This window comes from Helianthus annuus, chromosome 14 (genome assembly GCF_002127325.2).
Source record: "Helianthus annuus cultivar XRQ/B chromosome 14, HanXRQr2.0-SUNRISE, whole genome shotgun sequence".
NCBI classification, from domain to species: Eukaryota; Viridiplantae; Streptophyta; class Magnoliopsida; order Asterales; family Asteraceae; genus Helianthus; species Helianthus annuus.
Genome location: NC_035446.2, coordinates 126,282,465 through 126,338,867, shown reverse-complemented (window position 1 = coordinate 126,338,867; position 56,403 = coordinate 126,282,465). Strand labels below are relative to the sequence as shown.

General features: G+C 40.4%; 3 protein-coding genes and 1 non-coding gene across 4 annotated transcripts; 3 read left to right on the top strand and 1 right to left on the bottom strand.

Annotated features, from left to right (window-relative positions):
- Window positions 1–1,003: 1,003 nt before the first annotated feature.
- LOC110909348 (UBP1-associated protein 2B) lies at window positions 1,004–3,484 on the bottom strand. Its single transcript, XM_022154373.2, has 2 exons — window positions 2,084–3,484; window positions 1,004–1,258 (listed from the first exon to the last, which is right to left on the bottom strand). Coding segments are annotated over exons 1-2 (1,266 nt in total). The 5' UTR covers window positions 3,349–3,484; the 3' UTR covers window positions 1,004–1,257.
- A 14,339-nt stretch (window positions 3,485–17,823) lies between these two features.
- Window positions 17,824–22,616, top strand: LOC110909347 (vesicle-associated protein 2-1). Its single transcript, XM_022154372.2, has 8 exons — window positions 17,824–17,940; window positions 18,120–18,212; window positions 19,189–19,259; window positions 19,356–19,437; window positions 20,171–20,286; window positions 20,956–21,129; window positions 21,720–21,845; window positions 22,271–22,616. The coding sequence occupies exons 2-8, from the start codon at window positions 18,164–18,166 to the stop codon at window positions 22,382–22,384; spliced, it is 732 nt and encodes a 243-aa protein (XP_022010064.1). The 5' UTR covers window positions 17,824–17,940; window positions 18,120–18,163; the 3' UTR covers window positions 22,385–22,616.
- A 5,025-nt stretch (window positions 22,617–27,641) lies between these two features.
- LOC110909345 (glutathione S-transferase zeta class) lies at window positions 27,642–31,155 on the top strand. Its single transcript, XM_022154371.2, has 10 exons — window positions 27,642–27,843; window positions 28,031–28,075; window positions 28,707–28,792; window positions 28,909–28,980; window positions 29,066–29,119; window positions 29,207–29,282; window positions 29,461–29,522; window positions 30,081–30,140; window positions 30,208–30,301; window positions 30,908–31,155. The coding sequence occupies exons 1-10, from the start codon at window positions 27,756–27,758 to the stop codon at window positions 30,946–30,948; spliced, it is 678 nt and encodes a 225-aa protein (XP_022010063.1). The 5' UTR covers window positions 27,642–27,755; the 3' UTR covers window positions 30,949–31,155.
- A 5,906-nt stretch (window positions 31,156–37,061) lies between these two features.
- LOC118486936 lies at window positions 37,062–37,167 on the top strand. Its single transcript, XR_004880103.1, has one exon. It is a non-coding gene; the product is annotated as a small nucleolar RNA R71 (small nucleolar RNA).
- Window positions 37,168–56,403: the final 19,236 nt, after the last annotated feature.

Here is a 56,403-nt window from a genome sequence, read left to right as displayed (position 1 = left end):
ATTTTGTCCCAAAACCATTTTGATCCGTTACCCAAATGGCCCATTTTGCAACCTCTAGTGCTTGACAGAAAATTGCAACGAACAAGCCACTTTATTTGAAAGAGTAAATTACAAAACTCGTCCATTATGTTGACACCAAATTGCAAAGTGTGTCCTTTGTCTTCAAAAAGTACAAAAAACATACTTGATGTTTGCAAACCCTTGCATGTTATGTCCTTTAGTCCTAACTCAGTTATTTTTCATGGTTAAATCTGACCAAGTGGACCCCACATAAGGGTATTTTGGTCATTTTAGCCTTTATGTGGGGTCCACTTATTCAGATTTAACCATGAAAAATAACTAAGTTAGGGTCAAAGGACGTAACATGCAATGGTTTGCAAACATCAAGTATGTTTTTTGTACTTTTTGGAGATAAAGGACACACTTTGCAATCTGGTGTCAACATAAATAAAGGACGATTTTTTATAATTTACTCTATTAAACAAGAAAAGGACAAAATGTTAAAAATACGAATAGTATAAAAAGCCATAGAATCAATGGGCAAAGGTGAACAACAACAATTATCTACAGATTATAAGTCCTTGATTAAAAAAAGTAATAATACAGAGAGAGAGAGACGTTGCTTGCTCCTTCGTGTTTTCGATTTGAGAAAAATATACATAATCAGTTAAATTACATACAGAAAAATCTTTTAGTCGAGCTTAATAAAGTTATCCTAACAAATAAGACCTTGAGTATAATGATAAATGGTTACAAAAATAACGATACTAATGACGAAAGCATAAAAATAAGAATAGTTGATATAACTGTAGGACCACTCCATAAAGAACAAATATCAATCATGGCATCTTGAAGATACAGAAAGAACATGCATGTGTGATTCAAAATCAAGAAAAGAACAAAAAATTGTAATAATGACAAATTAAATCCACCTCCAAACCAAAAGCATATCATTAACACTATAGCAAACTTAAATGAAAAACAAAAGAAAAACTCAATGAAATATCCCGGAATAAAAGTAGATATAAAATAAAGTAACATAAACAATAAAATGTCATCAACTCCATACAATAAAATATAGAAGTATGTCCAAAATAACTATAAGAAAATTAGCAAAAAATGAAAACTTGACCCAAGAAAGACGTTTGAAATACCAAAGATAACTCCAAGCAACTGTCAACTGACAAAATAGAAATGTCATTAACACATATTCTTCGATTCTGAGTGAAAACTAACCTCAATGGCAGCTGCAATTCATCTGCAAACACAAAACTCAACATGTAAAAACGAACGATACTCAACCTTCAAAAGATTGTAGTAGTGTAACATCTGAACTTGAAAGGTAAAACTAAAGAAAAAGAACAATAAAAAACTAACAAAAATAGAAAGTTCACAGCTTGCTAGAAAGCAAGATAGCCTTGGTCACTTGGTTACTATAGGTTGTAATTCAAGTATGCATATAGTGCTTTCTTCAAGGTCTACCTATAAGTATCATTTCCCTATGCCCAGTTGGTTTTTATTAAAAGCCTACGTGGAAATTTCAACCCGTTTATTTAAGGATCGGTCAATTTCAGTTCGTTTGGTCTCTAATATTAATGAACAGAGTGAATTGAATATATCAAAAGCTGTCCTCATTGTATATATAATGCACCCAATCCCCTACCTTGCTTTTAAAAAAAACATTTTCTTAATCAAATCTAACATTATTAGACTAGTTATATAATTATCATATATAGAAGGCATCCAAGTGTAATACTGTTCTTATATATAGAGCCCTGTCTAACCCTATCTATAATGCATACAGTCTCTTAGCTAATTTGCTTAAGAAAAACAAATTTATCTATTAATTAAGAAGAAAGCTAGTTGAATATCAAGGATTTGGATCGAAAATGCATAAATGGTCAAATAAAATAGGTTAACATTTCTCTGTGGACCTAAAGGTGTGTATTATCCATTTTAACTTTAAATTACACCTTGCAACGGGAAATAACACGACGACAAGATACTCACAAAACAAGAATATGCTCGCAATATTGCACTCATATAAATAAAACATAGGCAAAAATAGTCTATCAGATCATACCATAAACGATAACCACTAAACGAGCCACCAGCACCTTGAGACCTGGAACCAGAAGCCGACCCCAGAGCCGGGGGCGTAGCAGGCCCCCCTTTCTTCTTAGGGTAGGCACTCTGTAATCCCCCGCCTGGTAGCACCGGAGAAACACCCCTGCCGTACTCCCCTAACAACGACGCATTGCCAACACCAACGTTCAACCCACCCGACGCACCACCATAGTAACTCCCCAACCCACCCGGTGCACCACCAACACCACCCACTTGCCCCAAAACCCCTGAAGCATAAAACGGATTCGCCGCAAACAACCCTCCATACATAGGATTCAATCCCAGCTGAGCCTGATTCAACAACGCAAGATTCTGACCCGAAGCAACCGCAGCCATCATCTGCGTGTTCGCTGGTTGAACAACCGGCACCGGACCTGAAACCGCAGCCTTCGCAACACCCTTATTCTTCCCCTCACTAGCCGCTTTCTGGCAATGCAACTGGTGCCCTTCAAACACCTTATACGGCTCCTCTAACGCCTTCCTAAACCCCTCCACATTCTTATACACAAACAAAGCAAACCCCCTACTCTTCCCCGTCAAACTATCGAACCCCAACGGTCCGGTCTCAATCTCCCCAAACTTTGAAAAAAACACCCGTAACCGCTCGGGATCGACATCCGGTTTCACATTACTGACATAAATCTTCCTATTAGAATTATCAGTTGACCCAGAACCAGAATTAACCGGTCCTAACGACGCTAACTGACACGACGCCGTTCGATTATTAATCTTCTTCCTGGGCTCCTTCAACGCCTTCAGGGCCCCTTTTCGTGACCTAAATTGAACAAAACCGAAACCTTTTGCTTTACCTGTAACACGATCAATAACAACGTTACAATCTTCAATTTCACCGTAGGGTTTGAAGGTTTGAGTTAGGGTTTCTTTAGTGGTGTCCCATCCGAGGCCGTAGACGAAGATTTTGCGGTGGGATACGTCAGTATCGGCGGCGTGACGTATGCGGGTGTAGAGGGTAGGGTTTGATAGGGCGGCGTTGACGATGAAGTCGATTAGTTGGTCTTTGGTGTAGGGTTGGATGAGTTTTTGGATTTGGTCTGGTGAGGGGTTGTTGTCGTCGGAGTCAGAATCGGAAGATGTGATGGGTGGTTTTTGTGATGGTGGTTTCTTTTTGGGGGTTTTGGTGATTTTTTTCTTGGTGGTGGTGGTGGTGGTTTCTGGTTTTTTGGCTGGTTTTTGCTTCTTGGAGGATGCTGCTTTCACCATTGTTGGTTGTGGAGAGTTGGGTGGGAAGACCGCTTCACACGTATGGGATTGGGAGTACGGAATGGGAAAAAGGGTATAGAAGTGTCGGCTTCATACTAGTTCATAGAGCGTACTTCATAGGTGTTTAATGAGTACCAGACTACCAGGATTAAAGGGTTCAAGACAAATCTACTAGTGATGTCAACTCAAACCACCACACAGCACGTATAGTTCTATACCTAGTAATCCTATACGTGACGTACAAATCTATACGTGGCGTGTTGCGATATCACACAAAGTAATGTCACTCGGTAAACATTGTAGACCTCGTACTGTATATGCGACGCAAACTTAAAGCTCAAGATCCACCATTCATCTTGACTTTAATTATTAAATACTCATTATACTAGTCATAAGTATAATATTATTTAAAAATTTTCCAACAACGTATAGGGATTTGACAGACAAGACTCACACCCAGTTGTCTGTCCTTGTTGGTAGTTACCTCGTGGCTCGTACCTTACGGCCCGTATAGGGTATACGAGGCTTATTGATTCAAATTCAAGTTTACTGGCCGGTATGATTTGACAAGATGTAAAATTCCGTCATATTGTTATACATACACCGATCATTCATTTTCTTCGTTCACCGATTGTTAGTTTTCTCTCGATATACACTCAAGGGTTTGGTTTTTTGATAGATCAAAATCAAGGTTTATCACATATGATTGTGTTAAGTCAATGTTATTGGTTAGCGATGTCGTTTTGGGAGAACAACGTTTTTGGCGAATGTTCAAATGAGTCATAGGTTCCAGAAAGCAATCTGCTATAGTATTCATACACTTAGGTGCTGTTTGTTTTTTAAGAGGTAAAATGTCTACAGTCTGCGGACCACATCTGCAGACATCTTTTGAAAAAGAGGTGGACCAAACGTCTGCAGTCTGCAAGAAGAAGACTGTTTGTTTTTTAACATATGTAGACTTCTAAAATAAACTAAATTGGTGGTGGTGTACGGACGGTGGTGGTGGTGGTGATGAATGGTGGTGGGTAGTGGACGATAGTGGTGGTGGACGGTGGTGGTTGTGGACATGGACGGTGGTGGTGGGTGGTGGCCGGTGGTGGTGGACGGTGATGGTTGTAGATGGTGGTGGTGGGTGGTGGACGGTGGTGGTGTGTGGTGGACGGTGGTGGTTGTGGACATGGACGGTGGTGGTGGGTGGTGGCCGGTGGTGGTGGACGGTGATGGTTGTAGACGGTGGTGGTGGGTGGTGGACGGTGGTGGTGGGTGGTGGACGATGGTGGTGGTGGACGGTGATGGTGGTAGACGGTGGTGGTGGACGGTGATGGTGGTAGACGATGGTGGTGGGTGGTGGTCGGTGGTGGCGGGTGGTGGCCGGTGGTGGTGGGTGGTAGACGGTGGTGGCGAGTGGTGGCCGATGGTGGCGGGTGGTGGCTAATGGTGGTGGTGGACGGTGATGGTGGTAGACGGTGGTGGCCGGTGGTGGTGGGTGGTGGCCGGTGGTAGCAAGTGGTGGCCATGGAATTTAACCCTCTGCAGACCTTAGAAGATCTTAGAAGTGGTTGGACCAAGTCTGTACCAAGAAGACCTCACGCAGATCTTTTTTAATGAAACGTCTTCGGGAAAGCAAACAGTCTGCCTGTGGCAATGTCTGCGCGTGGTCTGCACAACGCAGACAGAAGAGCCCGCGCAGACCTTTTATGAAAAAACAAACAACACCTTAATTGTTGTTTTGTTTACAACATACTTACAATATTGTTGTTTTATAAGGGGTCTGGCGTTAATCTTCTTACAGACAGGGTTGCGAAGTTTAAATCAGGACGAGGAGGTTGTGTCTGGTGCTTGTTCTCATCACTAGACAGGGTTGCCGAACCTAAATGAGGCAAAACATGTCTTTATTTATTACTGGCTAGGTTTACCGAAGTCCAACTATTACGTTGTTTCACGAGTTCGTCTTTGACGATAAACTATCTTATCTAGCACAACCCAATAATGAGTTCGTCTTTGGGGGTCAACGTTCGTACTCGAAACAAAGCAATCCAGAGTATGCCTACGGGTCCAACCTTCTTACGTTGAACCAATCAATCTGGCATACGATGTGACACTCTAGGTTTTTCCGAACGAACACCTTGTAATATTTTGTGTATATATATGATATTAAATGAAAACGTGATCCTTTATGCATTTATGTGTCGTATGTATTATATATATATATATATGTATGAGAACCGAAACCACGACCCGAGACCATGACTCGCAACCGGGCGGTTGCGAGTGGGCCACTCGGTCTCGAGTGGGCCTTTGAGCCGAAACCGGTTTGGGCCGAAACCCCAAGCCCAACCCGAAACCCCCTTAGTCTTGTTGACACTTGGTATATAATCCCCCACTTTCCTTCATTTCCTTCATTTGGCACAACACACCAACACATACACTCCTTATTTCTCTCTCAACTAGAACACCCCAAAACAACAAACCATCCTCTCCTTCTCTTCTCGGTTCAAGCTTGGATCCCGGACAAGAAACTCGGACAAGTTCATCACCACTCATTCGGACACTTCATCTCCTCGGCTTCTTCCTTTCATTCGGCTCATTCTTCTCCTTCTCAACCGGTTAGTCATCATTATGTGCATAGGACTTATGTTGTGAGAGTGTTTGGTTAGAAACATTATGCATGATTCTAGGGCGATTTGTGAAGAAAACTATATGTGAAAACCATTTATGTGTGAATGCTTGTGACATGTTTAAAATGACTAGAAAAAGGTAGATCAAGAATGATTATGGCTAACCATACTATGCTTCTTTGTTTCTTGCAAGAATGATGATGTTTAACATAAGATTTTCGGCTATATAATGTATGTTTTCTTGTTTAGCATCATGATCTTGTCAAAATATGTGATTTTCGGTTCATAAATATGTGTTTATGTTGGCATGAAAACCCTAGAAAACTATGAACATAAGAAGAACTTGTTTGAATGTTGGTTTGAAGATTTAAAATGGCAAAGTTTGATCCATATTTTATTAAAGGCAGATTAGGAAAAGTGTTTGTAGAAATCTTATTGGTAGTTTCCTAATCTGGGTCTGATTTCATATGTACAAATTGGACTGTCTTTTCTGCATCATCACGTGTGTATGAAAGTGACAGATTACGACTCGCAACGACGGCGTTACGACTCGAAACCACACGGTTGCGACTCGCAACCAAAGCATGACAAGTCGAAACCACGAGATTGCGACTCGAGACCACGCCGTTGCGACTCGCAACCAAAACGTGACAACTCGAGACCACGGTTGCGACTCGCAACCATAACACGACAAGCCGAAACCACCTGGTTGCGACTCGAGACCAGCTGGTTGCGAGTGGGCTGTTCATTTTGGTTATTGGGCCATTCTGTGTTAACTTGGGCTATCTGTTAAATGAACTATGTGTTGCTGTGTTCAGTTTGACTGTGTTACTGTTAGGGCCGGCCCAATAATCCCATGACTATTACTTGTATGCATGTTATGTGCCTATATATGTTCTTACGTGATTGCTTGCACACCGAACCTGACCTATACCGGTAACCATGTTAGGACGTGGTGACCAACGTGATTGACAAGTAACCTAAACCTACCGAGCAACCCAAGGTGAGTTCACAACTTAAAAGCATGCGTCCCGGTGGTTTGGGACACGAGACTAACAACCCTATCCCCTGGTGAAAGGGGATACTATTCACATACCTTCCCTAGTTATTGGGAACAAAACTTACTTTTCCTTCCCGGGTATTGGGAAACCTTTTGGTTAATTACTGTTTATACGGATTGCAACTAACGGCACTAAACGAAACTCTATCACTCAAGTCCCTACTACAAATACCGATTAGTCGCCGGGTTCAGGCGAACGGGTTATTAGTTGATAGCGCTATTTAGGTGTTTACCAGCCTCACACCGTGCCCTGGTTTGGGACGGTCGTGAACTAATGTACTCAGAAATCCGTCAATGATGATAGAACATTGACATCGGGGCATCCTGCGGATACGCAACGGTTACCTAGTGTTCGGTATTGGAAAAACAGTTTAGTCGCTAACTTTTGGGGTAGCTCCCCATGGCATGTATAAACGGATAAATTAACCGGTGAAACAAAGTTTTTGGTAATTAAAACTGGACAACTAGTGAACTCACTCAGCATTATTGTTGACCCCTTACTGCATGCTTTGCAGGTAACCAGTGACGAAGGAGCTTGCAGCTTGGGAACGTGTAGTGTCTGTTCACCCTTGTGTTGGGTGTTACCTTATTTTGAATCATGAACTTTGTTTTAAACTACCTTACCTATGCTTCCGCTACTTATTACTGTTTTGAACTTAAGACTTTAAACTCTGAACTTAATATTTGCTAAGCTTATGAATAGTAAGTATTACTTTTGTTATCAACTTAAGTATTCGGTATAATTGGTGGCTGGATCCTGGTCAGTCACGCCCTCGAAGCGGGTGTTATCCGCAGGTGGAATTTGGGGGTGTGACAGATTGGTATCAGAGCCATTGGTTATAGTGAACTTGGTTTTAAAAAGGGGGAAATCTTTTTGGAGAAAACCAGACTATAACCCGTGACTCGCGACGACACTACACTCCAAGTGCAAGGCTCGACACATTTGACCTCATAGCTCGGACCAGTGTTTACTTGTCTGCTTTATGTTTCCTGTATGCTATACGTACTAGTGTGCCTAAACTAGATAGATACACCTCCCTCACCTATCTCATTCTCGCTACACTACGGCATCACACTCATACTGTGTTTTCTGGTTATGAAGACAATGAGTGGACGCGGAAGAGGAAACATTAACATGACACAGGCTCAGTTCACTAACCTACTCAACACAGTGGCTGCAGCTTTCGCAGCTCACCCTATAGGTAAGCTCGTTGTTTTAGGATGTTTAGATCCTACCGCCACATCGACTTTTCGCCTCTAAACCTATGCGTTTCGCTTCTCACCCTATAGGTCAGCATGCACCTGCGCAACCACCAGTGTGTACTTTCAAAACTTTCATGGATTGCAAGCCTCTCCCTTTCAACGGCACTGAGGGTGCCATAGGTCTTCTGCATTGGATTGAGAAAATTGAAGCTGTCTTTGCTGTTTGTGAATGTCCCCCTGCAAATTGGGTGAAATTTGCTACTGCTACGCTTGAAGGAAGCGCACTTTCTTGGTGGAAGGCGCAAATTCAGATGTTTGGATTGGAAACTGCAAATGCTACGGCATGGGAGGATTTCAAGGATATGATTAAGGATGAATACTGTCACCGGGATGACATCCACAAGCTTGAGAATGAGTACTATGAACTCAAGATGGTTGGGTCGGAAATTGAAACATACACCAAGCTGTCAAATGACTATGCCGCTCTTTGCCCAAACATGTCACGACCAATGTACCGAAGGATCGAACTGTATATCAAAGGTTTGGCTCCAGAGATTCGAAGCCATGTCACTTCAGCCAACCACACTACCATTCAGCCGATTGTTCGACTTGCTCACAAACTCACTGATCAGGCTGTAGAGGAGGGCAGGCTGCCCAAAAGGATCAGTGCTACTGTCGGAACTTCTAGTGACAACAAGCGTAAGTGGGAAGGAAGTCAGGGCAAGGATGCTAACCCCACTCAGGCCCCAGCACAACAAAGGAAAACCGAAAACAACAAAGGCACCCAGCAACAGGGTGGCTACCGGGGAAGCTACCCTAAGTGCAACAAGTGTAACAAGCACCACAATGGGGCATGTAACAAGGGCCAGTGTCAGCGATGCCACAAGATGGGGCACGACGCCAAGGATTGTCGAAGTCAGTTCCCAGCTAGACAGAATCAGCAACAACCCCAACAGCAACAGCAGCAGGGAAACAACCGGGCATGTTTTAAGTGTGGAGCTGAGGGACACTTTAAGAGGGATTGCCCTGAACTGAATCAGAATCGCAACAATAATCAGGGAGCTGGGAACAACAATCAGAACAACAATGCTGGGAATGGTGCTAGAGGAAGAGCTTTCGTGATTGGAGCTGGTGAAGCAAGGAATGACCCCAATGTCGTGACGGGTAAGTTCCTACTCGATGGTCGTTATGTTTCTGTGTTATTTGATTCCGGTGCCGATGCTAGTTATGTATCCCTACGTATTAGTAAGAAGCTTAAGCGTCCGCTTTCGTTACTAAGTTCTCCTCATATCGTCGAGTTAGCTAATGGTAGAAACATCGAGGCCTCACACGTTGTCAAGGGTTGCAAACTAGAGTTGTCTGGTCAGACATTTAGTATCGATCTTTTCCCTGTTACTCTCGGAAGCTTCGACGTCGTTATTGGTATGGATTGGTTATCCAAGCAACGCGCTGAGATCCTCTGTCAAGAGAAAGCAGTTCGTATTCCTCGCCGTTCTGGCAAACCCCTCATTATACAAGGTGGCAAAAGTGGAGAAATCTCCGGCGTTATTTCTTTCTTGAAAGCCCAGAAGTGTTTACGAAAAGGGCACACCGCTATCTTAGCACTTGTTACCAACACGCAGGAAAAGGAAAAGAGGATTGAAGACTTTCCAGTAGTGCGTGACTACCCCGAGGTATTTCCTGAGGAACTACCTGGACTCCCTCCCCATCGTCAGGTCGAATTCCAAATCGAGCTAGCTCCCGGAGCAGCGCCTATAGCTCGTGCACCTTATCGACTAGCCCCCGCAGAATTGAAGGAACTCTCGACGCAACTACAATAACTTTTGGATAAAGGATTTATCCGTCCTAGTTCATCACCCTGGGGAGCACCGGTACTCTTTGTTAAGAAGAAGGATGGCACGTTCCGAATGTGTATTGACTATCGTGAGCTGAACAAGGTTACCATCAAGAATCGTTACCCTCTCCCTCGAATCGACGACCTATTCGATCAGTTGCAAGGATCGAGCTACTATTCCAAGATTGACCTGCGATCAGGCTACCATCAGTTAAGGGTCCGTAGTGAAGATATTTCCAAGACTGCATTCAGAACTCGTTATGGTCATTATGAATTCCTCGTTATGCCCTTTGGAATGACCAACGCCCCTGCAGTGTTCATGGATCTCATGAACCGAGTATGCAAACCCTACCTCGACAAATTTGTGATCGTGTTTATAGACGACATCTTGATCTACTCGAAAAGTCAGGAAGAGCATGAACAGCACCTACGCCTTATCCTCGAACTCCTTCGCAATGAGCAACTGTATGCCAAGTTCTCGAAATGCGACTTCTGGCTTCGAGAAGTCCATTTCCTTGGGCACGTGGTTAACAAGGATGGAATCCACGTCGACCCAGCTAAGATCGACTCTATAAAGAATTGGCCTACCCCTAAGACTCCGACTGAAGTCCGCCAATTCTTGGGACTGGCGGGATACTATCGAAGATTTATCATGGGATTTTCAAAGATCGCTCAGCCTCTCACGGCTCTTACTCAGAAGGGTATGGTTTATAAGTGGGGTGAAGCTCAGGAAACCGCGTTTCAGAAACTAAAGGATAACCTCTGCAGTGCTCCTATCCTCTCGTTGCCTGAAGGCACTGACGACTTCGTAGTTTATTGCGATGCATCTATTCATGGGCTCGGTTGCGTGTTAATGCAACGCGAGAAAGTTATTGCCTATGCATCCCGACAACTCAAGACACACGAAAGGAACTACACAACACACGACTTGGAACTAGGAGCGGTGATATTTGCGCTTAAGATATGGAGACATTACCTGTACGGTACCAAGTGCACTATCTACACCGATCACAGGAGTCTCGAGCATATCTTTAAGCAGAAGGAATTAAACATGCGACAACGCCGTTGGGTCGAACTTCTGAATGATTATGAATGCGCCATCAAGTATCATCCGGGCAAGGCCAATGTTGTGGCAGACGCCCTCAGCCGAAAAGACACTATACCAAAGCGCGTGCGAGCATTGCAACTTACCATCCAGTCTAGTCTCCCTACCCAGATTCGAAATGCTCAGGTTGAAGCTCTGAAACCAGAAAACATCAGGGCTGAGTCCCTGCGAGGATCGAGACAGCAACTAGAACAGAAAGAAGACGGCGCCTACTATGTGGCAGGACGCATTTGGGTCCCACTTTACGGGGATTTACGAGAGCTTGTGATGGACGAAGCCCATAAGTCCCGTTATTCAGTACATCCTGGTGCAGATAAGATGTACCACGACTTAAGGACCACATACTGGTGGCCTGGCATGAAAGCCCACATAGCAGCCTACGTTGGCAAATGTTTGACCTGCGCAAGAGTCAAGATCGAGTATCAGAAACCAGCAGGCTTACTCCAGCAACCGGAAATCCCGAAGTGGAAATGGGAGCAAATTTCCATGGATTTTGTTACAGGGCTACCTAGATCCCAACGCGGGAATGATACTATTTGGGTGATAGTAGATCGATTGACTAAGTCTGCACACTTTTTGGCCATTAAGGAAACAGACAAGTTTTCTACCTTAGCAGAAATCTATTTAAAAGAAGTAGTCTCCAGGCACGGGGTGCCAACTTCTATTATTTCCGACCGAGACGCTCGTTTTACTTCCGAATTGTGGCAAGCTATGCACAAATCCTTTGGCTCACGTTTGGACATGAGCACCGCTTACCACCCGCAAACGGATGGGCAGTCTGAACGCACCATCCAAACCCTGGAAGACATGCTTAGAGCATGTGTGATCGATTTTGGCAAGAACTGGGAGAAGCATCTACCGTTAGTGGAATTCTCCTACAACAACAGCTATCACACTAGCATTCAGGCGGCACCTTTTGAGGCATTGTACGGTCGTAAATGCCGATCACCTCTCTGCTGGGCGGAAGTCGGTGATAGTCAACTCACAGGCCCAGAACTAGTAGTAGATACAACAGAAAAGATATCACAGATCAGGCAACGCATGGCGGCAGCTCGTGACCGTCAGAAAAACTACGCTGACAAGCGTAGGAAACCATTAGAATTCCAGGTCGGGGACCGGGTTCTACTTAAAGTCTCACCCTGGAAGGGTGTGGTCCGTTTCGGTAAACGGGGCAAGCTGAATCCACGGTATGTTGGACCATTCGAAATTACCGAGAAAATCGGTAAGGTTGCTTATAGATTAAACCTGCCTGCAGAGCTGAGTGCAGTGCACAACGTATTTCACATATCTAACCTGAAGAAGTGTTTGTCGGATGAAACACTTGTAATTCCTTTTAAGGAACTGACGATTGATGAACAGCTACACTTTACTGAGGAACCGATTGAGATCACGGATCGAGAAATCAAAACCCTCAAACGTAGCCAGATACCCCTTGTGCGAGTTCGTTGGAACTCACGGCGCGGCCCAGAGTTTACCTGGGAGCGGGAGGACCAGATGAAGTCCAAGTATCCCCAGTTATTCCCAAACGAAAACCCCAGCACTGAAGCTACAACCGAATTTCGGGACGAAATTCCAAACTAACGGGGGGATGATGTGACACCCCGTTAAAACACGCTAGCTTGGCAGTGGCTGCTTCAACTTTCGGGACGAAAGTTCTTAAAACTTGGGGATAATGTGACACTCTAGGTTTTTCCGAACGAACACCTTGTAATATTTTGTGTATATATATGATATTAAATGAAAACGTGATCCTTTATGCATTTATGTGTCGTATGTATTATATATATATATATATGTATGAGAACCGAAACCACGACCCGAGACCATGACTCGCAACCGGGCGGTTGCGAGTGGGCCACTCGGTCTCGAGTGGGCCTTTGAGCCGAAACCGGTTTGGGCCGAAACCCCAAGCCCAACCCGAAACCCCCTTAGTCTTGTTGACACTTGGTATATAATCCCCCACTTTCCTTCATTTCCTTCATTTGGCACAACACACCAACACATACACTCCTTATTTCTCTCTCAACTAGAACACCCCAAAACAACAAACCATCCTCTCCTTCTCTTCTCGGTTCAAGCTTGGATCCCGGACAAGAAACTCGGACAAGTTCATCACCACTCATTCGGACACTTCATCTCCTCGGCTTCTTCCTTTCATTCGGCTCATTCTTCTCCTTCTCAACCGGTTAGTCATCATTATGTGCATAGGACTTATGTTGTGAGAGTGTTTGGTTAGAAACATTATGCATGATTCTAGGGCGATTTGTGAAGAAAACTATATGTGAAAACCATTTATGTGTGAATGCTTGTGACATGTTTAAAATGACTAGAAAAAGGTAGATCAAGAATGATTATGGCTAACCATACTATGCTTCTTTGTTTCTTGCAAGAATGATGATGTTTAACATAAGATTTTCGGCTATATAATGTATGTTTTCTTGTTTAGCATCATGATCTTGTCAAAATATGTGATTTTCGGTTCATAAATATGTGTTTATGTTGGCATGAAAACCCTAGAAAACTATGAACATAAGAAGAACTTGTTTGAATGTTGGTTTGAAGATTTAAAATGGCAAAGTTTGATCCATATTTTATTAAAGGCAGATTAGGAAAAGTGTTTGTAGAAATCTTATTGGTAGTTTCCTAATCTGGGTCTGATTTCATATGTACAAATTGGACTGTCTTTTCTGCATCATCACGTGTGTATGAAAGTGACAGATTACGACTCGCAACGACGGCGTTACGACTCGAAACCACACGGTTGCGACTCGCAACCAAAGCATGACAAGTCGAAACCACGAGATTGCGACTCGAGACCACGCCGTTGCGACTCGCAACCAAAACGTGACAACTCGAGACCACGGTTGCGACTCGCAACCATAACACGACAAGCCGAAACCACCTGGTTGCGACTCGAGACCAGCTGGTTGCGAGTGGGCTGTTCATTTTGGTTATTGGGCCATTCTGTGTTAACTTGGGCTATCTGTTAAATGAACTATGTGTTGCTGTGTTCAGTTTGACTGTGTTACTGTTAGGGCCGGCCCAATAATCCCATGACTATTACTTGTATGCATGTTATGTGCCTATATATGTTCTTACGTGATTGCTTGCACACCGAACCTGACCTATACCGGTAACCATGTTAGGACGTGGTGACCAACGTGATTGACAAGTAACCTAAACCTACCGAGCAACCCAAGGTGAGTTCACAACTTAAAAGCATGCGTCCCGGTGGTTTGGGACACGAGACTAACAACCCTATCCCCTGGTGAAAGGGGATACTATTCACATACCTTCCCTAGTTATTGGGAACAAAACTTACTTTTCCTTCCCGGGTATTGGGAAACCTTTTGGTTAATTACTGTTTATACGGATTGCAACTAACGTCACTAAACGAAACTCTATCACTCAAGTCCCTACTACAAATACCGATTAGTCGCCGGGTTCAGGCGAACGGGTTATTAGTTGATAGCGCTATTTAGGTGTTTACCAGCCTCACACCGTGCCCTGGTTTGGGACGGTCGTGAACTAATGTACTCAGAAATCCGTCAATGATGATAGAACATTGACATCGGGGCATCCTGCGGATACGCAACGGTTACCTAGTGTTCGGTATTGGAAAAACAGTTTAGTCGCTAACTTTTGGGGTAGCTCCCCATGGCATGTATAAACGGATAAATTAACCGGTGAAACAAAGTTTTTGGTAATTAAAACTGGACAACTAGTGAACTCACTCAGCATTATTGTTGACCCCTTACTGCATGCTTTGCAGGTAACCAGTGACGAAGGAGCTTGCAGCTTGGGAACGTGTAGTGTCTGTTCACCCTTGTGTTGGGTGTTACCTTATTTTGAATCATGAACTTTGTTTTAAACTACCTTACCTATGCTTCCGCTACTTATTACTGTTTTGAACTTAAGACTTTAAACTCTGAACTTAATATTTGCTAAGCTTATGAATAGTAAGTATTACTTTTGTTATCAACTTAAGTATTCGGTATAATTGGTGGCTGGATCCTGGTCAGTCACGCCCTCGAAGCGGGTGTTATCCGCAGGTGGAATTTGGGGGTGTGACATACGAATACAAGGTTCAATCTATGTACATGGAACAAAACACTCCCTCGGTTGCTACATTATCCCTTTGGTTGTATTCTTGTGCACCTTTGAAACGAAGTCGACTCAGATATGGCCATTGCTTATGCCTTATGCCATCATTTACACAGGAGGGACAATGATGCTATACCAACACTTGATCTTCTCCCAAACAACTTGCACGAATGGAGACGAAACTATAAGATGTTCCGGTTCATGTCCCACATCAAACGAACTCCCCCCATTGACCAATGCTTCTTTTGTTGGGATACGATTTACCGCAACCCTCCAACTGAAGAACTTTACCTTAAGCAGTAACCATTTCAACCAGGAACGAACATAACTTTCTTGTTAAGACCATACATTTTCAATTAACTTTTTCTAATAGATAGAACCAAAAAAATGAGAAAAGTAATATTATAATAAGAGTAAACTGCCATTTTGGTCCCTGTGGTTTGGCCAGTTTTGCCACTTTAGTCCAAATCTCAAACTTATTACATCTGGGTCCCTGTGGTTTGCATTTTGTTGCCATTTTAGTCCAAAATCCAAAAACCCTTATTTTTTACTGTTCCAACATCCCTATTTTATCCTTTAGTGCAGGGGTATTTTGGTCATTTTAATTATTATACAATTATTATAACATATTAAACTGTTATATATATATAACAGGTCATCATCTTCATCCTCATCTGCAGACTACTTCAATTACTCCAGGGACCAAACCACAGGCACCAAAACCACAGGGACCAACCATCACCGCCATCACCGCCACACCGCAGATGACCAACCATCACCGCCATTACCGCCACACCGCAGATGACCAACCATCATCGCCACCACCTCTCTCTCTCTCTCTCTCTCTTTCATCTCTTTCTCATCTGCAGATGACCGCCATCACCGCCACCGCCTACCTTTCACAAACCCTAGAACGAGTTTAGAGAGAGAATGAGAGTGTAAAAGCTAGGGTTTTAGGTTTTAGAGAGAGAAAGATGGGGGAAAGAACGGGGGTCGTTGTGCTCTGAAGAGAGGAGAGAGATGGGAGGCGAAGAGTGGTGGTTGTTCCGGTGGGAGGTGTAAAGAGGTGGAACAGATCTGAAATTGGCGGTGGGAGGTGTAAAGAGGTGGAACAGATCTGTTTTCCGATCTGATTTTGGAACATATCTGAAATATGAACAATCGGAAGAACAGATGCAGAAAATGAGATTGGAAGCGAGGAGGATCAAGAATAGATCGGAAAAGTTACCGGAAAACAGATCGGAGCACAGTCACCGGTCAATCTTAATGTTTTTGCTTATAAAACCCTCATCACGTCTTCCCCAAAATCACATCCTTCCAATGTTCTACCAATCTCGAGCTTTCAAATCTCCATCCAGTTCTTCAGGTTTATCGTCTTCAATTTCGTTTCCACATTGTTTTGTATTTTCTCTAATATTTCTTATGATGATTCAAAATTAATAACTTTCGTTCTTCTGATGTTAACCGTGATGAATGTCGGCAATGAAGCGTCTCTGGTGTTGGCAAGATTGTAGATGACGACGATGATTTTTGGGGGGAAGATGATTGGAGATAATCTCTGGTAATTGGGGGTTGAAGATGATGTAATTTAGTTTTATATAATCTCTGGTAATTGGGGGTTGAAGATGATGTAGTTTAGTTTTATAATTAACAAAAGATTAAATGAAAAACACTTGGACCAAAATACCCCTGCACTAAAGGACAAAATAGGGATGTTGGAACAGTAAAAAATAAGGGTTTTTGGATTTTGGACTAAAATGGCAACAAAATGCAAACCACAGGGACCCAGATGTAATAAGTTTGAGATTTGGACTAAAGTGGCAAAAATGACCAAACCACACGGACCAAAATGGCAGTTTACTCTTATAATAATGATATTTAACTTAGGATCGAACCCAAAAAAATTGAGAAAAGTAATGTTATAATAATGATACTTAACTTAGCATAATAATCAAACAAAATATAATCACATTTACATTTATATTTATATATTTAGCAAAACGTGAACCTTATAAACAATGGTCTTTTTTAGTTTTCTTTTTTATTTGTTTTCTATAGTACTTATTTTATAGTGGTTTTTTGTCTTTAATTTCTTGTGTTTTATACTGAGTTTGTTTGCGTTTTACGTCAACTTGCATTATAAGTTTGCGTTTATCTTTACTTACGTTTTATGTCACGTGCCGACATAAATCACGTATTTATTTTACAATTTTCTTAGTTTTGGTCGTCGCTTGCTTAATACTTAACACGGTTTTACGACTCCCTCACCGCGACGCGGGGGTCAACATTGGTACCGGTACCTTATTCATTTTTACGATTTTTCTCGACGTGACGATATAAAATTCATTGAGCACACAGTTGTATTCGCAATAAATTTTTTTTTTTGCTATTATAAGCTTATATCGAATGCAGGTATCATACCCGTACCGTAACAAACCAAACCAATACCAAGCAAACAACACCGGTTATGATTTTCAATCAAAGTAAAACATATGTCGATTGGTATGCTTTGTGTCAATATCAAGCTGGTACTGTAATAAACCAAATCTATGCTGATCGAAAGCCCGCCCCAAAACGCTAGGAATCCAACTAGTAATAACACAAAAGTTGAGGCGCGAATATACAAAAGGGTGGTGGAATTTGGTCATTTCCTTTCTCGCGCTCTCAGGTATTTCTATGTCCTCTCACTAATTTCTTTCAGCATATCCCCACAGCAACTCTATGTTTAACGATCCCCAAAATATTACAAATTAGGGTTTAACCAACAAACGGATCAAATCAGACTCTGTATGGCTCAGTTTCAGTATATTGTGTAAAGTTTCGGTAACAATTGCAAATTCGTTTCAGGAAACGGAAACATATCGATCGAATTCTGTTTGAATTTTGATGAGATGACCACGGAGCTGTTGGAGATTCAACCTCAAGAACTTAGAATTATATGTAAGCATGTTGCTCTTTTCAATCTGTTTAATCTAATGCTAGTTATGGTCAATATTCAAACTCAATTTGTATAGTTTGAGTAGAAGTATATTGTTGATATGGATGAACTGATTATGTAGAGTCAACTGTGAATTTCAGTTTAGCAGGTTGAAATAAGGTATTTGTGCCTCAAATGTTTTAGGTTAAGAACTTTTGGGAAGTTTAATGGATTGGTTATACGGATGTCAGTGAAGACGTTAATAGCAGTTATTAGTAGCATAAATTAGGTTTTATTGCGTAAGTTTCATATTGTTAAAGGAAGATGATAATCTAATTGTAATTCATGATTTAATCAATGCCAAAAGTTATAACTAACAGTAACAGATTTATATTAGTTTGTTCATCTATAAGGTGTTATACTTGTATACTTAGGGGGTAGGGGCGCTCCACTAGTGATGGTTTTCCATCACTCACTACACCCAATCATTGTCCGCCACGTCATTGAACTTGGTTCCATCACTAGTGATGGATTCTAGTGGGGGTGCCCATCACTCACCACACACTCATCTCCATCGAACATGGTGTGCAGCACCTTCAATTCTTCACGTGTGACCATGGCAACGCGTTATGAAGTTGATGCGTTTTAAAAGATGGTGGCGGTGGTGTATCACGCACATCCACGCCTGAAGAATCTTGTATCACGCTGTGCCTCGGGTCCTCTTATGGACTATCTCAATGTACTCATAGTTCTAAGTTCTGACTGACATGTTGACACTCCATTTAATCAAGTATGTAGGAACAATTAAGTTCAACCAGACGTATAATTATAACCAAGCTCTTATGCCACATTTTGATCAATGTAACTTACAACTTAATGGATCATAATTTCATTGCACCTTGTTCTATTGCATGGCTAGGTGTGTAATGTGTAGATATAGAACTGTTTTTATCACCGGATTGGGCTAACTCTTCATGCTTTTATTCTATATCCAAATAGTTGAATTGAAGAAACAAAGCTCATGTTCTATTCGACTGGTCAATAAGTCTGATCACCATGTTGCTTTTAAGGTTCTGTCCTTGTTTTTTATATCTAATTTTGGTTTATCTTTTGTTATCTGATGTAACTTGTAAGTAGAATTATTCATATGAATTGATTTTTGGCAGGTTAAAACTACATCTTCATCAAAATACTGCGTCAGACCGAATACTGGAGTTATTAAGCCAGATTTAACATGTGATTTAATAGGTATAAGTTTTGTTGTTGAAAATTTTAGACTGTGTGGTGGGTCCTTGCTGATTTGCCAATGCCATTAACTGAAGTCTTGTATATATTTTTCAAACAAGATGGATTTTAGGCTGTATCTGTGTTATTCTTACTATGCAGACATTGTCTTACTAGAGCTTTCTTAAAACTTGAGAACTTAACTTTGTGGAACCACTTAACCATATTTCTTAGTGTTGTACTTGTACTTGCTGAGTTTAACTACTCTTACTTTATTTCTCAGTCTATCTATTTGACATTAAGGTTGAATGATGTTTGACATCTAGAGAGACCAAGAAAATAGGAGCCCTAGATGATCAACATGAATTTGTGATGTCATGTGGTATATTTACATTTACATTGCACTTTAATAGTACTTTACATAATTACATCCCAACTATTAAAAGACGTGTATGATTACTCATTGTAACATTTATAATTTTCTTATGATCTATCGTTTTCTTTGTTCTTGGCGCTTCAATTCCCTCTTTTGGAAATATGTCGTGTGCTTTGGAATCATGATCTTTCCTTTTATTCCTAACAGTACCTGCTAATTGTGTTTCTGGTTAAAGTAGCTGATATACCAATTATGAGAACTTGTGATCACTGTATTAGGCGATAAAATTATTGATGGAATCCACTTCTAAAAAAGTTCATGTTATAAATGCTAAGATATTAGTGAGTTATGATATATATTCTTGTTGGACATGTAGCACAGTTACTATGCAAGCACAAAAAGAAGCACCGCCTGATTTGATATGCAGTGACAAGTTCCTAATTCAAAGTACAATTGTACCCGATGGGGCTACAGAGGATTATATCATGTCTACCACGGTTCGTATCTTGAAATGTTGGTTTGACAGTGAGTTATGGAGGTGACAAAATGGGACTGATTGGGTAATGTGCAAACTGGGCTGGGTCAGGCGGCCAACCCACATACGGATGGCCCTGTGGCTTACCAAAATTTTGGATTTGGTCCCTAGGTTTCCAAAAGTAGACAGATGGTCCTTATGGTTTGCACTTTGTAACGCATTTAGCCCCCAACTTTTTCCCACATGGATGGTCCCTATGGTTTGCACTTTCTAACGCATTTAGTCGCTAACTTGGACAGTTGGACATGCTAAAACCTTAAGATTTGTTGGCTAGGGACTAAATGTGTTACAAAGTGCAAACCACAGGGACCATCCGTGTACTTTTGGAAAGCTAGGGACTAAATCCAAAATTTTAGTAAACCACAGGGACCAACCGTGTACTTTACTCTTTTTTTATTAAAAAAAATTCGAATGCATTGAAAAAATATATTCAAACAAAATTAGTTGAACTTTTTTTCTCATAGAATGATATAGGTTGTTCTTATTGTTTGAATATACTTTGGATGAATGTCATCCACTGACCCATATTCTTTCTAGCTAAAACCTTTAGCCTAACCATTATGACCCACCCATTTTTAAAAAAAGTGACGCATCTAGTGAATTTCTTTAGTTGATTCTTCACTTTTTTCAGTTTGTTAAAGATGATGGTAAGCACATTGAAGAAAAGAGGCTTAAAGTGATCCTTGTCAGTCCACCCCACTCACCAATATTGTCACCAATGAACATGATATCAAGAATGAGACCATATAACACAGCCACTGAATCAAATGATGATATGGTTCAAAACAATAGCTCTCATACCAAGGTAAGAGCTTTTTTGACTGGAGGCATGGATGTACATTTGTGGGTTATGGCTGAATGTCTGTTGTACATATCATCTTAGTTAAAGGTGTAATGAAGGGCGGTTTGGGTAACTGCCCAAAACGGTTTTCGGTTGAAATCGGTGAAAAGTTATTATAATAAATTAATGTGTTAATTATTATTACAAACCACTATATTAAATAATTAAAATACTAATTTGAATCTTTGAATAAAAATGATCTAGAAGGTTGTATGGCTCAAAAACAGACTTTTTGGCGATTTTCAACCTGTTTGACCATGAGTTCCCCTTCTAGCTAAACCTTTTGATTTGGCCCAATCGATTCGTTTGAGAAAATTCATAACTAAATGGGATAATACTGTCACATCTAACTGTTACGTTAATTTCATTAAGAAAATCGGTTTGTTGGCACTTGTTGCTACATTTGTTTGTAATGTCCTTACTTGGTTTTTGGTCAGTTTGGTCTAATATTAATCTCTTTATTTGGAGTTTTGACAATCCAAGTTTAGTTAGATATATCATAGATTTCTGTTTGATGAAAAAGGATTGTTCTATTACTGATTTTAAACTTATAGGAAGTTCTGGAGGCAATGAAGAATGAACAATCTATAAACAGGAAGCATATAGAAGAATTGCGATTACGCAACGACGTGGAAGAGATAAAGTCAAAACTGAGAGAATTCGAGTCAATACTTAAACAGGTGAGCTATGAGTTTGGGTTTGGGTTTGGTTTTGGTTTTGGTTTTGGTTTTGGTTTGTGCCTATATTATAAGTCAATGATCTTTTTTGTTCACTAAGAATCCATTAAAAGTTAGTGGTTTTTTAGTTCTCTTAAATCTGCCATGAAGCTGAACCTTTACTACATAGAGAATATAAAAGACTTAGGTATATAGAACCCAATGAGAACAACTCAAGTTATGATAAAAGTCAAAAAATCAAATTCCAAAAATATCCCTAGAACTTTCTGTTGTCATTAAAAGAACACAAAAAGATAAACTAATGAAAAAGAAAACATTTCAAAGAAATGTATGTTAAAGTTTAAAGTTTAAACTTCTGCAGTAAATTCTTTATTCCTAAAAACCAACATCTGTTCATAAGTTGATGACTTTATACATTTGGTTCACAGGACAATCCGAGAACCAATCAAAACGCAAGGACAAGAGAGGCCGGGTTCCAATTGCTGTTTGTAGCTGTGGTGGCACTTGTTAGCGTTTACCTTGGATACTTGTTGCACAGCTGATGAGCAAGTTTTAGCAGGTTGAGACTGTTGTAGCATTTATGAGCTCAGTTGAATGGGTGCATATGAGTATATGACCAGGTTAGTTAGTTAGTGTGTATATGTTTTGACTTCTTGTTCAGATATAACCACACACAAGGCTAGTTATGATATAAAGACTTTAACCATTGCAATGCTCGGCTCGGCTCTTATGTGGATTTTGATAGAAATCTAAGAAGGGAACCACAATTTGTGATTTGAGTTTTTCATGGTCAAGTTCTTTGGGGCCATTGTATGTTGCAAAAGTATAAGTAGAAGTGAAACTAACCTCGATCATTAGAAGCTGACATGTGGAACTAGGGATGCCAATGTGTCCAGTGGCGGAGCTTGAGCGAAAACTCGGCGGGGGCGGGGCTCTTAAAATCCAAGTCGGTAGGGGCCGGACTCTTAAAAATCCAATATTTTACACTACAAAAATGTTATTTTCTTGGGAAATTTTCGACAAAATTAACAGTTGAGTTGAGCCATCGGCCCCAAAGAAGCTTTGCCAGTCAATGTGTGGGGCGGTTTTTGTTATCTCCTACCTCATACCTGTCGGGTTCGTTGTTTTCTTGTAGTTATAAATGTATCATGCATACCTGTTTATGATCCTAAGTGGTTAAAATTCACCTGTTGGCCGCAATCATAAACTTATGGTATACTCATCCTATAAACCAACTAGAAATTTGGAATACTTAATTACACTTCCAACAATTCTGTATATATATATATATATATTAATTTCAAGTTTCTATCAACTTCAAAATACTACTCCCTCCGTCCCATTAAAAGTGTCATATTTTGAATTTTCAAAGTCTTTATTTATAAACTTTGACTTTAATTATATATTTTTTGTGTTATATAAAACTTGATGAAAATTAACCCGATAAAAACACTTGTAAAACACACTCAAATCATATAACTTTCATCAAGTATTATCTAACACAAACAAAATTATTTAAGGTCAAAGTTTATAAATAAAGATTTTGAAAATTCAAAATAGGACACTTTTAATGGGACGGAGGTAGTATTTAATATATACGTAAAGGATCAAATAAAAATAATATTAACGTACGAAACGTACGCATTGAGGGAAAAAGCAAAAAGTGACGGTGTCATTTTGGAAATTATGAGCAACTTCAAAATAAATGGGGGAAAAGCAAAAAGTGTCTTGTAGAGTAATTTTGAGCATCTGTAGAGTAATTTTGGGAAATGTAGGGTAATTATCAAATTACTCTAGTAGAGTAATTTTGACTTCTGTAGAGTAATTTTAGAAAATGTCTTGCAGAGTAATTTTGTTAGCATTTAGTTATGGGGTTTAGCTTTATGGTTTAGTTTTTAGCTTTTAGTGGGGGGGGGGGGGGGGGGTTTAGGTTTTTGGGGGTGGGGGTTTAGGTTTTTTTAGGTTTTTGGGGGGTGTGGGGGGGGGGGGTTTAGTGTAATTTTGATAATTACCCTACACGACCAAAATTACTCTACATGAACATTTACAATGGTTTAGGTTTTTTTAGGTTTTTGGGGGTGGGTTAGGTTTTTGGGGGGTGGGGGGTGGGGTTAGTGTAATTTTGATAATTACCCTATACGACCAAAATTACTCTACAGAAGCTCAAAATTACTCTACTAGAGTAATTTTGAAGTTGGTGATAATTACCAAAATGACACTGCCACTTTTTTGACTTTTCTTTCAATTCGTACGTTTCGTACGTTTATTTTATTTTCACAGGAACTTAACTCTTAATATATATATATATATATATACATACACACACACATATTCGGTTTCAATGCAGATAAACATGTATGGGTTTGACTCTGGGCTGGGGCATGTATCTCCTAATACTATACTTGCCCTAAACTCAAGATAAGTTTAAAGATAATCACACACTCGGTCACATACCCAATACTGTCTCGGATGTTTTTGGTTTCTTTTGCCGGGTTCAGGTATTTATTTACCATTAGATAGTCTAGTTGGCGCATTAATATCAGTATATAATTTGTATCATGTGTTGAAGGGGTATGGTCTCAAATCTTGCGCTGACTATTCAGTTGCGCGCAGGACCATACTCATATCATACCAATTTAATAGCTTTCCCAACCTCGCGCCGGCTAATCAGGTGTAACCTAGGCGGCGTGCGAGGTCAGGGTTAACACAAGATCATATTTGACACTTAACTCCTTGGATAAAAACCCTGACTTCCTGGACCTTGCGCCGGCTACACGGGATATCCCGGGGGTTGCGCAGAGGTAGGAAGCGCAAGTAAACCTATGACAAGTACCAAAGGTACAAGTTGTAGAGCTGTGGACCAATGAGCGTCCAACAGGTTGTATCCGATCATGCTGCACGATGGACAATCGTACAGGAGACAAAAGGTACACAAGGACGCACACGTGGCACCAATCAACGTGCGCCGACCACTGCTCCACTGTTCTCCACTTAGCTGCTGATGACAGTCCAGACAACAAGGGTGACTGTCAGGACACGTGGATCCATTTAGCGTGACAGCTATCCTCTCGCCCAGAAGCACCAATGGTCGTGGCAGAGGAGACAGAATGGATATTCCTTGTTGTCGACTACAGGCCCAAGGTCCATCAGCCCATCCATTTCACAAACCACCTCAGCTATAAATAGTGAACTTCACCTCCAGGTTTAAGGACCGCTCTCTTAATCTCTCACTTTATACACACACTATTATCCTCGAAACATATACTTATTGACACGCCGAAGGATGATTACAAGGAGAACCCCCTGTTCCCCTCATTGTAACGAGCTTAACGGTGTGTTTAGTGTTTTGCAGGATCAACATAGCAGCTTAGACAACCTTTATTTGTTGAGGCACAAACCACAAACTAATCACCAGATTAGTTTGGTCTTTCTTCATGTGTATACACATAAACAAGAGAGTATAGCAAATGGAGAATGACGGTTGTGTGGGAGAGGAAGGGGTCTCTCATCAAATTGTTTGTCTCCCTAATAAAGGAGAGGTGTGTGGACCAGATTAGGTCTCATCTTAATGGTTGAATCTAACCCCAACTTTTTTTCAAAAAAAAGTTAACTTCATTAAAAACGTCAACGACCCAAACGAGCAAAAGGCCTACTACATATACACACCTCCGGCCCAAACGGGCAAGAGACCACTATTACAACATATACAGAGGGAATTTACATCAATCCACCTAACGAACGGATTTAGGGGGTGTTTGGGATTCCTTCTCAAAAACCACTTATTAACTTATATAAGTCATAAGTTAGAATTTCTAACTTCTCAAAAACAACTTTTTTCACACACAAAAACAGCTTAAATAAGTTAAACCAAACACTATAAAAACAACTTATTAACTTTTATAAGTCAATAAGTTATAAGTTGCTCCAAAATAAGCTAACCCAAACACCCACTTAAAAGAAAACCTATTTTTTAACCAAACAAAACCTCGATTTCACTTCCCTCACAATGTCTTGCGAGCTACATCTTTTATTTTGGAATACCATCTCGTTTTTCCCTCTCCAAATACCCCAACATGCGAATAATACGAGTCCATGAATAGTCTCCGAAGCTTTCTTTCCCATTTGAAGATATTTGTGAGCTTCCATAAGATCTTTGAAATCAAACCTAACCCCAGCTGAGGACTTAGGATATCAATCATTGAAGTTTTAAAGCGGTTTTTTTTAAAGCTAGTATGGTTTTATTATCAAAACATGTACATTACAAAAAAGAGTAAAAACCGCATTTTACATCTATACCTTTTAAATTTTGATAACGTTGGAACCTGGAACCAAACCTCTAGACTAAACCAATCCTTAAAACTTATATATAGGAGCGGACATACCTTGTATTAAGGGGTAGCCTCCACTATCCCTTGACGATCCGACGGTAGTGTAAATTTTGGAAAAATTTGACGTTTTTTCGATTTCGTTACCCATTTTTTTTGAAACGTTACCTATAAGAATTTTGTAGATCCGCCACTGCTTATATACTTATTCTTTTTCATTTTCATAATATGTACTGTATTAATGAACCATTTTTTTCTTTGATTTATTTTATTACAGTTAATGATTTTGGGGAAAAATATTTGGTTCATTGTCAAATAATGAGTAACTTAGTTTGTCATTTTCTAAAATTGTTGTTGGTAGTCGGTACATAATTTTTGTCACAACCCTTTCGAAGTGCAACACCCCAACTATTATAAAATAACTGCCACATGCAATAAAAAAAGTGTTGATTATTCCATTTTTATGGACAACATCAGGATCGGATCGTTTCAATTCAATCATGTTTATTCAATTATAACATAAACATGGATATTAAGTTAGCGACACTTACTTGTGAAAATGGTCATCTTTACAATCTTTATAGATGATGATGAAGTTATGATTCCCGTTATGATGCTTTTGAGTGATGAAGATTTAGATAGAATACCTAAAGGGAAATCATAGTAGCCCTTTAACTAATCAATATTCACAATTACTTTTATTAAATAATTGTTAGGGACCTGTTATGTCATCTTGATAAAGTTGCACCAAGTAATCAATATTCACAATTACTTCCTCCATGTATTGTCATCCGTCAAAGAGAACGGTTGTTTTGTGAGAAGGGATGGGAGAATGAATAGACACCCGTGAAGAGAAAGAGAGATAAACGTGCGACACAAATAGACCCTCTCTCGTACGCACCACCTATTTCTATTTTTTTAAGACACATTATTATTATCATTCTTTTAAAATTAAAAACCCAAATGTTTATACTTTCTAGTCACATTCAGATTACGAAACATACACTCTTTAACCCCACCATTGACAAAACCCAAAGTTAATTTAATCGCGGTAACATCATTTTCAACGTGCAATACAAGTTTTTATTTTTTGAGTTAAATGCTATTTTAGTCCCTGTGGTTTAGACTATTTTGTCAGTTTAGTCCAAATATTTTATTTTTCGCCTGTGGGTCTAAAAAAGTTTCATTGTTGTCATTTTAGTCAATTGGGTTAACTTCTTCCATTTTTTCTGTTAACGAGAAGGGTACTTCGGTCATTTTATATGGCCGAATTACCCTTCTAGTTAATATAATTACGTATAAAATGACCGAATTGTCCTTCTCGTTAACAGAAAAAATGGATAAAGTTAATCCAGTTGACTAAAATGGCAACGGTGAAACATTTTTCGACCCACAGACAAAAAATGAAACATTTAAACTAAACTGGCAAAATGTCTTAAACCACATGGACTAAAATAACCTTTTTTTTTTTTTTTTTTTTTTTTTTTTTTTTTTTGTGACAAGAGGACCAGATAAACACATTATCAAAAACACGAGTCAACCGAAGTAATTCTTGAGATCAGTCATCAACGATTCAGTCAGAGCAGTAATGGAGGAAGAAAATCAAGCGATGAAGCTGTATTCGCACCCAATGAGCTCCTGTTCTCGTCGTGTTCGTCTCGCTCTCTACTTAAAAGGTTTTCAATATCTCCGTTCAACCTCTCACTATCTCTCTGTACCTAATTCAATTCCAACTACATCTCTTTACTTTCACTTTCACTTTCTTTTTTACTACAATTGAATTCCAAATATTCTGTATACTAAAAAGGATCAGACCGATGAGTAACTAACATGAGTATGTGTTTGTTTGTTTGTTTGTTCTAGGGCTGAAATATGAATGCATAAATATTACCGGTGTTGGAGATCCGGGTGAGAATACTCTATTTGATGATAGTAACAAAATCTGTATCTGTTAGAGTTTGTCTTTTAAAGTTTACTTTGAAAAAAAGTCAAAAGTGGAATAATCAATTGAGACTTGTTAAATCACATACAAATTTGCTATAATTAGAAATATCTGGATTATGTTAAATGTATTTTTCTAACTGTTAAGCTGTTTTTACCTTCTAAAAGTCCACTTTTGACTTTTGAGTGTCAAACATATTATAATCGAATGTAAAAAACGGTTATGCTTATGCCATTATGCATCAAAGTCAAAGATATGTTAGATGACTCTTTGAATTAGGGTCTTGAACTGCGGAATTATAATTTCGATGTAGTATTGAATCAGGGATTGGCAACTCAAGTTACTAACTTACCATGCTAATAAGAAACAAAATACGTTAATTAGTTTCAAGTTTTGAAAAAAAAAAACTCTTATATGTCAGGATGGTATCAGGTTTTTACAATACCAATGATAATCACATAAAGCATTTGTTAATGCAAAACACTTAAGAGACACTGTATTAAGAGAAAATATTATATATTTCAGAACGGTTTCTAGGCAACCGACACATCTAGTACGTAAGTGTGAAAACTTAATTGTGTGAGGTTTGAAATGCAGAACTTCTAAAGGTTAACCCAATGGGTTATGTGCCTGCTTTGGTGGATGGCACTACGGTTGTTTCAGATTCGTATGCCATCTTATTAGTGAGTAAATTTATGTTTGTTCCTCATTTAACTTCCTTCTTATTTTAATATAATTTACAACTGACAGTACCAAAGTTGCTAGTTAGTATTCTTTTATAATCTTTGTTACTTAACAGTATCTGGAAGAGAAATACCCTCAACATGCTTTGTTGCCTCAAGATATTATAAAAAAATCGATAAATTACCAGGTAACTCATAAATGGGTTGCTTTTTGTTTACTCAAATGATCATGTAAATCTTTGTTCCAAATCACCGACAACTTGTTTCTGCTAGGCTGCAAGTATTGTTTCTTCCAGCATTCAGCCTCTTCAGAATACGACTTTAGTTGTGAGTAGAAACTTTTGGCTTCTAACTATGGCATGTTATTACTTTTTACGTACTCCAGTTTTAACCATGCGTAAAGTTATATAACAGCATTATATCGGAGAACTTGTTAGTCCTGATGAGAAGCTTCCTTGGGCTCAAAATCATATCAGGAAAGGGTTCGTAGGTAAGGATCGTTTTTAATGGATCCATATCTTGTTCTTCTGCTGATTGTACGACGGTTGGATCATTCTAAATCTTTATTAAGAATTACAAGACATCCGCTTTTGACATCTGTAGTTCGATAAGGATGTAATTAAGTTAAAGATGTTACCAAATTCTTAATTATGTGATCACATGTGCAGCTCTCGAGAAGCTATTAGCGAACCATGCTGGGAAATATGCAACCGGAGATGAAATTTACCTGGTCTGTTAATTCTTGGCCACTGTAATCTATAGTCCATATATGCTTCCTATATTATGATGTTTGACCTTTATTGTAACAATACGGATACTGACTATCGAAAAGATTAACAGGACCATTGTGACACCCTAGGCAATCCCACATTGGCCGTGGCCAGGAGAGATCCTCGGTTCTTAAGTAATGCCCTGCCTCTTAAATCACCAACGCGTTTTGGGCTTAGTTGGCTGTGGAGCACATGAAAACTCCACAGTTAAGCGTGCTCAGGTGGAAGTAGTACCAGGATGGGTGACCTCCTGGGAAGTCTCCACAGGAGCAACCAAAAACAAATCCGTGAGTTCCTGCATGGGCAACCCATCAGGGGCAGAGCGGACAATATTGGTGATGAGAGGGGCCGGATGTTACATTTATAACGATGTGCTTGAATGGACCATTAACGTTTCAATTTCATTGTTAATCCTATGGCAACAACCAAAGATTTACACTCTCTCCTTTTTGAAATTGTTGTTAAGTTGGAATATTCTTCTATGAATATAATTATGTTCTTCGTATGGTTACTTTCAGGCAGACTTGTATCTCACATTCCAACTTGATAATGCAATCAACCGGTTCAAGCTTGATATGGTATTCTCTAGTAATTTTCCACGATCATTTTTTTCATTTTTATGAATTTTTTCATTGGTTGGTGCAGACCGAGTTCCCACTTCTGCTTAAGTTATACAAGGTTTACTGCCAAACACCATCTATCCAACAGATTTTCGCTGAATCATCTCAACAACAAATAGGTTTGACCCGCACACTTATTTCCAGCTCTCGAAAGTTATGTGCTAGTTATGATTACAAAGATAAAAACTAAAAAAATAGTTCAAATAGTATTCTAAATAGTTGAATAAATCAATTTGGGAAGTTGTATGAATCAGGAAATAGATTTTGGACTACTTTCAAGTTTCAACTGATTTGACCAACTGACCCATTTCTTTTTTAGCAATCTTTTAATTTGACCTTTTCGTGTAAAAAAAATTATGTGCTAATTATGATTACAAAAAAATATTAAATTAAACATAATCTAATAGTTGAATAAAACAATTTAGGAAGTTGTATGGATCAAAAAATAGATTTTGGGCTACTTTCAACCTGTTCGACCAATTCACCCATTCTTTTTAGCGATTTTTTTCATGTGACCTTTTCACATAAAACACAACCCGAATCTAAATATAAGTAAACAGTCGAAATTCACGTATAGGTAAAATCTATACTACGGTTTAAACTACAAAACACGTGAATCATGGATGTCATGAAATCGCGGGTTTCCTTAGCTGTCTAATTTTGTATTAGTTATGTAAATTTTCTAATTTTATTTTAATTTGACAATGTGTTAATATATGTATCAGATAAGTCGCTTTTCAATTTTACCAAGCCACAGGAGGCTTAAGACGCATCATTTCCTGGCAAAACCAACATATGACTCGAATAAAAACTGAGGTTTGGCTGTCATTAGGTTCTTAAATTGCACATTGTTGTATTTTCACTTAAATTGTACTTGATATAATCATCATAAAAGATCATATGTTGATGTATATTCAGTCAAATCTTCGAATTCACGTTTGGTTGGGTTGAAATCCAGACCAGTTTGATCCCCTCCGAAAGCTTGATTACTTGTATGAGTTTGGCTGGTTTAGCTAAAGAAAGATAGTTCTGCCTTAAGTAATATTTAAAGCTCGAGGTCGACTCTACCCGACTTGTTATTTGTTTAATTATTTTATTTATATACTTATATAATTATCTGTATAAATAACAGGCTCATTTAGGCTCACGAGCCTTATGAACCTTGTGCTCGAACTCGTTCATTAAATTAGCTCCATATAAAACCCGACTTGCTCTGAACTTTTGGCGAACCAGTTTTGAGTAGCTTACGAGTGGCTCCGTTGAGCATCTAGGGAAGGGAAGTTTTAAGGTTTATTTTAGACATGTAATATCATATATTTATAACTTTCAAGTCCTAACAAAATTGAGCAACTAATTAGATGATTAAACACATAATGACATACTACACCTCTAACTAGTCCTGACCCGACGAATGGAGACCCTTCATACCCACATCTATTCTTATAAAAGGGGGCTTCATCCTCATTGAAAGTTTTCTTCTTTCCTAAGGGGAGGAGGGGTGGTCACTAGTGATAGAATTCTATCACTCCCAATATCCAATCAACTCATGTCATGTCATCACCCAATATTCTATCACTAGTGATAGAAATGTAGTGGGTGTGGTCACTAGTGATAAAAAAAGCCAACTTCAACTAATTAAAAATATTTATAATTTCATTTCACTTTTGATGCTGCAGAACAATTGGTCCAGAGCGTCATCATGCAACAGGTGTCAAACATGCAGAACAATTGATACATTGAAGTTTCACGCATGATATTTTGTACGCATTAAAATTCAAGGGGCATTGACTTAAGCGTCAGAGGGTGGTCCCAAGGCTTCGCCCTTGAGCCCCTTCCAATGAGCTTCTTTGTGGTGTTTTACAACCCCAAGACTTGACGAGGAAGACAAAGTGGGTGCTTCACCTCCTTAGTTATGATTTGGATCCATGTAGCAACACACCTACCTATTCATGATCGACTATTATATATGTTTTAAAATACAAAACCGGCCCATTTTTAATCAAATTAACTAAGCACACAAAAATAAAACATCCCATTGACGTGATTGTCGTGGGTCACGCAAATTTAATCCCCAAACAACTATAGATAGTGGTAGTAGGGTATCGAACTCAGGGAGTATGTGGAAGATGTGTCGATTGTATAGTTTTGTACTTAAACTAATTATTAGACTAGATTGCTGAAAATTAAAATTCAAGAGTTTGGATTGTTGATTTAGAAAACTAAAATTAAAAACTGATTCAAATCAAAGTTGGTTGTGAAACAAATTAGGAGAGAACAATGATCACCTTAGGTTTCAGTTTCTTTAAACAATTGTGTGTAATTCCAACTAGAAAGAGTTACATAGACATAACTCGTGTAAAAATGATTGAAGTGATAAAAGGGAACAAAGTACTCGGATTATATAACGCGAGGTTGTTTCCCGATGACCAATTAATCAATAACCAACCCTAACCCTTCCCGTGATATCTCGGTTGCCAACGGCACCAAGAACGTACGATTAAGACTAGAAATTGCAATATTGATTAACAAACTACAAACAATCAAACATACACCATGACATTCAAGCAACGCAAGTTGTCATTCTAGAAATGCAGAAATTAAACACACAAAGGTTCAAGAAACATTCACCTAAGATGATCACCGAAGAGTTTAGCCGGACATGGCTCGGTGAATCATCATCATAATCAAACTATTGTTCATACGAATCAAGAAAACAAACCGAATGATAGAAATTGTTCACAAACCCAACAAGTTCTCCAAAATCGCCCCCCATGATGTCTAGAACCGTCCAATGATGAAAGATCTCCAAAAGACACTCCAAAAACCGATTTTAATGAGCGGTTACAATTTTCCTCGTCACTTCCACCGTAAATTACGGTCATACCGTAATTTACGATGCACATACAATATGTGACGGTGCAACAATACTGATTTACGGTGAGAAAGAATGCCAAATCATGTCCACCGTAAATTACGGTGGAACCGTAATTTACGGTGACAATTTCAATGTATGCTTGACTTGATGCCTGCCATAAGATAATGATTATGCTATTGACTTTCCTCCTAATTCTCATGTGCCGCCAAAAAGGGTCCAAGCATGTGCCAATCTCACGTCCACACGGCTGCCTCCAAAAGTCTTCGTGACTTATGTGCCGCCCACTTCTCATGTGCCGCCCCATTTATTATTCATGTGATGTTGGCCCAATCTCAAAAGTCCACATATGTGATAATTGCCTCCCACTATTTAGATGATGATGACTGTTGTTATTTACCTTGTTAGCGGCCCAATCAACCAAGAGTATCCAACATGTGCGGCCCATGTGATTGTATGTCATATATGTGCCGCCCACTCCATCCAATGTTTGCCACTTTTGTGTGGCGGCCCAATCAAAGACACCCCACAAGTCCCAAGTCACGTGTTGTATCTGATGATGATTAACTATTGTTGTTGACTTTTGATATAAGGTGCCACCAAAAACCCCATCCAGATGTCGGCCCACATGTGATGATACTTGCCGCCCACTATTGAGATGATGATTGTAAACCCAAAGCCACGTGATGTTATGATTTTATTATGTATTTGACTGTTTGTGCCGCCCCTCTTGTCTGCCAATGAGACTAGTCCAAGTCGGCCCACTAATAAAAATCCCATGTGCAGCCCACTGTGATGTTATTGTTGTGATGTTAATTGTTGACAAAACAATTATCTCTTCCCTTGTAGATATTAATAAGATGTGATGCTTCTATGATGTGATGGAAACTAATCTTTAGCGATTCCACTAGAATGCCATGTACTTAACCTCACCGTATTAAGCGTTTTACCTGCAAAACACACAAACACTCGTAGTTACTAAGTTCAAGCAAATAACCAAGTAGAGCATGGAATTTTAGTCTTTTTAAACCATTTAAGGGTTGTCCTACGGACCACCCGTCACATCCCCACACTTACTCGTTGCTTGTCCCAAGCAACCCATTCGAAAATTATTTCAACACCACAAGCGATCAAACATGCAAACCAAGCTAAATGTGTCGTCCTTTACTAACTTTCAATCATATCACAAGACACACCCCTCACACAAAATCTCTCGGTTACAAGAATTATTAGCATAATGCTAAACCACTCAATGCATGTGTGTGTGTGTGTGTGCGACAATAAGCTTGTATAAAAATCAAGTTTCCTCCTAACAAATATCTAACATGCTTTAGAATCAAAGGGACTTGCGGGTTGCAACGGGGCTAGGTGTAAAGGTAGGAAAATGGTGGAATGCATATGAAAGAGCTAATTGATTTGACCCGGTTTTTTATATGTCTACTACTACTACTACGAAACAAACACCAAAAATATATACGAAGCTTCTTGACATTTTCAACTACTATTGCAACCAATCACTTCTTTTTGTATTTTTCTCATATTTTCCTCTTCGTTTTTCTTTCAACATTTTTTTTTTCATCATAACACATCAAACTCAACAATATATACAAAAACATTAATACTACATACTAAATCTCCTAAACCGGGTCATCTCAAAAGGTAAAATTTTTGTAAGAAGTAGGCTCGGGTCACAATCGAATGGTCTAAGGCTCAACATGGCTTCCTAAGGACCAAACCCCCACCCCTCACAATACCAAGCTCATATATGTAAAGTATGAGGTCCAACCCACCAATCCCGCACTCTCACACATCTAGACGAGGCTTCCTAAAAGTCCCCCTATCATTTTCAAAAGCATGCTAATTCTAGGATTTAACAAGTATTCACACACAAGTTCTATTAACACACAACACACACCGCCACTCAAACAATAAAATATCAATAACAATCATGTGTGGCTCAAATCCTCACCAAGAAAAGACTAGGAATGGGTGTCGGTGTGTCAAATGGCACAATATCAAGTTTTCAAATTTTAACAATTTTCGCTCGGATTCACAAAATTTTTTAAAACTCCCAAAAATTTTCCCCATCCCCACACTTGGGATACATTGTCCCAATGTATGGCTTTGAGGGAAGGATCGCTTTAACCAAAAACATCAACAATTGCTTAAATTCTCAAACCCCAAATTTCTTTTTGTACTTTTCATTTTATATTTTTTTTTATATTTTGTTTTTATAAACAAAAGCAAACTAATAAACTAACAATATTTCAAAGCTAAAGAACATAACAAGACTAAGGAAAGAGTACATTGACCTGGTGAAGTTTGCCACAACAGATGTTGTAGATAATCCGACTTCCTATCACCACCTTCACCCAAATATCCGTACATCTTCCCCACACTTGAATGTCGCCATGGCCCTGAAACATAGAAAGATAAAAACAACAAGATCAATATAAAACCCCGGGTTGCCTCCCGAGCAGCGCTAAGTTTCGAGTCTTCAGCCAGACTGTGCCACCAGCATTTATGGTGGCTCAAAGAATCGGTTCCTATCACCTCCCCCACTGTAGCTTGTCATTGGGCAAAATGCATCCATCTCATTTTGACTCGGTGGGTAATCAAATACACTCTTGCTCGCACCCATATATGTTCCTTCACGGTCCGGTGGGTGTTTTTTTCTCATTTGTGGTAACACATTTTTCATATAGTCACTAGACTCATCACCCTTCCTCTCAATGGACTCATAGCTAATCCCTCTAGTTTGAACATCAAAATACAACCTACGGTTCTTTTCGGTCATGGTAATAATCTCGTCTCTACAATTAATTTGAGCATTTGCTGCGTATAGAAACGGTCGACCTAAAATTACCCTTTGTTGTGATGCCATATTGGTAGAAGCATAGTCCAAAACTAGGAAATCCACCGGGTATTCAAATTCTCCCAATTGAATCTTAACATTCCTAACCATTCCCCGTGGACGCCTCCAACTTCCATCCGCTAAGCTCACCATGGTGTCTATACCTTCGAGTGGGCCAAAGTCGTACATATCGTATAGATCGCTTGGTAGCACACTCATGCTTGCCCCGTAGTCCAACAATGCGTGAGGGATTTTTAATTTTCCCACACGAATAGGCACGATTGGCACTCCATACTCTTTATCATTCTCGACTTCGGCACCTTTTTCCAAACCTGCATTCATTTGACACGAAGAAGTTAGCAATGCTTCATTAAATTTAGTATTTGGAACGGTGCTTACCACATTGATGTTAATGATTTTTATGTTCTTGGGATTTGGCACCGTATCACTCGGTAGCTGGCCTTTTGCTTTCTTTAACATCGCCACGTCACTTGCAAGTTGACCCATTTGAGTGGTCAACGATTGGATGCTTTTGTCACGAACCTCGTCCTTTTGCATCCGAACCTCATCACGTTGGTTCATTCGTTGCATTTCACTTTGCATCGCCTTCAACATTTCCATCATCTCATTTCCACCCGACGAGCTTTGACCCGTTTGATATTGCCTTTGAAATCCTTGGTTTCCTTGGAAATTCGGGTTTGCTTGATTTGAAGGGTTCCCATAGCGAAAGTTTGGGTGGTTCCTCAATCCGGGGTGGTAGGTATTAGAATTCATGTTGTTGTAGTTCCTACCACCTCCTCCTTGACCTTGACCTTGAACCGCATGGACTTCCTCGTATTGCCCTTCCAACATCCCTTGGCAATTTTCAGCCGCATGACCTATTTCAGTACACAAAGCACAAACATTATATATTTGGTTAGTGGTTTGAACATTACCATCATCTATGGCGTGCACTTGCGGTCGGGTGGTGGTCGGTCGGGCTCTTCTCGAGGCTTGAGCTTTTCTCTTTGATGTAGTTGCCATGCTTTCCAAGAACTCCCAATCTTCATTCTCATAGTTTGTTCCAAAAGTCCCACCGGTGATAGACATCAAATCACGTGCGTCTTCGGCACTCAACCCCTCGTGGAAGGCATTCATTAACTCCCACAATTCGATTCCATGGTGAGGGCAATTCTTTATCATCATATTGAATCGTTCAAACGCTTCATGGAACATCTCACCATGTTGTTGTTGGAAGCTCCTCAACCCCTTTCTAGCATCATTGGTCTTTTGGGCGGTATAGAACTCGTCTAAAAAAGTTTGTTGCATTTCCCCCCAAGTGTAAATAGATGCCGAAGGCAAAGTGTAGAACCACTTCTTTGCCTTATCCTCCAAAGAAAACTGAAATAAGACCAACTTGACTTCATCGGCCGAAAAACCTTGACTCCCAAAAGTGTTGCAAATTGAGTCATAGGCCTCTAAATGGAAATACGGCTCCTCCGTTGCTAACCCTTTGTACTTCGGTAAACTTTGCAACGAGTTTGTTCTTACTTCAAAAGTTCTCCCTTGGTTGTTGTGAGGGATAACCACCGGTGAAGGGTTTTGAGTAATGATTGGCCTGAAATGTGCCTCTATTCCCCTTGCTTGTTCCCTAAGATGCCTTCTTGGAACACCCAATCGACCCCTTGGACGAATAGGACCCATTGGTCTTGGTATAGGCCCTTGTGGTGCAATTGGTTGTTGGGGCATCGGTGGGTATTGAATCGGCCTTTGAAATTGTGGTTGTACATGTTGTGGCCGAACTTGTTGCAATGGAATAGGTTGTTGTATTGGTGGCCCTTGTGGTCTTGGCCGAATGTGTTGTGGTATAATTTGTTGTTGTGGCATTCCACCAACACTTGCCATCCCTTGAGATTGACTTTGCAAATACCCAAACTCCCCTTGATCACCATAACCTCCATAACCGTACCCATCATCTTCATAACCCTCATAATCTTCAAATCCCTCATCATAACCATCTCCTTGAATTCCCGAGGTCTGCCCAAATGGGATGGTCGAATACTGAAAGCCCGATTGTTGTTGTTGTGGTCTAAAAGATGAAGTAGTATGCACGATAGTTGAATTGGGTGCAATTGTGAAGGTGGATGATGATTAACCCGTAGTTGGGGGAAAGAAGTGGGATAATGGTGGGATTGTGGTGGATGGATTGTAGGTGATGGTTGTAACAACCCGCACCTTCGTGCGTTGTTACTACTCGATACACTCGTTACGCCTAGCACCGGAGATTCGGATCATAATGTAACTATATCAATTATATCGCTAAATCGAAGTACAATCGAATAATTATGCATATTCTATCGCTATTACAAACTTATTTTGCATAACACTCACGATGATGTCGAATATGGGCCTAAACTACCCTTCTCGATGAGCGTGAGGTGTCAAAAATGTGAATAATCAACGCTAACGAGGGTTATCGGGTGAGTACTATGACTCTAACCGTCATGACGATGATGGCAATATGAGTAAGTGGTGCCCCGATAATCATTGTGGCACATCACATCGAAGAACGCACTCAAAGGCACGCGTAACTCGATCACCGCACTGAGAATTGGATACATAAATACGTATATACGGCCCTTTTGTGATTAATAATAATAAATAATTTAATAATTATATGAATATATGAAAATATGGCTCAAACCGTCGAAATCGCACCAAAAACGGGATCAAAAGACTTCCGAACGGATCAATTCGATCAGGCTAGTCCAATTGGTCAGACCGGCCCAATCAGATAGGCCAGTCCGATCGACTGGGCCAGCCGATCGACTGGGCCAGCCGATCGACTGGGCCAGCCGATCGACTGGGCCAGCCGATCGACTGGGCCAGCCGATCGACTGGGCCAGCCGATCGACTAGGCCAGCCGATCGACTGGGCCAGCCGATCGAACGGGCCAGCCGAACCAACTGCTGTTTTTCCTCCTTTTCTCCTTCCTTGCCTATAAATACCCCTCCATTTCCTCCCAAACACTTGTGTTGCTGCTCCTAACCGACCAAGACGTTCCAGCCCTCAAATCTCTCGATTTCTTCCGATTCTTGTAAGTTTTCAACCCGAATCTTGTACTTTCTTGATCCAAATGCAATTCTCCATCTTTCTATCTTTCAAAATCTGAATTCCAACCGTGAAATCAACGGATTTGGGCTGTTCTAAGGTGATGTCACCATAAAGTTCTTCAAAGGTGATGTCATCCCATGAAGAACAACTCAGATTCGGATGATTTACATACGATTTTTCATGAATCTCAACCAAATCAGTGTTTTCCTATCAAGATAGTCATGGATCTGAGATGTTCTGACTGATTTCATCACAAGTTTTTATGAACTTCAAGGTGTTGACCTCATATCATCAAGAACAACTTAGATCTAGGGCATTTCATAAGTAAAATCAAGGTTTTTACATCAGATCTATACATAAAAATGGTAAAACCAGAACTTAGACCAATCTCCTACACATTTCTAGTGATAAAATGATCGATTTCGAGTTAAACACTGAAAAACCGACAAAAACGACCAGTTCCGACGAACGGGGTGATTCCCGGCCGATGAAACAGGTTGGAATTGACGGGATTTCAGTTGCTTAACACCTCATCGTAACGTCTCGACCCAAAACGCCGAAAAACGCTCGAAAAATCATCGAAAACAGCCGAACAGGATGGCCAATCGAACAGCTAGTCGATCGAACAGCTAAGTCGATCGAACAGCTAGTCGATCGAACAGCTAGTCGATCGAACAGCTGATCGATCGAACAGGCCCATTCGATCGAACAGGCCAATTCGATCGAACAGGCCCATTCGATCGAACAGGCCCATTCGATCGAACAGGCCCATTCGATCGAACAGGCCCAATCGATCGAACAGGCCCATTCGATCGAACAGGCCCAATCGATCGAACAGGCCCATTCGATCGAACAGGCCCATTCGATCGAACAGGCCCATTCGATCGAACAGGCCCAATCGATCGAACAGGCCCATTCGATCGAGTGGCCTGTTCGACTGGGCCAGCCCAATTTCAGCATTTCGTCCAATTTTAACCCAATTTCGCCCGATTTCGCGCAAATCGATGCCGTTTCACGCATAGTAATCTATCACTCACGTAAATTATCTGAAATCAGGATATTCTCCGGCACCGGTTCCGCAAACCTAACCGAAAACGCGCTGTGAGTATACTTGACCCCTTTTATCGAATTTTGGGTGTAACATACGTTCCATAAAAACCAAACTTATCAAACGAATGATTTAATTGGATTATTTTTCACTTGCGAATAACTGTTTGCATAGATATACGTGATGCTAGTACATGTATGCTAGGACTTATACTCGTGACGTCCCACCAAGACTAGTATAGTACTATTTCGCCCGACGGGGTCTAGTTATGCCATCAAGAGTCGAGCATCGAGGACTTAGCTGGTAGTATCAGTTTTGTGAGTATATATGTTGTGTATTACGTTTATGCATGTGGAAATTCGCAGCACTTTCAATCTATCACACTATCACATATCAAACCTGTATACTCGCCAATACTTTTGTATTGACAAAGTTTTAACGTATGCTGCAGGTTTAGCCGAAGTTACATCAAATCAAGCTAGGAAGTCTAGAAACTCATCTAAATTATAGGTTGTCGGATTTGAATTGTTCGAGAGGACAAGAAATCTGTGATAACTTATGTGATTGTATTGTTTGTTAGTATGGGATGACAAATGTAATAAATATTATCGCAATATAGTTGTTATGGATTCTCTTGAGCAATCTGATTCGCCTAGTGCCGTGCCCCGATGATTCCGCCATCGGTTGGGGTGTGACAGATTGGTATCAGAGCCATAACTATAGGGAATTAGGCAAAGTTTGAGACTCGACCTAGTCCGGGTCGATGTCTTAGAAAATTTACCTAGTCTATAGTCTAAGTACCAACAGGCCGACTCTTACGAACTCGTTAGGGTTTGTTTGGGCCAACTTGCTACTCTCGATCGAATTTGTTGAAAAGTTACAACTATTGTGTGAACACCGCATACTACAGCTTCACACAAAGAGCCTTTCCTAAGGCTAGAAGGTTACTTAGCCTTTCCTAAGGCTGACACAATACACATGTTTTCAAAACTACTCGCATAACAAACCGAGTGATCTAGTCGAGACCAGGTGTGAAAACCAATAACTCTCGATAGGATCACTCACTCAGCGTATTTTTCAAGCACGAGTGTAACACCTCGAAAAATTTCGTCCAATAATGTCTTGACACGTGTCATAAGGTTCCGTTATGTGAAAACATACTTTAGAGGGACTAAAAGTGACAAACAGTGAAAACTATGGAACGTAAGGCTCCAAAGTGTCAACAATGGATAAATAGGCTCTATGATAACCCCACATAATGTTTATAACATTTAACGGATGGTTCATGGATCATACGACGCGGAAATCGCCCAAAAGTGAAGTATCGTAAACTATAGGGGCCAAAAGTGTCAACATGTTTAATTTATACCTCTGAGTGAACTTTTGGCAGACCCGAAGCTTTGTATAGCTAAAATATACTCACTAGAATATGTGGTAAAAATTTCATGAAGTTTCGTCAACGTATGAGAAAGTTATGGCCAAAACCGTACTTAAGGGACTAAAAGCGTCAACGTTGAATTCAGGGCTTTTCGGTTGAGCGCAAAGTTATCCGAGGGCATTACCATGTTGGTAAAAGTCCCAAGGTTCTTAAAAAACCAAGTTTGGGGGTTTACGGGTCGAGAAAAGTAGCCGAAACATCACGTACAAGCTCAGGGGTCAAAGCTGTCAACATTCGAAAGTTGTTTGGCTGAAACCAGGGTCAGGCGACCCGCCTGGGAGAGCCCAAGCGGGCCGCGTGGGACTGCCAGCGACCAGAATTCGTTTTTGGGTCGAATTGGGTCCGAAAATGAATGGGAAACAGCTGGATCTTGCCTCTAATCTAACCAATAACAAGCCATGCATGGCTAGGCAACAGTAACCCACGAAAATTTGGCTTTAAATCAGATTATTGATCAATTCTTGATCATTTTTCATTGTAACCAAAGTGCTCTCTCTATCAAGAACTTCAAGCAAGCTTCTCTGGAGGAATCTGATCATCAAGGCCGACTTCTAGTGTCCACTAAACATCTTTAGGACCATTGTAAGCATTCAATTCGTTCTTTAATCCGTTTTTGCTTTGATTATTAGTAAAAGTCAAACTGGGTATTCATAACCTTTGACTTTCCGATTAAACGGATTTCTTTCAGTAATTTCTCGAATTGAAACTTGTTATAGATTAGTATTTATGTGGGAAATAAACCCTCTAAAGGGTACTAACTGATTCCCACTACATGCATGCTTAATGTCGAGTCAAACATGGTTCTAAAAAGTCAACAGAAGCAATTTTTGTGAAAAATAACATGATTAATGATATAGATGACATGCAACCTGATTGATCATTAAAAATGACTTGTAATACATATAAGAATGTGTTCTAATCATCATCAACTCGACAATCTATAGTGTAGACACGAATCGGAACCGAAAGTCTTGTAAAACGATTATTTCGTAGGCTATCGATTCGGATTCGTACATGCATGTTCAAGATCTGTATTGGAAAGTATTTTTGACTATTTTTATTTTAGTTAAACTTTCTGGAATTTTCTTTGATTGAGTCTATGCTTAGCCTATTCGAATGCATGTTTCCGGTTTATGCATAAAGTTGACTATTTTGCCCTTTTTGATTTAAAACGGGATTTTTGGAAAAGTGAAAGGATAGAAACCTTTATTCTTATTATATAAACTTGCACCGAAAGTTTCGGATCAGTTGGTGGTCCAGATTGTGAGTTATGGCCATTAGCGTAAAACTATATTATAAATTTACATAAACGGTCCTTTTTGCGTAGAACCCGTTTCTGGCCACGTTTTGGTACAAAACTTTTTACCAACTGATTATATATAATATTCTGGGAATTTTGATGATTTTTAAGTAATTTTTGGCTGAACGGATCCTAGATCACCTAGCCATTTCGGCTTATGTCGGTTTTGACCGTTTTAGCCATAAAATGAGTTTTACATATCCTTTTGACCCGAAACCTTTTTCTACTGATTTTATATAATGAATAAATTATTATAAGACTTCTGGAAATATAAAAATCTCAGAATTACTGTGAAAACCCGAAAACGCCCTTAAACCGTATTTTTAGCGTTTTAATGCATAGTAAAGCGTTATACTTGTTTTAAACATATAAGACCTATACCTACTGATGTGTTTAGCATATTTTCATATAAAAACAGTAAGTATAAGTATATGAACTCAGACTTCCAGTTTTGGCACTTTTAGCCCTTGTGAAATTACTAAATTACCCCTACGGTGCATAATTTGGTTTTAAATGATATATTTGATATATGGGTCATACCCTACTGATATAATATGTTATATTAAGTATATTTACTGTATGATCCAGACCCGAAACTCAGATTTCTAATTTTATCCTTTTATTATCTTTTAAATGACCAAAATGCCCTTCTAAGGCATAAATTGGGTTTAAAATTATTCCGGGCAATATAGAACATAACTTACTGATATAATATCATATTCTAAGCATATTAATTCAGGGAACTTGCATTTGAATCTTTTGGCTACCCATATCGCCCTTTTCGCGTTCGGTTCGGTTTACGTAACTAGTTTGCGTAAATTGACCGAAACGGGTCAAAAGATATCATTTTTACTTCAAAATCCAGAATGTATTTAGTATACCCATATTATACAAGTATTCGAACTTGTCGGGTCAAAATCACATTCTATCCGGTCTTTCGCTTAATCGTGCGTAAACCGTATCATTCCTAAAACTAACCGGTCAAAGCTTAGGCTTAAATAAAAGGCCGTTAGGAATCTAATAGGTTAATTATAAACCTTTGTTCCAGATTAGGAAGCCCGGTAAAAGCTACCACCACTTATCGTTTGTGACTTATACTTGCTCAGGTAAATACATTTTGACTTATTTTCCCTATACGGGCTTGGGGTACGGTATTTAAAATACCGCTTGATCGGGCGCACAAGTCCTGCTCCTTATAGGTGTTCAGTCTTGAATAGCTTGTGCGACTTCGTTTAAACAGTTTTGTCTTACTTAAAAGGCTTTGGGGGGTTGTTGACCATGTCCCGGATATCCTTGGCATTATCTTACGAGATGGCCACGACCAGAGCACGGGGTGTAGGCGTACACCCGTCGTGTATAACTCTTTGATGTGGTGTGTCAATTAAATCTCTAGCCCGGACAGTAGATCCCGGGCCACCAGAGATATAAGTGCATGTAATTCGTTCACAAGTTTATATTATATAATTATCCCAAGTTAATAAAAATATTTATGCCTTGTGCATTTAAATAAATTTTCAATCATTTTCAAAATGAGTCAGTCGATTTGTATTTACCAGTGTAAACTGACGTATTTTTCCCAAAAGATTAAGTGCAGGTACTATACGGAAATAGGCTGGCTGTTTCCTAGAGAGCGTCCACAATAGTCTCGCAAACTCGGACGACATTTATCTGTTGAACTATTTATTTCTATTTTTTTATTTGATCCGCCTGTGGATCCATTTCAACTACTGTGATATTTATTATTACACTTTATTTAAAAGTTGAAATGTTTCTATTCTGCTTCCGCTGTGCAGTATTATATTGTGTTGATTGTCTATGACGATGCCAACTACGTCACTGTACCCCACACCGGGCCCACCGGTGACACGTGGAAATCGGGGTGTGACAGGTTGGTATCAGAGCCAACGCTGAGTGAATTAAACACTATCCTAATGTGTTTAATCTCAGTTACACAATTGCACATTCCTCGATTTTCGAGTCTAGACGAAGAACTTAGGAAATGTTCGACATTTCGTTTAATTTATTTTTAATTATTAATGCATTGCCTTATATATTTTGTTGTGCAACTTGTTTGACTTTTGACAGGATCAGGATGCCGCCAAGGATGAGAGGTCGCGGAGGATTTCCTACATCGCACGATCACGAGGCTGGTCCCTCGCATAGGCGGGCCCCATCTGCTACACACCACACAGCCGCCAACGACCTTTGGAGGTCTATTGCCGAGCCTGCTAGGCATTCGGTTTCCGCGAGCACTTCTCCGTCATTACCCCACTCGTTTGGGCCCCATTCGGAGAACGGGCCCCATGATTCGCTTGGATCATACATACCGTTGCACCAGTCACCACACCAGCACCCAGCGCCAGCCTACCAGGGTTTGTATAACCCTAATGCTTATGTGGAGGAGCCAGTGGGCCATAACCCACTTGGACAGGAGGACCACTTTCCTGGTGGTCACGAGATGGACGTAGACGAGGAGACGGACCCTTCGCTCCCACCATCAGGTACACCAAACCACCCGATTGAGATATCGGATGGGTCGCCATACACAGGATCACCATTTAATGGTGTGGACAGCTTCCAGGAGAGGTTCAAGCAGCATGATTGGTACTTCACCCCTAGCCACAACTCTCCTATGCTTCAATCACTCCATGGTACTCCGATGCTTCAATCGCTCCATGGTTCGCCGGTGCACTCACAGCACCACTCGCAGCAGCAGCAGCTCCAGCAGCAGCCGCCTCTACCGCAGGACCTATCTGAGGCCCTGTGGCGTGACGTGATCACTCCGTCACCACCGCCGCCGCCAGTCTTACCTCCTCCGCCTCAGAGGCCTAGGAGGAATGCGCGCATGTCTACGCGCGGAGGGATTCGCATAGGCACCCCTCCACGTGTTAGTAGCAGCCGCTACACGTCTCTACCCGGGGAGTCTGAGACAGGGGAGTCTCAGCATCCCGTATCGGAGGTTACTTCTGTTCCGATTCCGCCTCTGCCGCCGCAGAATTTTGGAGAGCCGATTCCGGCTTATGCTAGTGCCGCTCAGTTCAACCCGTTCGAGCAGGTGTTCCCTCAGGGTTATGATTACACGGGAGACCCTTATTGGCAAGCTGTGAACTACAGCTCACTCCCACATAGTGGTCCACTTGGAGACCCTTGGGCTGCTGGCCCATCTACTTTTGGTTACCCTCCGGGTTACCAGCAGCCACCGCAGCCGCAGCCTTACCAGCCGCCGCAGCCGCAGCGCTACCAGCCACCACCACCGGCGCCTATGATGTCGCCGCCGCAGGTTCAGGAGATCCTGCAGGGGATTGATAGCATGCGACGCGAGTTTCAGCACAATATGCGAGAGGATCGCCGACGCACCAGTGGCTTGTTTAAGAAGGTGTTCGATTTGCTCAAGGGTAAGAGCAAGAAGGATCGTTGAATCCTTCGATTATTATTGCATGTACTCATGTCCCTGCGTGGACATTTATTCCAGTACTCTGCCCCTGCGTGGGTATATTTATCTATCTTTCTCTACCCCTGTGTGGGTATGTTATCCTGTTAACCCCTGCGTGGGTTTGTTTTATTTTATTTTGTTATTGTTGTACTTGTTTAGCCCCTGCGCGGGCATGCTATTCATGCTAGTTATGTTATTTCAAAGTCCCGTTTAGGGCAATTATGTACTGGTATTTTATTTGAAATTTGAAATGATTAATTTAAATTCCTCATTTTATTTATATGCATGAATAATATTAAAATAATGGAAGATATCAATTTTTATTTGATTTGCCATTTTATAAGAATCTTAGTAAGGTATAACCTAGCCTGAATGCCTTATTAACAGGCCTGGCCCTGATGGTAAAACCTGGTTGAAAGGATTCAACTCCCTGTTAACATCTGAGAACATGTTAACATTCTGGGCTAAGCGTGATCTGTAGAATCACACGACCCACCTTTTAATAAATTATCTACAGATTTTATCTGTATACAAGTCTATTAATGACTTGATACCTACGGGTTATGACTATGTCATATAGTGGCAGTTGTGGTCTATGACTCCCTGCCTAGTAAAGAATTATCTACAGATTATATCTGTACACAAGTCTATTAATGGCTTGATACCTACGGGTTATAACTATGTTATATAAAGACAGTTGTGGTTTATGACTCTCTGTCTAGTAAAGGATTATTTGTTTAATTATACAATTTATAGTCCTATAAAAATCTAAATTTATAATTTAGTGATTGTCCTTGTGACTAGGCCTATGGTGCCAATATATATATCTTCATTCCTTGATTGCTAATAAGAGCCGAATGAAGTTTATTAAATTAACTGCTAAGGTTTTTGATACCATGGTTAATAAATCGTCTAGGACGATAATACTGTTAGGTTCTAAATAAGACCTTGTCCTTTATTGTAGCTTAAAGCTACGATGGCCAAATCGGAAGAAACCAACAGTCATTCTGGGGAACGCTCAGATAATGCAAAGATTCACGTTACCGGTGCAGAATTGCAAGCACTGATTGATAATGTTGTCGCCAAGGCTATGGATAGGCAGTTCAAGGAATCTAGTGGTACTCAGAGTAGAACCCGCTCAGTGACGCATGTCAAGGCTAAGACTCATTCTGGGGCTCATAGTAAGCCGCCGTCTAAAAAGAGTGAGCCAAAGAAAGTTGAGGGTGATAATCATTCCTCCAACCACAGCAGCGTCCCAAAGCAGGAGATTGAGCTGAAGCATGACACGTACAGCAGGTCCTGTACGTACAAATACTTTGTATCTTGCAAGCCCAGGGATTTCACTGGGGAAAAAGGAGCCGTCGACTGCATGACGTGGATTGACGAGATGGACACTGTAGTTGATATCAGCGGGTGTGCTGATAGGGACGTCGTGAAGTACGTGTCCCAGTCATTCAAAGGAGATGCATTAGCATGGTGGAAGTCACTCCTACAAGCTGCCGGTAAGGCCACACTGTACAGTTTGTCATGGGAACAGTTTGTGGCCCTGATTAAAGAGAACTTCTGTCCGCAGCACGAGGTCGAGCGAATCGAATCGGATTTTGTATCCTTAGTCATGAAGAACCTCGATTGTCAAGCGTATCTTACTACGTTCAACACGCTGTCTCGTTTAGTGCCTTACTTGGTGACCCCGGAGCCGCGTAGGATTGCTCGATTCATTGGGGGTCTGGCACCGGAGATTAAAGCCAGCGTCAAAGCTTCAAGACCTACAACATTTCGATCCGTAGCGGATCTATCCCTCTCACTCACTCAAGACGTGGTTAGATTGAGAGCTATGAGGAGCTCTGAGGAGAACAAACGAAAACGTGAGGATGACACCTCACGGAGGTCTGAAAAGCGACATAGAGGGAACAACGACCACAGGAAAGGGTCGGGGTCTAGGAAAAATGATCAACAGTCGGGTGAGAAACCCAGATGCAAGATCTGCATGAGGCACCACTTTGGGAGGTGTCGGTTGGACACGAAATCCCAGTCTTTCGAGAAACGTTGTGGAATCTGCAAGTCCACAGATCATAAAGCTGTGGATTGCAAGAAAATGAAGGATGCAACCTGTTTTGGGTGCAACGAGAAAGGGCACATTCGGCCCAACTGCCCAAAGTTTGCAAAGAAGGCCGAGGAAGGGAAGAAGACTAATGCTAGAGTCTTCAAAATGGACGCAAAGGAAGCAGTCCTTGATGATAACGTCATTACCGGTACGTTTCTTGTAAATGATATTTTTGCTAGAGTTTTGTTTGATTCGGGGGCTGATAAGTCGTTTGTAGATAATAAGTTTTGTAAATTGTTGAACCTTCCTGTTAAAACCTTAAGTGTGAAATATGAGGTGGAATTAGCCGATGGAACCTTAGAAACCGCCTCGACTGTTCTAGATGGATGTGTTATATCCATTAGGAATCATTCTTTCCCGCTAACCTTGCTTCCCTTTAAGTTAGCTGGATTCGACATAGTAATAGGCATGGATTGGTTGTCGAGTAACCAAGCCCAGATTCTGTGCAATAGAAAGCAGGTGATAGTGAAGACTCCGTCTGGTGAGTCACTTACTATTCAAGGAGATACCCAACATGGATTGCCGGAGCAAGTGTCCATGCTCAAGGCATCCAGATGCATGCAGAAGGGATGTGTCATTTATATGGCACAAGTTACCATAGATGAGCCGAAGCCGAAGATTGAAGATATTCCTGTTATTTCGGAATATCCTGAAGTATTCCCTGAAGAACTACCCGGTTTGCCACCGGATAGACAAGTAGAGTTTCGGATAGATATCATACCAGGTGCAGCACCTGTAGCAAGAGCACCATACCGATTGGCACCAACGGAGATGAAGGAGTTGAGGACGCAGTTGGATGATCTATTAGCTAAAGGTTTTATTAGACCTAGCTCATCTCCTTGGGGAGCGCCAATCTTGTTCGTTAAAAAGAAGGATGGTTCGATGCGTCTGTGCATCGATTATCGTGAGCTTAATAAGGTCACTATCAAGAATCGGTATCCGTTACCCAGGATCGACGATCTGTTCGATCAGTTGCAAGGAGCAAGTTACTTCTCCAAGATTGACCTCAGGTCAGGTTATCATCAGTTGAAGGTCAAGGAGGAAGACGTACACAAGACCGCGTTTAGGACTCGTTATGGACATTACGAGTTCCTAGTAATGCCGTTCGGGCTCACTAACGCACCAGCCGCGTTCATGGATCTCATGAATCGCGTCTGCAAACCTTATTTAGATAAGTTCGTCATAGTCTTTATTGATGATATTCTTATCTACTCGAAGAGCCAAGCTGAACATGAGAATCACCTTCGTTGTATTCTCAAACTTCTGAATCAAGAGAAGCTTTATGCCAAATTCTCGAAGTGTGAATTTTGGCTTCGAGAAGTCCAATTCCTTGGACATGTAGTGAGCGAGCGTGGTATCCAAGTAGATCCCGCTAAAGTAGAAGCTGTCATGAATTGGCAGGAGCCGAAGACTCCTACCGAGATTCGCAGTTTCCTCGGATTGGCAGGATATTATAGGCGATTTATCGAGAACTTTTCAAGGATTGCTGCGCCCCTAACCTCATTGACCCGTAAGAAGATTAAGTTTGATTGGGGCCCTAAGCAGCAGGAATCCTTTGACATTCTGAAGCAGAAGCTGAGTAATGCGCCAGTATTGACGTTGCCCGATGGTATAGATGAATTTGTGGTGTATTGTGATGCATCACATACTGGCATGGGTTGTGTACTCATGCAGAAAGGCAAAGTCATTGCCTACGCTTCTCGCCAGCTAAAGGTGCACGAGAAGAACTACACCACCCACGATTTGGAGTTGGGTGCAGTCGTGTTTGCTTTGAAGCTATGGAGACACTACTTGTATGGAACCAAGTGTATAATCTATTCGGATCACAAGAGTCTTCAGCATCTGTTCAATCAGAAGGAATTGAACATGCGACAAAGGCGATGGATGGAAACTCTTAATGACTATGATTGTGAGATACGATACCATCCAGGCAAGGCAAATGTAGTTGCCGATGCCTTAAGCAGAAAAGAAAGGGTTAAACCAATCAGAATCAATGCCAAGCGCATTGAAATAAGGAATAGTTTGAATGAAAGGGTGTTAGCTGCACAGAAGGAAGCTGTGCTGGAAGCTAACTATTCTGCAGAAAAGTTGGGAGTAACTGAGGAGCAGTTGTCCCACGACAAAGATGGAATGTTACGCCTAAACGGACGAATATGGGTTCCAGTATATGGAGGACTTCGGGATGTTATCCTCCAGGAAGCCCACAGCTCTAAATATTCCGTTCATCCTGGAGCTGATAAGATGTACCAGGATTTGAAATCAAACTACTGGTGGATTGGTTTGAAAAAGTCCGTGGCCGAGTATGTGGCCAAGTGTTTGACTTGTGCGCAAGTCAAGGCTGAGCATCAGAAGCCGTCAGGTTTGCTTCAACAACCTGAAATTCCCAAATGGAAATGGGAAATGGTGACAATGGATTTTATCACCAAGTTGCCAAAGACGAAAAAGGGAAATGATACCATATGGGTCATAGTTGACAGACTGACTAAGTCAACTCATTTTCTACCCATCAAAGAGACGTATAGCTCAGATATGTTGGCTCAATTATACGTCGATAAGATAGTAGCGCTACATGGTATACCTATATCTATTATCTCTGACAGAGATACTAGATATACGTCACATTTTTGGAAGAGTTTCCAACAATCGTTGGGCACTCGTTTGAATTTTAGTACGGCTTATCATCCTCAGACCGATGGTCAGAGTGAGCGTACTATTCAAACTTTGGAAGACATGCTTCGCGCATGTGCGATCGACTTAGGTGGTAGTTGGGATAAGAACTTACCACTGATTGAATTCTCCTACAACAATAGCTACCATTCCAGCATAAAGGCTGCGCCTTTTGAGGCCCTATACGGTAGAAAGTGTAGATCGCCCATTTGTTGGGCAGAAGTTGGAGATGTCCAGTTGTCTGGACCAGACATCGTCTTTGAGACGACAGACAAGATCGTTCAGATCCGTGATCGTTTGAAAGCTGCCAGGGATAGGCAGAAAAGTTATGCGGATCCTAAGCGCAAAGATTTTCACTTTGATGTGGGTGAAAAAGTGTTGCTCAAAGTATCGCCTTGGAAAGGTGTGATGAGATTTGGAAAGAAAGGCAAGCTAAGCCCAAGGTACATAGGACCTTTCGAGATAATCGAACGTGTCGGGGCAGTCGCTTACAAGTTAAACTTGCCTGAAGAGCTTAGTGCCATTCATAATGTGTTTCACATCTGTAATTTGAAAAAGTGTTTCGCTGACGATTCACTGGTTATACCGCATACAGATATACACATAGACGGAAGTCTAAAATTTGCTGAAAAACCTTTGTCGATTGAGGATCGACAGGTAAAGAAGCTTCGAAGGAAGCATGTGCCTATTGTAAAGGTCAAATGGGATGCCCGTAGAGGTCCCGAATACACGTGGGAAGTGGAATCCACGATGAAAGAAAAATATCCCCATTTGTTTGAATAAATCTCGGGGTCGAGATTTCTTTTAAGGGGGTGAGGATGTAACACCTCGAAAAATTTCGTCCAATAATGTCTTGACACGTGTCATAAGGTTCCGTTATGTGAAAACATACTTTAGAGGGACTAAAAGTGACAAACAGTGAAAACTATGGAACGTAAGGCTCCAAAGTGTCAACAATGGATAAATAGGCTCTATGATAACCCCACATAATGTTTATAACATTTAACGGATGGTTCATGGATCATACGACGCGGAAATCGCCCAAAAGTGAAGTATCGTAAACTATAGGGGCCAAAAGTGTCAACATGTTTAATTTATACCTCTGAGTGAACTTTTGGCAGACCCGAAGCTTTGTATAGCTAAAATATACTCACTAGAATATGTGGTAAAAATTTCATGAAGTTTCGTCAACGTATGAGAAAGTTATGGCCAAAACCGTACTTAAGGGACTAAAAGCGTCAACGTTGAATTCAGGGCTTTTCGGTTGAGCGCAAAGTTATCCGAGGGCATTACCATGTTGGTAAAAGTCCCAAGGTTCTTAAAAAACCAAGTTTGGGGGTTTACGGGTCGAGAAAAGTAGCCGAAACATCACGTACAAGCTCAGGGGTCAAAGCTGTCAACATTCGAAAGTTGTTTGGCTGAAACCAGGGTCAGGCGACCCGCCTGGGAGAGCCCAAGCGGGCCGCGTGGGACTGCCAGCGACCAGAATTCGTTTTTGGGTCGAATTGGGTCCGAAAATGAATGGGAAACAGCTGGATCTTGCCTCTAATCTAACCAATAACAAGCCATGCATGGCTAGGCAACAGTAACCCACGAAAATTTGGCTTTAAATCAGATTATTGATCAATTCTTGATCATTTTTCATTGTAACCAAAGTGCTCTCTCTATCAAGAACTTCAAGCAAGCTTCTCTGGAGGAATCTGATCATCAAGGCCGACTTCTAGTGTCCACTAAACATCTTTAGGACCATTGTAAGCATTCAATTCGTTCTTTAATCCGTTTTTGCTTTGATTATTAGTAAAAGTCAAACTGGGTATTCATAACCTTTGACTTTCCGATTAAACGGATTTCTTTCAGTAATTTCTCGAATTGAAACTTGTTATAGATTAGTATTTATGTGGGAAATAAACCCTCTAAAGGGTACTAACTGATTCCCACTACATGCATGCTTAATGTCGAGTCAAACATGGTTCTAAAAAGTCAACAGAAGCAATTTTTGTGAAAAATAACATGATTAATGATATAGATGACATGCAACCTGATTGATCATTAAAAATGACTTGTAATACATATAAGAATGTGTTCTAATCATCATCAACTCGACAATCTATAGTGTAGACACGAATCGGAACCGAAAGTCTTGTAAAACGATTATTTCGTAGGCTATCGATTCGGATTCGTACATGCATGTTCAAGATCTGTATTGGAAAGTATTTTTGACTATTTTTATTTTAGTTAAACTTTCTGGAATTTTCTTTGATTGAGTCTATGCTTAGCCTATTCGAATGCATGTTTCCGGTTTATGCATAAAGTTGACTATTTTGCCCTTTTTGATTTAAAACGGGATTTTTGGAAAAGTGAAAGGATAGAAACCTTTATTCTTATTATATAAACTTGCACCGAAAGTTTCGGATCAGTTGGTGGTCCAGATTGTGAGTTATGGCCATTAGCGTAAAACTATATTATAAATTTACATAAACGGTCCTTTTTGCGTAGAACCCGTTTCTGGCCACGTTTTGGTACAAAACTTTTTACCAACTGATTATATATAATATTCTGGGAATTTTGATGATTTTTAAGTAATTTTTGGCTGAACGGATCCTAGATCACCTAGCCATTTCGGCTTATGTCGGTTTTGACCGTTTTAGCCATAAAATGAGTTTTACATATCCTTTTGACCCGAAACCTTTTTCTACTGATTTTATATAATGAATAAATTATTATAAGACTTCTGGAAATATAAAAATCTCAGAATTACTGTGAAAACCCGAAAACGCCCTTAAACCGTATTTTTAGCGTTTTAACGCATAGTAAAGCGTTATACTTGTTTTAAACATATAAGACCTATACCTACTGATGTGTTTAGCATATTTTCATATAAAAACAGTAAGTATAAGTATATGAACTCAGACTTCCAGTTTTGGCACTTTTAGCCCTTGTGAAATTACTAAATTACCCCTACGGTGCATAATTTGGTTTTAAATGATATATTTGATATATGGGTCATACCCTACTGATATAATATGTTATATTAAGTATATTTACTGTATGATCCAGACCCGAAACTCACATTTCTAATTTTATCCTTTTATTATCTTTTAAATGACCAAAATGCCCTTCTAAGGCATAAATTGGGTTTAAAATTATTCCGGGCAATATAGAACATAACTTACTGATATAATATCATATTCTAAGCATATTAATTCAGGGAACTTGCATTTGAATCTTTTGGCTACCCATATCGCCCTTTTCGCGTTCGGTTCGGTTTACGTAACTAGTTTGCGTAAATTGACCGAAACGGGTCAAAAGATATCATTTTTACTTCAAAATCCAGAATGTATTTAGTATACCCATATTATACAAGTATTCGAACTTGTCGGGTCAAAATCACATTCTATCCGGTCTTTCGCTTAATCGTGCGTAAACCGTATCATTCCTAAAACTAACCGGTCAAAGCTTAGGCTTAAATAAAAGGCCGTTAGGAATCTAATAGGTTAATTATAAACCTTTGTTCCAGATTAGGAAGCCCGGTAAAAGCTACCACCACTTATCGTTTGTGACTTATACTTGCTCAGGTAAATACATTTTGACTTATTTTCCCTATACGGGCTTGGGGTACGGTATTTAAAATACCGCTTGATCGGGCGCACAAGTCCTGCTCCTTATAGGTGTTCAGTCTTGAATAGCTTGTGCGACTTCGTTTAAACAGTTTTGTCTTACTTAAAAGGCTTTGGGGGGTTGTTGACCATGTCCCGGATATCCTTGGCATTATCTTACGAGATGGCCACGACCAGAGCACGGGGTGTAGGCGTACACCCGTCGTGTATAACTCTTTGATGTGGTGTGTCAATTAAATCTCTAGCCCGGACAGTAGATCCCGGGCCACCAGAGATATAAGTGCATGTAATTCGTTCACAAGTTTATATTATATAATTATCCCAAGTTAATAAAAATATTTATGCCTTGTGCATTTAAATAAATTTTCAATCATTTTCAAAATGAGTCAGTCGATTTGTATTTACCAGTGTAAACTGACGTATTTTTCCCAAAAGATTAAGTGCAGGTACTATACGGAAATAGGCTGGCTGTTTCCTAGAGAGCGTCCACAATAGTCTCGCAAACTCGGACGACATTTATCTGTTGAACTATTTATTTCTATTTTTTTATTTGATCCGCCTGTGGATCCATTTCAACTACTGTGATATTTATTATTACACTTTATTTAAAAGTTGAAATGTTTCTATTCTGCTTCCGCTGTGCATTATTATATTGTGTTGATTGTCTATGACGATGCCAACTACGTCACTGTACCCCACACCGGGCCCACCGGTGACACGTGGAAATCGGGGTGTGACAACGAGAACTCTTCGTTGAGCTAGGAGTGACATCCACATCTCGACAAAAGGTCTCCATTTCGAAATTCTGGTAGAACTCTCGGATTTATTCGATGAGCACAACCACAAATGGGAACGAAGTTGTTAAGCCAGGGGTGAAACCCATACCTTAACCAACTGTTCCACTCCATAAAATGGTTTACAAAAGCTCTCACCAAGGTCACGACCATAACAACGACTCAGGCTACGCGAAGACTAGAGAGACGAATGTTAGGAGCTGCATCCCAGTGGAAGCGTGAGTCCTCTAGGTCAACGCGTATGCCCGAACCTGTTGGGTATAGTTGGGTTACTTGGGTAGTCAACGCCTAAACACCCAAGGCATTCCATCTAAATTTTACGTGTATGGTTTACGTCTATGAGTTTTCAAATTTAAGCTTTACGATTTATCGATTTCTCGATTTATCGGATTTACGAACCTCGATTTACAAAGCGCACAACTTGCACAGCCATCGCAATCTAAAACAAAGACCGAATGATCGCAACAAAACAAACGCCTAAGTACTCGAATTCGCTCACGCTATTTCTCTTACCGCGTCCTCGCAAATTCTGAATCAATATCTATGTGTAACCTACAGCTATACCTATACGTACTATATACAAAACAAATCAATTATGTGAGAGCTTAGGAACCTAGAATTTTCCTATGTGGCTCCTATGTGTTTAATTAAATTCTATACCGAGTTTTGATCGAATCAAATCGCATCAAAAGTTCAGAAATCATTATGATCGAATCTCATTCCGAATCCTTCTGTCTAGATGCCTTCCAACAACTCGATCTCGAGACGAGTAGCTAGGAGAAGAGCCCAACGACGCGCCGATAAGAGGATTGCCTCAATTGTGACCAAGGAAGTGGTCAAGCTCATTCCTCAAATTGTCGCGCAAGTACACTCTCAAAGCCACTCTCGAGCCCCGGAAGACGTCAAGACGGAATCTGCATTCCTCTACAAACACTTCAAAGCCTGTGATCCGATGCCTTTCACGGGTGAAGGAGATGTTTCTCAATTACTCCAGTGGTTCG

Coding starts and splice junctions, on each gene's coding strand:
- LOC110909348 (XM_022154373.2), bottom strand. CDS start 3,348: ATGGTGAAAGCAGCATCCTCCAAGAAGCAAAAACCAGCCAAAAAACCA.
- LOC110909345 (XM_022154371.2), top strand. CDS start 27,756: ATGGAGGAAGAAAATCAAGCGATGAAGCTGTATTCGCACCCAATGAGC. Junction 27,844..28,030: donor TCTCGCTCTCTACTTAAAAG/GTTTTCAATATC, acceptor TGTTTGTTCTAG/GGCTGAAATATGAATGCATA. Junction 30,141..30,207: donor ACCGGTTCAAGCTTGATATG/GTATTCTCTAGT, acceptor TGGTTGGTGCAG/ACCGAGTTCCCACTTCTGCT.
- LOC110909347 (XM_022154372.2), top strand. CDS start 18,164: ATGACCACGGAGCTGTTGGAGATTCAACCTCAAGAACTTAGAATTATA. Junction 19,260..19,355: donor ATCACCATGTTGCTTTTAAG/GTTCTGTCCTTG, acceptor GATTTTTGGCAG/GTTAAAACTACATCTTCATC. Junction 19,438..20,170: donor TTTAACATGTGATTTAATAG/GTATAAGTTTTG, acceptor CATGTAGCACAG/TTACTATGCAAGCACAAAAA.